At 43.0% G+C, this 72,089-nt stretch overlaps 2 protein-coding genes across 3 annotated transcripts in view; one reads left to right on the plus strand and one right to left on the minus strand.

The window, feature by feature from the left end:
• The window catches only part of TMEM192 (transmembrane protein 192), a 17,496-nt gene extending 8,179 nt beyond the window's left edge, over window positions 1–9,317 (plus strand). For both annotated transcript variants that reach the window (XM_035111651.3, XM_088660181.1), the window contains 3 exons: window positions 1,020–1,154; window positions 6,164–6,266; window positions 7,187–9,317. In XM_035111651.3, coding sequence (XP_034967542.2) covers window positions 1,020–1,154; window positions 6,164–6,266; window positions 7,187–7,298 — 350 coding nt within the window. In that variant the 3' untranslated portion in view covers window positions 7,299–9,317. The remainder of the gene's footprint in view (window positions 1–1,019; window positions 1,155–6,163; window positions 6,267–7,186) is intronic.
• A 3,228-nt stretch (window positions 9,318–12,545) lies between these two features.
• Window positions 12,546–26,539, minus strand: APELA (apelin receptor early endogenous ligand). The gene is made up of 3 exons (XM_035113476.3): window positions 26,138–26,539; window positions 21,307–21,396; window positions 12,546–13,548 (listed from the first exon to the last, which is right to left on the minus strand). The coding sequence occupies exons 1-2, from the start codon at window positions 26,211–26,213 to the stop codon at window positions 21,308–21,310; spliced, it is 165 nt and encodes a 54-aa protein (XP_034969367.1). The 5' UTR covers window positions 26,214–26,539; the 3' UTR covers window positions 12,546–13,548; window position 21,307.
• Window positions 26,540–72,089: the final 45,550 nt, after the last annotated feature.

Consider the following 72,089-nt stretch of genomic DNA (forward strand, 5'->3'; position numbering starts at 1 on the left):
CTTTTGAACATGTCTGTGAAGACTTAAGGGCAAAATGTGAGGTCGAAACAGTAATCCTTAGTGACTTCAGCAGTGTAGCAATGTGGAACCACTGGCCGTAAGGTTTCCCAAGCCCTTGCCATTTGACCTGTGAGGCCACTTCAGCCAAGCCACATGCATGTGCCCCACATCTGATGGGGTAGGTAAAGACACGACTTGCTTGAAAGTGAGTTTTGCAGTCACTATAATCAGAGGCTCTTGCAAGGCCTTTGCCACAGCCATCATGATGGGAGTTTTGCTAGCACAGACCAGCTGATAAACTGTTTCTTTGCCCATGCAATTTGATCCCAAAGGAAACTGGGGCCCCTGATGTGTGTGGGACTTGGCCTGTCAAACATGGTGCACGGGTGGTGAGGAGGGTAAGGATCTCTGATCATAGGTGTGTTAAGAGAAAAGAGGTAGGAAAAAAGGAAGGGAACAGTGCAATACAGATGTCAGCAACTTACTGTCAGTCATACGTTCTCGGCTGCAATTCCCATCGGGCCCAGCCCCGTCTGGAAGGCATCAGGTTGACGAAATCTAGTCCAATGGATAGTGCATTATAAACGTACCTGGTACTTCATATGTGTTCTTAGTAATCCTTAGCCATACGTACTATAAAACCTTTTATATTAACTTCAAACTCTGCATCTTTTTGCTTGCAATTGAATATACATTTGCTAGTGACAACTTGGAAACATCTTCCATGGCATTTAGCTTGAACAGGAAACTTGTGTGAAAGTGCAGCTGAAATAAACACCCAAGGGGTCTGTTCCTCTTTCCTATCCTATAGTAAAGTGACTGGCCATCTAAGTGAGGCTGTGCGTGGTTGAGAATGTCCTCAGTGCCTGTTTTCACTCATGACTGAGAGAGTCAGCTGGGTATGACTATTGGTTCAAAGTTAATGCTGGTTTATGTGTTTGGGGGTTATCTTGAGCCACTTCTGGAAGCTATCTAGACGGCTGGAAGTCTTAACATGTCTCATCTGTGTCTTTTAATAGGTAATATAGCTTTACTGCTGATCTTGTCAGCGCAACATTCCTTTCCTGATCACAATAAAATGTATCTCTGCTTCATCCTGGGAATCTTGAGCGTGGAGCTATTATGTTCGTTGATATGTGTGGTTGTCTACACAGGTAAGAGCAGCAGGATTGCCTTGCATGTATAAGCCACTTAGACTGGCCACTAGGCCATAGAATTACCTCTTTATTTTTCTTCAGATTCATTGCTAAGATTAGCTTGACCCAAGGGGCCTGCTAAGAGTTAATAATCTGATGGCTTGGATGGTTGTATCTTGGCTTAATAAGGCAAGACAAGGGTGGGCCTTGTGCACTCATATGCAGCTGCTTAAATCCTGCCTTTATGTGAGTGAGCAAACAAGCTGGGGAGTCTTAATCTGCCTAGTGTCTCTCTATGCCTGTTTTTGCCCTATTGAGAAATCTGTTTTGGCCAAGACCTGGGGAACAGCTGGATTTTATACTTCCGTGAAAGCAGAATTGGCCATTGTCGGATTCTCCTCCCCAGCAGCCTAAAACCTGCATGGCATACATTTGCATGTTACTGCCTCCCACATTTCATCTTGAAATTCTTGGCAAATGCCGACTCAGTGGCTTCCCTTTCCTCATTTTTTCCTTCCATTTCCTCCTTGCTTTGATTGCCCATCTACACTGATGAGTTCTGGGGAACTGAAACATTGTGCACTGTTTTGTGACATTTTGGTTGGCGTAATAAAAGGGCTGCCCTAAGACTGATTTTGACCACAGTTTACTGGTTTAAACATAACAGGAAACAGTAGTGAACTGAGACTTCCCAGCTCACTTGTGCGAGGGGAGGAGCAAAATGGCTCCATGTGGAGGAATGAAGCTTGTTCATATGTTGCTTTATAAAGTCGTGATAGGATCCTCCCAATATGGCTTAGAATAATAGAATTGCAGAGTTGGAAGGGACCCCCAAGGGTCATCTAATCCAACCCCTTGCACATGTATGAATCTTTTGCCCAATGTGGGGCTCGAACCCACAACCCTGAGATTAAGAGTCTCAGGCTCTACTGACTGACCTATTATCAGATTCAAGTTTGTACAACCTTATTCTGTCGATAAAGTGTGTATTTTTAACAATGTGCATAGCTACTTGACGTTAGATCAATGCAAAGAAGCTGAAACACATTCAAGCGTTTCTAACTTTAAAATAAATAAATAAATAATAATAATAATAATTAATAATTTATTATTTTTACCCCGCCCATCTGGCTGGGTTTCCCCAGCCACTCTGGGCGGCTTCCAACAGAAAAATGAAATAATTGATTAAACATTAAAAGCCTCCCTAAACAGGGCTGCCTTCAGGTGTCTTCTAAAAATCTGGTAGCTGTTTTTCTCTTTGACATCTGATGGGAGGGCGTTCCACAGGGCAGGCGCCACTACCAAGAAGGCCCTCTGCCTGGTTCCCTGCAACTTGGCTTCTCGCAACGAGGGAACCGCCAGAAGGCCCTCGGTACTGGACCTCAGTGTCTGGGCTGAACGATGGGGGTGGAGATGCTCCTTCAAGTATACTGGACTGAGGCCATTTCGGGCTTTAAAGGTCAGCACCAACACTTCGAATTGTGCTCAGAAACATACTGGGAGCCAATGTAGATCTTTCACTATTCTATTGCATTGATGCGAAATGCCCAGATGGAGGGATAGAGTTTTTTTGCCTGATGCTGTCCTATCCCAAGGGTTTTTGGGCAGTTAATAGTGTAGAAGAGAGGACACACAAAATGCAGCTGTTGATCTAGAAATCTCTCGCTTGGCAGTGAGAGCCATCTTTGTGGAGGAGCAGCTGTTTTGAGGGGTTTCTTGCCTGGCACTGATAGGCAGCTGCGTCTCTGCCCGTGTAGTGCAAGGCTCTTCCTTTTTGTACATATGGCAGCCGTGGAAGGAGGCAAGACCCTGCTTCTGAAAAGTGCCAGCACAATTGACAGAACTTGAGAACTGGACTGCAGCCTGATGTCACCTGCAGGGTAATGCAGTTCTTGAGTCCCCTCCTTCCTTTAGGAAGACAGAGGTTAAAGCTGCCGAACTTCACAGCGTTAGCAGTGAGGCAAGAGGAAATCATGATGCATCGTAAAATATTGCAGAGAGGAAACTGTGGCAGTGCTACTGATTTAAGAGGGAGGCCAGGGAGACTGCATTGGCTTTCGACCGTGCCAGCAGAGCAGCTCTTGGGTGTAAATAATTGATCTGTCAGATCCTACATTAAAGGAGCAAGCTCTTCATGTTTTTAAAGAGAGGAGAATTCGTATGATGGTTCTGTGCTGGCTTTGCTGCTTTCGAAGCCCCTCTGAGACTCCACACAGATGCAGGCTCAGTGTGATGTCGCAGTCCAGGCACAAGCACAACGTTAACGTGCTTCCAAGACCACAATTTACGTGTGATGGCCGCAGATAGCGGCCGCATCTGGATGATTAAATCCTGTCTTAATAAGACAGAACATGTCCACACTTTGTGCACGCATCCTCTGCACTTTCTTCTGCACGCACAGGGAAACCCTGGGAATTAGACAGCCCTGGGTCGTTTGACCCTTTCATCAGTTCTCTTTTTTTGCCTCCTATAAAAACTACACAAGACACACTCTTTTAACGTTGAAATAACATATAACTTTTACTTAGTGTACTTGCATTTGCAGATTAAAGTGTACAATGCAGGAGGGTGTTTAAGTTGCAGAGTTGTAGCTTTGGCGGTGGTGGTGGTGGGGCACTGGCTTATGTGTCCAAGCCAGCATGTGTAAGACATGGTTTAAAGTTAGCTTTTGTTTCATTGCTTGTTGTTCCTGGTTCTCATGTGACAAGAAGCGATAGCGAACTGCAGTGGCTTGCCATATTGTCCAGTTTGCACAAAGAGTGGATTAGGGGACTGCATGCAGATGTATGGAGCGTGTACACGTCCTGCTAATTAAACGAGGATTTAATTTGTGTAAACCAGGGGCCATTAGATCAGGCATCCCCAGACTCGGCCCTCCAGATGTTTTGAGACTACAACTCCCATCATCCCTAGCTAACAGAACCAGTGGTCAGGGATGATGGGAGTTGTAGTCCCAAAACATCTGGAGGGGCTGAGTTTGGGGATGCCTGCATTAGATGCACACATAAAAGTAGAGCTAGCTGGGAAAGTGAAGGGTTTTCCCCCTGAAGGCACATAACAATCCTGCTACTTCTTTGCCACGTGTCTTTTGGCTTTGCCCATTGTGAAAGTGGCTCTGGGAACCTCTACTCAAAATTCACCTACAAATGGATGAGATGGGATTTGATGACAGTGAGCTCCCTCGACTCCTTCCCATTGGGCTGTTGGCATGCTCCACTTGCAAAGGAGCAGTCAAGAACTAACTTCAAGCTCCCCGGAATTCCTTTGTAGCCATATCCATGCACTTGCTTCTTGCCTGACATCACATATAAAGTCAGGAATGGGGCAGCTGGGCATGGTTTGGAGAAAATGGCCAAATTGGGACCCATGTTGGACCTAATTAGAGTGGTGGGCCGGAGGTTCCCCACCTCTGTGTTAGAGTTCCCGAGTGGAACCTACAACAAAACGTTGCAGTCTTTTTGCTCAGGGTTTGTGTCGCTTCATTTCCCCTTCCTGTCTTTTTTATTCGCCCACCATCCCACACATTCAGTGAGCATTCTGTGGCCACTGGTTGCTTTTGGTCCTTATTGGACTATTTTGTGGGCCTTGCCCCTATAGGTGTTTTCTAAAGATTTATTTTGCATCTGCAAACCTTGATATCCTCTGAATTACTTGTGTGCAACCTTCCAAAGTGAATTAGTTGTGTACCTGAACCCTTCAGGACACCTGTTGGTTTACAATTGCCTTAAATGTCCTGGGATGTATGTGCTGGGGTAATCTGATCCGGTCATGAATTGCTGAATTCTGATGTTGTTGAGAGCCAAACTCAGCTGATTACTTTACAGCTTGCTGACACATCTGCCTTGGTTATTCCTCTGATCAGTCATGCAACCTGCTTGTACACAACAGGTGGTCTAGTTTAGTAGTTCTATGGGGGGAGGGGGGAAGGGAAGAAGAAAGTTCCTATTCAAAAGGAGATGCTGACTGAGTAGATAAGAATGAAGCATTGTGTTGACAGTGGAACTCTCTCAAAAAGGAACTTCCTCCACCATCTTTTGCCAAAGAGATCACATGAATTTAAGCATTCCGATTAGGGATGGTTGAAGGGGACTCTCCAAACCACATTAACTGGTCTGTAAAATTAAGCCTCCTATTTTTTCATAACTGGCTGAAAGTGGTATAAAACATGCCATTTCACACTGTCACACATTGCAAAAATGACCAGTTTTTCCCTCTTGGGCTTCAGCTCTCAAGCATTGTTTATGGGTTTGCTATGGGTAGTAAATCTGCCTAAGTAACATATTCCGCTGCACGTTCCCTGCTTTCTCCTATTTTCTGCTTCCCTTCCTTTTCCTCTTTCCCCCCTGTGCTCAATTGTCAGCTTCTCTAGGCAGGGGCCTGTTGTACTGAATGTAAAGCAGTGTTTCCCAACCTTTTGCCTCCAGATGTTTTGGGACTACAACTCCCATCCCTAGCTAGCAAGACCAGTGGTCAGGAATGATGGGGATTGTAGTCCGAAAACAGCTGGAGGCACAAGGTTGGGAAACACTGATGTAAGGCACCATGTGTGCTGCATAAATCAAAACAACAATAGCAATGCTCGAAGCATACCTAGGAACACAACACAGGTCACTTAACATGCATTGGCTGTGTGGTCCAAATGTGGAAAAGTAGGATATTGCATGTTTGTAACTCAGGTCAGCTATACCTAACTCATGGAGCGTGTTGTGTTCATGGAATGGAGCCAGGAGGAAAGTCCCATCTTGTAGCAATCTTCTTTTTCTTCTATGGTAGAGCAAATAGTAGAATAGAAAGAGAGAACCTGTGGCTCTCCAGGTGTGGTTGGGACTTCCATCAGCCCCAGCCAGAATGGTCCAGGGGTCAGGACTGATACAAATATAATGCAGCAATAGGTGGAGGGCCACAGGTTCCCTCTCATTGTTCTGGAAATTAAAATGGTTCTGTATTTAAAAGTCTTCAGGAACTGTCAATTTATAGTTCCGGTGTCAGACTGCGCACACTGTAGCTTTCCCCTTTTTTAATTACAGTAAAGGTAAGCAACTTTAACCGGGCAAAACCAAGACCTGATGTAATAGAAGAAGAGCAGATCTATGCTTATCCTAATCACACTACCTCAGAAGTTGGATTCAGGTAACATCTCCTGTTACTCATTTTTCCTACTGTGCACCAGGTAACAAATAGCATTTATTGGAAAGATGAAGTCTGACTTCTTGATACAGTAGATGCCAACATAATGTTCTGCACCATTACTGAGAATGTAACGATAGATCTCACTGGTATTTGTGTAACTTGGTACTGTCCTGGTTAATGACGTGCTGGACTTGATTGATGTACAGTTGACAGCTCTCTATGTGGCTTATCTACATAAACACTTTTGGGCTTAGCTGCATCCTCAGAATTGGGAATTGTGTTTATTCACTACTTTTGTTAGTTCATTTGTTCCTTCCTTGGTGCAGATCTGAAGCACAAAGTGATTTTTTCGTATGCTTGGAAGACACTTGGTGCTAAATAGATACATGACAGTTGGCAGTGGCTGTGGTTATTGAAGGTTCAAGAAATAAATCCACACATATCCTGTTGAACCAGTCAAATCTGTAAGCCACTAAAATAGTGCAACTGCCTTCCTTTATTTAACACAGAAGCTGAAACTATAGGTAACATTGCTGAGATTTCTATAGTCCGCCAAATATAGAACTTTTTAATATATATTTGTCTTCAGGCCAAAGCCATCATAAAGCATAAGGGTTATTTTACTAAGAGTTGGTGTGTTTTACTTCACTTTTTAATAGGTGTTAATGCTGCTCCTTTGTTCTGATAATTTGCGATTGCTGTATTCATTGTGTTAAGGTAACTGTGATCCACCTTGGGTGGTCTGTTCCCCAAAAGGCATCTTATAACTAAACAAATCTGAGATCAGTATGTAAATGCATTTTGGGAACAGGAGGGTGTCCAGTAGGGGGAAGAGTTGCTGTTGCCTTCTTAAGTTTCACATGGTTGAGATGGAAGATGATAATGCTCTGAAAGTAACGTGGTTTGAATTTGTCTTTTAGGGAAGCCTCAAGCTTGGAAGAAGTAGTTGAAAAACAAGGAGATGCGATAGAATACCTTAAACGACACAATTCTCTACTGAGCCAGAAGTTGCTGGCTTTAACATCCCAGTAGGGCAGTGGCTAGCAGTGGCCAGGAAACAGTGGCCAGACAGTGTTAAAAATGGCGGACTAACTTGACTATTGACTCGTCCTCTGACAGCAGCAAACACATCACACAGTGACAGGTTTCCAGTCCTGGTTCTGAGCAGCTGTCGGACCTCATCTGGCTCGGTGCTTAAAGCTGCTTGGTTTTTAAAGGACACTTTTATTTTTGAGATCCCCCACCCAAGAGAGCTGGCATTAACCAGGGGGGAAAAACACCTCAATCAGTTGTCTGTTTGGTTCTTTCAACTCTCTGATTTGAAAGTGATGCAGATTTCCAAAGATTTTAGTTGTCGTTTTGAATGCCATCTTTTTCCAAACCAGTATGAAGCAAACTCCTGAGTATCAAGTATCAAAATGTTAATATACTTTGGTAATTGGTAAGGCAATCAATTAAGGATCGTTAGTTTCTATACTGTGGCTGCAATGGATGACCTCACAGCAGCAAAATCCTGTAGGAAAGGCTGCTGGGTGTCACCACTGACTCCGGGAGACTTTCAGCAATGTAAGTGCACTCATAATGACAAATAGCATCGTAAATTCAGGGACTGATCCAAAGGGGTATGGAGACGACCCTTAGACAAGTGGGAAAGAGAAGTGAAGCTAGTCAGTAGCTGGTCCCAAGGCAATTGTATAGATGACATTTCAAGCATCACTCCAGACAAGGATGGCAAGATCAGGCTGACAGTCTGAGAAGCCAGTTCTTCTGCTTTGTTCACGTGTTGCATTATCACATGTTATAAATGCAAGTATCTTCTTGTCAGCAAATGGTTGCATACTGAAAATATGTTTTTTCACTGCTGCCAGCTTTTTCTTTTTCTTCTTGCAAACGGGTTATCCCTTCTGCTTATGCTTCTCTGCTTGTCTTGTTACCTGGAAATAAGTGAGAATAATTAAGGGGACAGTGCATGGGCATAATGTAAGAACCCGCATGTTAACAAGCTACATGTAAAAGTATTTCAGGGAGAATTGAGTACTTCTGGCCCTCCTGATGTTGTTGGACTGCAGCTCCTTCAGCCCCAGCCATCATGGCCAACAATCTCGAGTGATGGAAGCGTCAGTCCAGCAACATGCAGGGGATCACATATCCCCCTCCCCTGGCCACCAGGGTGTGTCCTGCTTAAAAAACAGTCCTTAAATTCTTCTCATGGAAAACTACTTGCATATCTAATCCTTCATATGTGATATATACACAAACAGGAAAACCCTCAAAAATTTACATCACGGTGATTCCCACATGCTTTATTGCGCTAAAGTTTAGAAACGGATAAAAGTAAACTAACAAAAGCATTTTTCTTACAATGTTGCCATGATTGTTGCTGCAAATATTTCACTTTATAGGATAGTATCCAGTGTCTGCTGTCTTTGAAAATGTCGGCATTTCCTCCCCTGAAGCCAAGTGGCTCACAGAAGTGTTTATAGGTTCAACTCTGCTTTGAATGTCTAATCTCTGTATTTGATTGAACTCTGTAGATGCTAATCGTTGGGACGCATTCCCCCTTTAAGTTCCCCATCCAGCTACAAACAGCTGTCATTTGTCTGCTATGCCACTTTGCTGCCAACAAAGGCTGGGTGGTTGTTTTTTGTGTTTTTTTGTGTATCTTAGTCAATATTTCTGTAGCAAGACAAACACTTAAACAAACAGGAGGATTTTCCAAACATGTGCTGCGGTCTAGTTTAGAGAGAACAAAAGCATACCATTCTGTCACACTTCATGCAAACAGACTGTTAATCCACTGCTCAGTGAGAGATGTATATAGCATTGTTTAAGGGACAGTATAGGAAAACTGCAACTGGCTGCTTCTGACACTTAACATGTTCTTGCCTTGTTAGCTGTGCCTTAAACACAGCTGGGATTTTATTAAGAAGTGGAGGAAGAAATATGTATACTTTTCCTTTTTAAAAAGGACACTCAGGTTTTGATCTGATTTGTATGTGACTCATTCTCTGTTTTGTACTAAATGTGAAATAATAAACGCAACAAACCCTACTCACTTTAGTCTGCTGCTAGCTAAAGGTAAAAATTCTTGTGCTCTTGCATTGGGGTAGAGCACTTGAGACTAGAGGTCTTTGTAAACGCCTGCTGGTGTCTTGATCTTGCTATTGAGTCTGGTAAGTCACAGTTAAGTGCCTAGAACCATTAGAAAGTCACACTAAATTGAAAGCTGGAGTCGGTGTCAGACTATCGAACCTAGGGCACGTGTGCAAAATCCGCATGTCATGTAGACCCCAGTTGTTAAATCACATATTCTGTTGATATCAGCTAGGTATACGTACCCTTTTAGCCTGTTAAATTGCATTGAACCCATTTTCTTAGTAAGGTAAAGGTACCCCTGACCATTAGGTCCAGTCGCGGACAGCTCTGGGGTTGCGGCTCTCATCTCACACTATAGGCCGAGGGAGCCAGCGTTTGTCCACAGACAGCTTCCAGGTCATGTGGCCAGCATGACTAAGCCACTTCTGGTGAACCAGGGCAGTGCATGGAAATGCTGTTTACCTTCCCGCTGGAGCGATACCTATTTATCAACTTGCACTTTGACGTGCTTTCGAACTGCTAGGTAGGCAGGAGCTGGGACCGAAGAACGGGGGCTCACCCCGTTGCGGGGATTCAAACTGCTGACCTTTGGATTGGCAAGCCCTAGGCTCAGTGGTTTAGACCACAGCGCCACCCGCATCCCCCTTTTTTTTACTTAGTAAAAAGGTAAAGGTAGGTGACCCCTGGAATAGTGTTTGCAAAATAGGGAAATTTTTGCATTCCAAAAGTTGGAAACAACATTGAGTTCTACTTGCTTTCATATGTTTACTGCAGTTTTTACAATGTTTTCTCTATAGCAGCTAGACGTATTAATTTAAAGCAAGAATTCTCTCAAGGTGCATTGTGCATAAATTAAATATTGGCAAAAGTGAATATTGACTCACCCCATGGCTGGTGGGGTTAAAGGACAATGCAAAACTGTATTCTTGCATTAAATGACTCAGTGGTACAACTTTGCTTATTGTTGTGCCCCAGAGACGATTTAGTATCATGCAGGAATAAAATTTAGCAATGGGGATAGCTGCCTGCATGGGGAAGGAATCTATGATTTAAAAAATCTATGGTTGGCCTTAGTTTTTTCTAATCTTAAGAGAGAGAAAATGGAAACATCTGAAAGTGTCATGAGAAGTATTTTTTATATATATAAAAAAATAGTTTACCCAACATAATTTGAGTTTTTATCAATGTTTATAACTCCTTTTAAAAAAAAGAACTTTAAGAGCTGAAAGCTTGAGAAACAGTGGGTAAATGTCAAGAAAATACATCATTTCTCCATGGCACCTATTTTCCTTCATACTGTCTCCCCGCTCCTGGTGAATTGTGCCTGTCTTGCTGGATTTTTCCATATAAAAAATCTGTGTCATATTGTTTCAAGGCCTTAAATGGGAGCGCAGTCTGTTCAAGACGTGTCCATGGAGCTAGGGTCAAAACTTTTCCAGTGAAGGGTAATTAAAGGGAAAAGCAATCTGCCTGGGGAAGGCTATCAAATAGCCTAATCCTGAGATAACCCCAGAGACATGAAAGCAGTGTCACTGTGGGAACTGGTTCAGTACCTCAGGTTCATTACAATGTGTATGGAGACGAAACTGCCTATGAATTGATTGCTCTCCCTGTGAGCAAATATTAGACCATGGAAAATACTTGATCAGCATGCAAATGGAAGCAGATACCAGATGACCTCTCATTTGCTTGAGGAAAATGGAGGTCTTCTTTCCCAGGCCTGCCAGCCTCTTGCAACTGGAGCCATATCCTGGTGGGAATAGTCCCTTTGACACCAGCGATTTGAATGCTTGTACATTACTCCCTTTCAAATATTCCAGCATACGCATTTGCAGTCATAGCCAGTGGAGTGGAATGGTTATGAGTGTTGGACTAGGACCTGGGAAACCAGAGTTTTCAAATCCCCACTTGGCCATAAAGCTCACCTAGTGACTTTGGGCCAGTCGCTGCCCCTCAGTCTGGTCTAACCACGCAGGGTTGTTGGGGTTAATTGAGATTGGGAAGAACCACTTACACTACACTGAGGTCCTTGGAGAAAAAGGTGGCATATTAATGCAATAAGTAAATAAATAAAACCTTCATGCAATTGCCATCACGTGCAATCTTCCACAAAAGTTGCTGCTTCTAATGCTGTGCCATTGAGAGCGTACTTATGGTTTGTGTGTGTGGTACGAAAGCTGCACTTCTTAGGAAAGGATAGTGTTGTGTAGAATTATTAAAACAGCAGAGAGTATCATTGGCTGTTCACTCTCTATCTTAGAACATATCTATAGGTGCTACAGAAAGGCATTAGATATACTGTATCAAGAGACCCATTGCATCCGGGTCATCGCTTCTTTGAGCTCCTGCCATCGGGACAGAGATATAGAACAATGAAGGTGAGAATGAGCCTTCAAGAACAGTTTCTTTCCTAAAGCAATCTTGGCCTTTAATGGAAACTCTGGACTCTGAAGTCATCTTATTTATTTGTTATATTGTTCTGTATTGTATCGCGCTTATTAGTATTTTAATTTATGTGGAGTGTCTTATTTGAGTTGATACAGCAACCGAGAAATCTCGTTGTTCCCGCAAGGGGACAATGACAATAAAGATCCTATTCTATTCTGTTCTAGTGCTTGCTGGCATTGCCACCCTCCAAACTTCTCAACGAGAATCCCCATGGGATCAGAGTTGTAATTATGCCAGGAGCCTTCAGACTCTCTAGTGTGAGAAGGTGGGGCCAGCAGGGGATGTGATGGAGAGTATGCAGCCAGCAAGTTTGCAAAAGGAGAATGACTCTCTGACCTTATTTATATATATTTAAAGCCTATGATTGCCTAGTCCATGAAAAGTGAGACTGACGGCACAATCCTATCCTTATCTACCCTGAAGGTCCATTAAGCTAAATGGGACTTAGTCCTCTGTGACGGTGCATGGGATTGCAGGTTAAAAACAAAAGATTTCTTGCACAGGCATTAGCATGGGATCCACTGTGGAGCTTCCTTATTGCATTATATAAACATCTTCACTTTTGGATCAAAGCAAGGCCAGCATTGTCCCGTATTCTGTTCCCATAGGTGCCTGTGGCAAGCCCCCCAGGCAGAATCTCAACAGCTACATCTTATTTAAAGTGAACGAATGCATTGCAAGCTGCAAAATCTGATCAACGTTATGCCTTCTTTCGAAAAAAGAAAGAAAAACTAATAGCATGATTTTAGCTATATTTTATTTAGCTACATCAATTATTAAAGTTTACATTGATCCCTTATGAAATTTACAAATTAGGCAAATATTTCACTTGTCTTTGGATGTGGGCAGTTTCCATGTACAGAATACAAAATTTTTAACAAAATTGTACAAAGATTAATATGAGAATGCTATTTGAAGTACCATTTTACAACATATACAGTTACAAACATGCCTTAAGGAAATAATGAAATCCCAACGTAAGCTGTAAACAGGTTAAAATTAGTACAAATACAACCAGTAATACTTTTAAGGAAGACTAGGTTGATCTGTTTGATAAGACGCCGGTTCTACTAAGCTAGCATCCAGCATAGCTTTGGCATATTTTCCACTGGTGTGAGTGGAAGATTCAGACATGCTTGTAAGACTTTCCAGTTAAGGCTGATCATTATTTAAGGAATTTTCCACTTGAAGTATTCACCTAGTAATGTCAACAGATATACTAGTCTTGAAAGACTGGGAAAGGTGATAGAATAACTGTAGCTTCAAACATCCAATATGCATTTTTATAAATATTCCAACGAATCATAATGTTTATGAAACAACGGCTTCTTTCTTGCATTTTCTTAGCTGGGTGTTAAAAGATATACAGACACGTGAATAAACACTATTAATATACCAATAGTTTGGGTTTCTGTTTTTTCTAATGACACACAACTCTTCTAATATTGTAAAGTTTGCTTTCTGGTTACCGGTGTTGATGTGTAGAAAAGAATGGAGACCATATGGCACTGATGATCCTCCAAAGTCCAGGAATGGATCCCTTAGTTCTTCATTGATTTTATTCCTGCTTAGAAAAACCCCAAACTCCTGTGAAGCTTGTTTCAGCGGGCCTCTGGTAAGATTTTTTAAATGTTTCCAGGTGATGGCTTATGGGACACCTATATAGATTACAACAGTGCCGCTATCAAATTTGGTCATTTGCACATCTCCATTCCTTTCGCCAGGCAGTTGGTGGAAGCTACATTTGGGAGAAGAGTAAACCAGACAAGATTTAAAATAATTGTATTAAGGTGGCCAACATTTTTTAAACCCTCCTAATAGTTTCTACTAGCCTTTATTGGCACATGTTTTTTTAAAAAAATGTGATGCAAGGGTGATCTGGTTGCGACATGACACTCCATTGATCACCAGGTTTGATTCGACTGATCTGGCTAGCTAGGTGTGTGTCCCCTTCTGCTCCCTGTGTCCCCCCCCAAAAAACTGCACACTTGGTGGAATAGGATGACCATCCTAGATACGGTTCTTCGGTCAAGGGTATACGATAGCTACACTCCCTTGCTAGAACCTCCAAACAAGTTAATAGCAAACTCAGGTAGTCAAGGGGTGATGATTACATTGCCAACCAGGGCCACAAAAAAGAGGTAGATATCGGCAGGCTCAGGAAAAATGCATTGTCAAAGTACAATTCTTATTAGAATAATATGGCACTAACGCCCCACCCCACCAAAACCCATCTCAATGAGGATCAGGAATGCTTAGAAGGCATTTGAATGTTCAGAGCAGGGGTTAGCAACCTAAGGCCCATGGGCCAGAAGCTGCCCACGGAGATCGTTTGACCGACCCACGAGCTGTCCCCGAACCGAGCTGCCCGCTCATGCGCTGCACTAAACCGGTGCAGCGCGGGGACTTGCTTCCACAGCGCCAAAAATTGTGTCTGCGCAGGCGCAGATGCCGAAAATCATGCACACAGGTGATCCGGCCCACAGAGGGATCTCCGTGGGACCGATCCGGCCCAGACAAAATAAACCTTGCTGACCCCTGGTTTAGAGTCAGTTGTGAAGAAATTGGCAGGAGATGAAGTAGGGGTTGAATGGAGTTGGGTACTCCTGGTTGGTTGACACCTTGACAACTCCTGTTTGAACCCCACTTGTACACATATAGTTCTCAACTTTTAAAAGAGGTAGGGGGAAGAACAGATTTTTGAGAACAGTTGAACTTTCTGGTGCCAAGATACTCGTGCTCCTTTGACCAGTCATAATAAACTTTACATCTGTTCTGTGATTGTAAAGAGTTATAAGGTATTAACATTAAAATATTATTATCCAAGGAAAGGGCATTTTCTGTTCTTAAGCTGCTCTCTTCCGTTCCGTAAAGCCCTGCATTGTGTAGCATTTGCTGCTTTGAAGAGATCTATGCAACTGCAGAGAATTGTAGCCATTATGAGAGTTGGTTTCAGTGGAAATTTTGAGGTTTAAGTGCAATAGTTGTAGGTTTGCTTGCACAAGTTGATTTGGTTCAGGTAAACAGGATGCATTTGCCCCACCCCCTGATCGGTTTAAAAACCAGTTAAATAGGTACATTATTCAAACAGTGCTTGCTACCCATAGATGCTTAGAGGAGCCTAAAAGTCTGACTGTGCTCACTTGAGACCCTTGGGAGGGTAATACTTGAGCAAACATACAAATTGCTGCATTTCCAAAAGACTTTGCTTGTGAAACAGGTGGAAATTCTTGCCTGTAACTGACGATGTTGTATCCCTAGGAAAAATCACTTTTTAAATATGATCAGCTAAATAGTCCACATCCCATATAGTCCACATTACAAATAAGAGGCCCGGCCCCCACTTTTAAAACCAACCCCAAACAAATAGAAACCTGTTTGAAATTTTCAGTGTGCATGTCCTACACTATTAATAGTTGTGTGGAAGAGAGAATTTCAGAGAATTTCCTGAAATGCCCTATTAAAGGTGCAAAAGGCCTGTCCTCCCATTTCGTCTGGCTACCCCAATAAATCATTTTCTCCCTCTTTGCTCTTTCTCAAGGCAGGTCCAAATGGCAGGCCTATTGCTATGATTCCTCCTTAACATATGTGCGAGTGGATCCCAATCTGCAATCTTAAGGGTTTACGGGAGATAGAAAACATAGGTGAATCTTCTATTTCTGGAAATTTAAGTATGGTAGTTCTTTCCGGTGTCCTTGTACAGTACCATAACACCGCTCTAGATCATAACCATTTTGGGTCCATTATGTGATGAGAGCCTTTGTATAAAAATATGAAAAGGTACAATCTCTATGGAGCCTGGAGTTTTCATGATACTCCTGCCCCCAGAACTGGGGCACACATCCAGCTTTAAAGAGGAGGCCCTTCTATGTGATGGGCTGCCTGGACTAAGTCTAGTTTAAAGGCTAGGACTTCAAGAAGGGAGAGCAGGAGGGGCCTGGAAATGACCCATCAATAGCACCAGAAAACAGAGCAGGTGCATAGGCCACTACAGTACAGTGAACTGCATTGTATTACAATTTAAATTATAGTAATTCTAAATTTGCATGCAAATAAATTAGCATGCACACATTTTATGAAAATCCTGTTGTTTCTTTTGTCCTCGCTTTCACTTCCTTTTGTGACACTTTCTTATTTTGGGGCAATCCTTAAGCAGCCTTCCTACTTCGTAAACTCCTTGCTAGCAGGGATTTGACTTGTGTCTATAACTCTGTGAGGTGCCATGCTTGCTGCTGACACAGTATAAGTATTATTAATAGCATTTCTGTTCTCTGCTAAATTCAACGGAGCTTACTTCCATCCGAGTGCCATGGCACGGCTATGACCTTTTATGCCTCTGTATGTCTGTGGCAATTCATCCTCAATCTCCGAGAGCAGGCCGGGATTTCAAAACACATTATGAATCTGCTGCGCAGTAAAAAGTCTAGCAGGAGCAACATTCTCTTTTTATAATCTTAATCCTGGAATTAAGCCAGTGCAATGACTGAATGCATTTGAGAGCTCTGATCATTTTCCTCCCCATTAACAGTTAAAACATTTGTGCCCGTGATGGATTTCTTAAGATTGGGCTAGGTTTTTTTTTTTTAAAGGAATACTGTATTCAAAATGTCAATAAATCTTACATTGACGCACAACTCTTTTTGCCAAGACTGGCAATTTTCTAAGAACGGACATTTCACTTATTGCCATTCAGTTAGCTGAAAGTATGGCCTCTGAGCCTCATGGGCTGTCATTGGAACTGATACAATGTGTGATGCATACATGTGAACAACCCTTAGCCAGTAGGAAGCATAAATGACAAGGCTTTTCTGGTAGGCCTAGCTGCATTTCATCTGAAGGCGCTACTGCCTGGGAAACAGCAAAGATAAGCTCAACCATGAGTTACTCTTACGGCTGACGTGGAGAACTAGATGACATTGGACTCCAGATCCCATCATCCTGAGGCAGCATGGGCAATGCTTAGGGATGATGGGAGTAGTAGTCCAACAATATCTGGAGCAGGAAGAGCTAACATGGAGCCCTTCAGAGCCTCCTTATCATTGGGCCATTCTGACAATGGGAGTTGGAGTCCCCTGATGGCTAACCCTGATCTGGAGGGTCAACAGTATCCCTGCTCTAGTGGATTAATCCGTGCTTGTTGACCAGTTCAGAACTACAGGCATAGCTTAGACCAGGCATCCCCAAACTGCGGCCCTCCAGATGTTTTGGCCTACAACTCCCATGATCCCTAGCTAACAGGACCAGTGGTCGGGGAAGATGGGTATTGTAGTCCAAAACATCTGGAGGGCCGAAGTTTGGGGATGCCTGGCTTAGACTCAACCAGTGCTTAATTTTGTAAGAATCTTAGCACTTGAAAATGTGTGGATTCCATACAGACAAATGCACAACGAAGCGCATGATCCATATAGTTGTAGGGGATGCGCCATGCAACTTTTGCAGACAGGTCTGAAATCTTGAACTCTGTCCCCACCCCTTCCCTTCCCTGGCACCCCAAAACACACATTTCAGTTGTTCAGAATATCGCTAGACCAGGTCGTGGTTAAAGAGCATCTGTTTCTGCTCTGTTGTTAGGGCAGAGCAGTTTCCCCAAACGGAACTAGCTACAAAATAGCTTTTAGTCTTGCAAACAGATATTCTGTAAGGAGGGATGGGAAATCCACCTAAGTGCATGTTTATCACCCAGACTCCGTACTATTAACTTGCATGCATTATGCTCCAAGGCGCATTAGAGACCTTCTCTGCACACAGTCATGAAACACTGGAAGTAGGGGAAGGAGATGATTGATTCCATACTCGGAAACACTTCTGAAGCTAGTGACTCGAGGAGTCTGCCTCCTCCTAATTCTGATTTCCAAAGTGCTGAGTGAGTGGATGTGGTCGCTTTGGCTTGAGATCCTTAAGCTGATACCACTCCCCTCTCGCTTAATCTGCCACCTGCTGTAATTGACACACAGGTGGACCTTGCCCCCCTTTTATCATTATAAAAAGGCATACTTCTTTTAAAAAAACCACACCCAGTGATGTACCAGTAGCTGGCTGGGATCTTGGAAAACTTAACATGATGGAGACAAAGCTTTTAAATACATTTGGTACTTCTAGCATCACATATAAGCCAAGGTGTTACTTTCAAGGAAGAAACCTTTTATTGTTGTTGACTGAGGCTTCCTGAGACTTGCAAACATCAACTTTTTTTCTGGTGGGTTTCTTGGTCGTATCTCAGTGCAGGCTGTTTGGGGCCGAATGAATTCCCATTGCTTTAGAATCACTTATCAAATTCCTTCACCGGCTTCCTTTGTGACTAAGCCTAAGTGTGTATAACTGAAATAACCCACATTCTTTCCCTGTTTACTCCTGCCTCTCCTCCTCTCACCCTTCCTCTCCTGGCTCTCTGATGGCGAATGGTAGATTCAAGGCAAACAAAAGCTAGTGCTTCTCTGCACACAGTTAAACCTTGGGATTTGCTACCAAGAGATGCAGTGATGGTCGCTAACCTGGATGGCTTTGAAAGGAAGTTAGACAAATTCGTGGAGGATGAGGCTATCAATAGCTACTAGTCGTGGTGGCTATATATTACTTCCAGCATCTGAATACCAGTTGCTGGGGAACATGAGCTAGGACTTGGCTATTGTGCTCATGATCTGCTTCTGAGCTTCCCATCCGCATCGGGTGGGTCACTGTGGGAACAGCACACCAGACATGATAGGCTTTTGGTCCAATTCATCAGGGCTTTTGCATCACAGACATCTTGTTAGCCCTTGAGACAGGGACTTGTACTCTTCTACGCTGTAAAATGGCATGTGCATTCTGTATTTTTATATTCCATCGTTCCCCCCAAAGCAGTCCAGGGCAGCACTGATGGTGCAATATATATATTTTTAAAAAACAGACAAAGAAGAATAGCACCAAAAGTGATTTGGATGGATTTCATTTTCTTCCCAGCTTCTACGCAGGTAGGTTTCACAAAACTTATGGCACTGTCAGAAACGCAGTTCTGACTTCGGCTGAACTGCTTAGCAAAATGTAAAGTGTCCTTGGAGGGCCAGTTGCTGTCCCTTAACGACACTCGCTCCTGATTAGTCTTGCTAGTTCCAAGAAGCTGACATTTTGAGAGAATTGATTTTGGGGCTTATAGCCTGTGTCATTTTTTATTTATTACAGCCAAACTACCTAAGGCTATGCCATTATCCTGATGTATACAACAAGAGGCGCTGCCAGATGCAAAGCTATCATGTGCATGTTTTATTCATCTGCAAATAGTGTGCTTCTCTAAGAGGCAGCTTGGGCATCCTTTTGATCCTTGCTGTGACATATTTACATGTCCTACCTGTGTGCTTCTGGAGCGGCGGAAGCATCTGCATTTATATAGTGCCCTCTAGACCAGAAAGCATTGATCCTTTGCACCTTCTATTCTTTAACCTGCAGAAGCCCCACTTGGGTTCAAAAGTGCTACTTCAGCTTTATACCGCAGAATGCAATCTTAAAATCAAAGAGCTCTCAGGTTCACAATGCAACAGCCTGCTCCCAGCTCTTTTGAATTGGATGGCACATGAGCCCCTGCTACGACAGGCTTGTTAGTCGATGCCCCCTCGTGCTTTGTCTTTTTGCTGTGGTAGAATAACACAGCTGCTCTTTGGGCCCTCACATCAAAGGACCTTTGAGTTCTTCCCTCTTAACAAGATCAGTCTAAGGTGATACCTTTTTAATTAAATAGGGAGCGGTTCCAAATGGTGGACTATACCCAACACTAGTCCTCCTCATCCAATTAATGGACTGAAATTTGCCATCACGCTGGATAAAACCCTTTTTTTAAAAAAAAAACCCCACCCCTTAGCCACTACACATACCTATTTCCCTGGGATAGCTGCACAGGCCTGTGGTTAAATCTCTACCAGTGGTGAAATCCACGTGGAATTGAAAACTGCATGCACACCGTAATTTAAAGCACATTATTCCCCTCCCCAGGAATCCTGGGAACTGCAGTTTTCCCCTCACTGAGCTAAAATTCCCAGCACCCTTAAGAAACCAGCTCCTGAAATTCTTTAGGGGAAGTCATGTGCTTTAAATGTTCAGTGTATACATTCAGAAGTGTGGAACCTTCTGGCCCTGAAGATGTTTCTGGGTTATAATTGCCATCACCCTTGACCATTGGCCATACTGGCTGGGGCTGATAGGAGCTGGTTTTCAACAACAACTAGAGGCCCACAGATCCCCCATGCCTGGTTTATATAGTGTCCATTCAGCAAAGTTGGCTGTTACAGAGCTAAATAGTAATGGCTGCCTTTATTTTTTTGTTTTGTTTTAATATATCCTGTTCCTTTAAGAACAATCTGGCATGAGGAAATCCACCAAGTTAATGTGCTGAGGGTAAATTTCTTAGTGATGTTAATGTTTTATGTAGACTGATTTGAGACTTTTTCAACAATCAAGCAGTATATAAGCTTTACAAAGTCAACGAATAAAATAATTGCTAGGAAAGCATTCCCTGCCACATGGCTGTGTATCATGCTGCTGTGAAAATAATACAGTAGAAGAAAATCTACAAAATTACAAAAATCTAGTGAGAGTCTTCCCACACGAAGATCAGATCCTTGACACAATTTCACACAAATCCTGCCATAGGTTGACCCAAGAGAGGGTGGAAGGAATCTTCTCATAATAACACTGAATACCATCAGACACCTCTGGATGGTATTGGACTAGGTCATACTCAGAATAGCCCCACTGCAATCAATCGGTTTAAGTTAATTATAACTCATTTTAAATCCACTGATTTTAGTGGGTCTACACTATGACCGATGCTACCCTCTGGGTTCCACGTACTCCAGGTAGATCCAATTTTTATAGATTGTGTCCACCTTATTCTTAAGTGAGATAGACGTATTGGATGGTTCTGCCCAAGGAATTCCATCTTTCAGGTTTTATAATAGTGAATTATTATCACTTTCATGTGCAAGATTGGGGGGGGGAGGAGGGGGGACCTCTTGCCTTTGGCTAGTGGAAAACTGCAAAAAAGACAGCAGGGCATCAAATGGGTCCCATTCTCTGTGCAGCTTCAGAGAGTGAAATAATTGACAGAGAGCCCAGTACTACTCACTCATTTGGAACCGTGCCCCGGAGTTCACATAAAACAAGCACTTTTATTGTGCTGTTTCTCTCCCCCCCCCCTTTGAGTTCATTCCCACCCCCACCGCTCCCTCCCTGTTGCTCTATTTTCAGAGCAAATAAAATCACAAAGAACGGAGGCCAAAGGAAATTGTTTGTGGTCTGAGGTTAGCAAAATGCCCCCGAAACCATTTGGAAATGAATGCATAAGTTTGCAAACGGGCATATTTTCTGGGGAACACATTTGGCATTCCCCTACGCTGTCCCCAGAACAATGCTGGAGGGGCAGCCTTCGACAGTCCCATCCTACTGGCGCCTGGTTTTATTACCAAACACTTATGAATGACCCTTTGCCTAAAATTAGCCCAAGCACCATAGGTTTTTTTTTTGATACCTCAGGGGAAGGGCACTCTGGAATGAAGGGGCATGCATCTCCTGTGGGAGCAGTGATGTCTGTGGAGTTTTCGCCTGGAGGCCACATTAGCTGGAAGACAGGAGAGAGAGAGAGAGAGAACATGAAAAGAGCAAGATGTCAAAATGAACGCCAGGTAAACAATAACGGTTGCTGTTCTGAAGCGGCATAAAGCGTGTCTGCTTTCTGCAAGATGCTATTTCCTGCACCCGTGGGATCCCAAAGTATAAAATTTCAATGTAGCAAGTCTGTCTTCTTCCAGAAGCACTCGGCTCCCCATCCCATCCCAACCCAGAATTTGCCCAATTTTTCAGATGTCTCAGACCATTGTAAACTGCAGAACCTTCAGCTGTCTGTGGTTCAGCAAAACCTAAGTACTCTACTCAGAAGTAAGTCACATAGGAGTTCATAGAATCATACAATTGTAAGAGTTGGAAGGGAACCAAGGGTCATTCAGTCCACCCCCTGCAATGCATGAATCTTAACTAAAGCATCACATCTAAACCTATGTGGATTCTGCACATTTCTTCACATATTGAATATTATAAAATCTATACCTGGGCACACAATATGAAATTGTCAGTAGTTCAGCAGGGTCTTATGTTAAATTGCCATCCTAAGCAAAACCTTCTAGGGAGTAATGCCTAATGATCACAGTGGGGCTGGCTTTTGAGTCAGCATGGATTGTCCTGCATGTTCCCTGGAAATTAATGGAATTTTAAGAAGTGTTTATTCTTGGCTGAGTCATGTTCTTTGATTTTAATGCATGGAACAAAAGTGTTGTGTGCAAGAACTCTTAATATCCACTCATGGTTTAATTGTTTTTTCTTTAAATTTTGTAAGCCACCTGGAGAGCCTTTTTATATGGAGAGTGGGGATTTATTAAATAGAATAAAATAAATAATGTCGGATAAATATCTTTTTCCTAACAAGGAACTAAACACTTTTGCACCCAGAACAAAACAGGGGCTAATAGTAGTTACGTAGTTCTCTGAAAAAGGCATGCCACTTTCATTGGCGCTGTAAATATTTTTTTATTTCATAAAATTTACAAATGGATTGCTTGTAAAAAAGAAACCCTCAAAGCAGTTTACAAAATAGACCATGTTTAGGGTCCCTCCAGACATCCCATTTATTGCACATTCATGACCATTTGTTCTCACAATGCTTCTGAGGCATTTATATGTGACTAGTGTATTTCAGCCCGTTCAATAACGGGCGCTAGAACATCCTGGGGTTTGGAGAAGCGCTTGCGCAGCGCTTCTCCGAACCCTGGGACCTGTCCTTGCTGTCGGCGGCAGGGGGACAGGAACGGAGGAGGAGAAAGCGCTGCTTTCTCCTTCTCCGTTCCTCTCCCGCAGCCGCCGACAGGAAGCAGACATCCCAGGGTTCGGAGAAGCGCTTGCGCAGCGCTTCTCCGAACCCTGGGACCCGTCCTTGCTGTCGGCGGCAGGGGGACAGGAACGGAGGAGGAGAAAGCGCTGCTTTCTCCTTCTCCGTTCCTCTCCCGCAGCCGCCGACAGGAAGCAGACATCCCAGGGTTCGGAGAAGCGCTTGCGCAGCGCTTCTCCGAACCCTGGGACCTGTCCTTGCTGTCGGCGGCAGGGGGACAGGAACGGAGGAGGAGAAAGCGCTGCTTTCTCCTTCTCCGTTCCTCTCCCGCAGCCGCCGACAGGAAGCAGACATCCCAGGGTTCGGAGAAGCGCTTGCGCAGCGCTTCTCCGAACCCTGGGACCCGTCCTTGCTGTCGGCGGCAGGGGGACAGGAACGGAGGAGGAGAAAGCGGCGCTTTCTCCTCCTTCCTTCCTCTCCCCCAGCCGCCGACAGGAAGGACGCGCGCACTCTCCCCCCCCCGCCTCCTCCAACCGCCGCTCCCCACGGCCAGGGAGGGTTGTGAGGAGGCCTTCGCCGGCCTCCACCCCGGCGGGAGCGGCGGTTGGAGGAGGCAGAGTGGGGGGAGAGTGCGCGCGCGCGCAGTCTCTGCTGTCCAATCCCTGTATCCCTGGGGCACATGCGCAGTGACCCAGGGACACACGGGACATCTGGACGCAGGGACAACATGGACATTATTATATAGGATTCCTCCTTCATTTCTAATCAGCACATGTCTCGTAACTTCCTACTGAACTCCCACAACTTGTTATAGCATCCTGGTTTATTTTTATCCCACTTTTGTTGACAGCAGTAATGTGGTAGCACCGTTGGAAGCATTGCAGAACAAACTAAAGCAGAATAAACCCACCACTAATTATTGAGAATGTGTTGCAGAAAATGACTGCAATAAAACACCAGTGGTGGGAGAGATATTCAGAGTAGCACCATCCTAATCAGCCAAAGAGCTGATGTAGTATTGTGGTTATATCCTGAGCTGTGACCTTAGACGTACATTAATCGTGACACAAAAAGTTAAGTCATTGGCCATCAGAGAGGAAAGGCAAGAAGAGGTGGTGGCTGAATCAACGCTCTCTCCCTGTGGCTGTAATAGTGGCCTACCTTACAGAGTTGGCATGCAAAGCAGGTTTGAACACTTAGGGGCAAAGTGCTGTATAAGTACTAAACAACACAGCCTTTCAGTGCTGGAAGGGTGGGGGGGATAAAGTTCGCAGACCAGTGTAGTGGCTAAAAAGCCTAGTTTTGGATGTGGAAAATGCTCATAGCTCAGTTCTGATGCTCAGTGGGTGGCCTCAGCAAGGCACTATCTTCCAAAAGAGTTGGGAAGCTAAAATGTTCTTCTGTGTTCCTTAAAGCCAAAATAACAAATGCAATACTGTAATAGTCTTCTCAAAGTCTCTGGAATGCTAAGGTGGATAGACCAGTGGTTCCCAACAGGTGGTCCGGGGACCCCCAGGGGTCCGCGAGCTATGCCAGAGGGGTCCGCAAGATGCTATTAGAATAAAAAAATATATTAAATATATTTCGTATGATAACAGATTTTTTGTTTTGGCCGCTTCCTGCATAAGCAGAGTCTAGCGCAAAACTAGAATTAGATAGAGGCAGTAGTTCTGCTGTATGCCGTTAGGTGGCGCTTTACAAACACTACTGTTTTGCAAAGAGGCAGCGCACACATTCTACTAACGCTCACCTCCCCAAGATGCTTTGCGCGCGTCGGCTTCATTTGTGCGCTACTGCGCAGGTACCCTGTCTTCTCCATTCCCCTCCCTCCTCCCTGGCGCGCGCTGCCTCTTTGCAAAACAGCAGTGTTTGTAAACAAAGCGTTGTTTTTCGTGGAAGCTACAGTTCGCGTAGTTAAAAATGGACCGTTGGTTAAAAAGTGGTTCGTTAAAACGACAAAGGCCTACAGATGAAGAGGAAGAACTGTAAAAAACGTATAAATATAAAATATAAAAAGACTCTTAATTTGGCTCTCACTTTTTAATTTTAGGATTAGGAATTAATGGGGGTCCTTGTCACAATAGCGGCTCGATGAGGGGTCCTCGAGAAAATTTTGTTGGGAACCCCTGGGATAGACAATTGCTCTGACTGTGAGCACATCTTCCTTATTCTAACTGTAGGCCTCCACCCGTTTATGCAAACCCAGGTATATGCAAAAATGATCTGGGAAAGCATACTACCGGTAAGTACTGTAGATCCCTTTCTGCCTGCTGCTCAGTTAAGAGAACTGCTCTGCAGGATGGAAAACTCAGGTGTCTTCAGGGCAACTCACTCCCTTAGGGAATATTTTCTGAATTCACCATAGATGAAGCTTGCCTCTTCATCTGTGCACCGAAAGGTGGATCACAACTCTGGCTACTTGTTGTATTCCCTCAGTTCCATCCTTGTTTCATTTTGGCTTTCTCCACCAGAGAGGACTGGGAATGTACATTCCCGCCAGCTAGTACTCAAGCAATGCTCTTTTTGCCTAAGGCTGCCAGTCTACTCCAAGCTAATTGCTCCAGAGAGTTGTATCAGCCAAGCAAAGGAGACTACCGCAGAGTAAGTGGTCTGGGAGCTGTCAGCTCCACTCAGAAAAGTGAATCTGCCCTCTGAAAAGTGGGGAGTGGCAGGGAAGGCAATTATGCAAATATCTTACTCTTCTGGAGAATCAGTATATGAGATGATGTGATTTCACCCATCTCTCTGGCAATGCTCTGTTAAAAATTGTTGAAAGCTGCAGGAATCTGGGAGGGTGTCAAATGAGGCAGGAGGTTAAAAAGAAGAAGCAAAGTCTGACCCCTTGCCTGATAAAGGTTGTCAAATAAGTAATAAATCATCACAGGAATCAATAAAGCAGCAGTCCGGGCAGTTACTAGCCAGATATTATAGGGAATGGAAAACAAGTGAAATAATTGCACACACATAGGAGAGGAGTCACGAATATTTGCACAGGAACACAAGCTGCATAACACAAGCTGTAGTTTACTCATAGGGTTACAGCACATAGAGATGAATTAACCCATCTACATTTACAGTTTGCACTTCTTTCACGACTTTATTGTGGTAAAATCTCCCTACCAGGCTAGTTAAATGTAGCATTTAAATGTAACATCTTGCACAAGCCCTGAAGGAGCTGATGTGATCATGAATTCTTTATTTGCCATCTTCTCAGTGCGCAGGAAAAGAAATGGCTTTGCACTGAAATCTCAAAAGTGGCATGTCGTAGGCGCAGCATCTCTTAAGGAAGCCATTCTCTCTCTTTTAAAGAGAGTTACGGCTGCAGAAATAATACTATGGGAGGCGAATAAAAAAAAAGGAAAAGAAAGCCTGGCTTCAAACGTAGCTGCCCCAGAAATCCCCATACACACGCTGGAGATCAGAGATGTACAAAAAGACAGCTGAGACGGGGAAACGGAGTCAGATCACAGGGTTTCCTTACCTGGCCTCTGTCCGTCGATCAGGAGCACCCCAGCCAGGAGCAAAAGCCAGGTCAAAAGGAGCTGCTGGAATCTCATTTTTGCAGACCGGATCCGATATTTGTAACACTTGCAGCCAATTTGCAGACCCCCTCCCGGAAATGTGTCTGCAGTATCTCTGTGGCTCTGCTCACATTCTAATGGCAAGCTTTCGAAATGAGCTCCCAGCTGCCTTTTCCAGCAAGGTTAATGATCATACACACAAGGCAAGGTTACTGGTTCTGCACTGTGGTCAGTGCCTCCCTCTGTTTCCCTTTTCTTTTTGTCACTCCCACTTCTTTTCCATAAGCAAACAACAGGAAGAAAAGCCCCTGTAAACTGCAGCTTCTGTAAACGTCCGTGAAAGAAGCAGCCCCGCGAACAATGGTCCAACAACTTCCCTTTCGATTCATTCCAGGCAAGGCTAAATATGCAAAGCGAGCTCTAGCCTTCCTCCTCCCATTTGCAACTGTTTATGCTTTGCTGCGTTTGCCCATGTTGGTCCCACATGCGAAAAGCCAGGGAAGGGACAGGAAGTCTTTCCTTTTGTCCACCTCTGAAAAGGCATCCTGAGTCAAGAGGACCAAAAAGCGCTGTGGGCCCCTCTGGTGGAGGCCACCCCCCCCCCCGCAATCTTTATCCCTTATCAACTAGCTGCAAAGTAGCATCTATTCAAAGTGAAAATGTAAGCTGTTAAATATAATGTGCCTCTTCTGTAGCGGCAAGTATTTTTCTTTCATTCAGCAACTGGGATTTCTGGGGTTGCCTACATGGTCCTTTAAGACTGTTTAAATGGGTACTGACTGCAGGACTGTCTGAAAAGGTAAAGGTAAAGGGACCTCTAACCATTAGGTCCAGTCGCGGACGACTCTGGAGTTGTGGTGCTCATCTCGCTTTACTGGCCAAAGGAGCCGGCATACAGCTTCCGGGTCATGTGGCCAGCCTGACTAAGCCGCTTCTGGCGAACCAGAGCAGCACATGGAAACGCTGTTTACCTTCCTGTCGGAGGGGCACCTATTTATCTACTTGCACTTTGACGTGCTTTAGAACTGCTAGGTTGGCAGGAGCTGGGACCGTCACCGAGCAACGGGAGCTCACCCCGTCACGGGGATTCAAACCGCTGACCTTCTGATTGGCAAGCCCTAGGCTCTGTGGTTTAGACCACAGCGCCATCCGCGTCCCTTGTCTGAAAAGTACTTCCCACTAAAAGCAAGCAGATGCTCCTATCCCCACTCCTTACCAAGTCATAGTTTACATTTCGGCACAGATCCAAGACTGAGTACCATCACCAAAATGTGCCACCTGCCTCATCATGCCACTGCTTTTAATGCTTGCAATGTAGGTGTCTGTTTTTAATGTATGGAGTGCTTTAACTCTCTGACTTCTTTGCAAGGCACTTCGAGGATAAAGTCACTTGGCTCCATAGCCAGCTCAGTCCCACATTTGTGGCAGTCCCCAGGGAGGTGTCCAACACAACATCTTCTGTGATGTTATGGGATCAGTTTCAATCGCTGCCTCTTGATGATGTTGTGCTTGCAACGCTGTACTCAACCATGTTTTCCCTCAAGCCCATCTTGGCTTATTAAAGCTAAGGAGGGCATCAGTAGGTGGGACCAGGGTTGGGAGCAGGCTTATAGTCCATGTCCACCAGTAGAGACTCAAATGACCTCAGGGGATACAATGGCCTTTTACCAGCTTCAGTAGGTTAAGACACCTACAGCTATTTTTGGACCAGGATAGCCTGACAACTGTCATATGCATGGGTAACCTTCATACTGGATAACTATAACATGTTCTATGTGGGCTGCTGCCCCTAATGTTAGCCTGGAAGCTGCAGCTAGTGCAAAATGCTCCTGTTCAGCTACTCACTGGGGCTGACCATCACCATCATGTCAGGCTGCTGTTGGGAGAATTGCACTGGCTAAATTCAAGGTGCTGGTACTTGTGTAACCTATGTAGTTTGGAACCAGGCTACCTTAAAAAAACGTTGTGATTTTTTACTGTGATAGCACTGGGGCAGCATTGTAGAACAACTAACAAAGCAGAATAAATTCATCACTGTCATTGTATCAAGATTTGTAGATTATACCCGCAATTTAAAAACAACAACAGTGGGGAGTCCCTAGATGAGAAATTATGTGCTTGAGATCTACGGCAATATTGAGCCAATGGTCTCAGGATCTCTTTGCAGTCGCTATAAAACTGGCTGACTGTTGCTAGAAATTTGCAAACCAGAAACACAAGGAGAGCCAAGTGGAGAAACTTTGGCTGATGGCCAGATTAAATTTCAGGTTTCTCTTTGAAAGGTGTGTTGCAATCTATTTAGAACTGTTTTGCTGAAGCAGCCAGTCTTTCAGCATAACCTAATATAACCTGCAGATGTTCCCTTTTAGAGGTGCTGTGCCTCTAACAGCTTTATAGCAGCCAGATAGTAAAATAAAATAACATAACTGGAGTCTTGCCAACCTGGGACAAGGTGCACTTGTTGAGTTTGCTTCATGTCACATTATTGGCCATCAGAGAGGAAAGTCAAGAAGAGGCGGGGGCTGCATTTTAGAGTGAGAGCATTCTCATGCACAGGTGCATCACATCATTAGTTGTGGAAACTGGCTTCCATCTCAGTCATGCAATTACCCTTGTCTGACTTCCCTCTTAGAAAAAGGACCATTATAGCTTTGCGATTTCACCTGCATACCTTAGGGTTGATCAGGGGAGGGTGGGATATGGACTGCTTGCATTCCTTAGCCATTTTTCTGATGACTCCACAGCCACTGCATGAATTTAGCTGAGAGGCAGCTGACCATGATAGGAAGAACAGCCTGCTTTGCATGTAACGCTAAATAAAATTTTTATGTGGGGCTCATGTGCTCGCCCCTGCCTTCTCTCCTTCTGGTAAAAAAGGTAAAGGTAAAGGAACCCTGGACAACTAAGTCCAGTCAAAGGAGACTATGAGGTTGTGGCGCTCATCTCACTTTCAGGCCATGTGAGCTGACAGTTTTCCTGGTCATGTAGCCAGCATGACTAAAACCACTTCTGGCGCAACGGAACACAGTGACAGAAACCAGAGCGCACAGAAATGCCATTTACCTTCCCACCGCAGCAGTACCTATTTATCTACTTGCACTGGTGTGCTTTTGAACTGCTAGGTTGGCAGGAGCTGGGACAGAGCAACGGGAGCTCACCCCGTTGCGTGGATTCAAACCGCTGACCTTCTGATCAGCAAGCACAAGAAGCTCAGTGGTTTAGACCACAGTGCCACCTGCATGCCTTCTTCTTCTTCTGGTACAGCTGTCATATCAGAATCTTTCACTTCTGTAAATTTTAACTAACTGTGGTTACTTGCTATCTATGTTTGAACCAGGAACTGTGTTTAACCTTAATTGCTGTTTAGTTTAGAAGTAGAGGATCTGAAACATAGAAGTGTAGACTTGGAAGGGACTGTGGGGGGTCATCTAGAGCACCCCCTGCAATGCAGGAAACTTCTGCCCAACACAGGACTTGAACCCACAACCCTGAGATTAAGAGTATCGGGCTCTACCAACAGAGCTATCGCAGGACTGTGGACATCCAGATGCTGTTGGATTCTCCTCACGCTTGGTCAATTTGGCCCGTGCTCAAGGATGATGGGAATTGTAATCTAGAAACATCTGCAGGGCCTGATCCCTGGTTTAGTCAGTGAAACAAAGCAAAGACCATCCATCATAGTTTGAAGGGTTGGGATTTTTATTATTATTGTTATTTTAAAAAACCAGTTATATAAACTTTTAAAATCACAAACTAAAGAACCAACAACTACAAGCATATGCAAAAGGGGAGGGAAATACAATGGAGAAAAGAAATGTCTTGTCAAATAGCATCCTTGCACTTGCTTCTTCTAGAGCATTGCAAAGTCGCTATTTCAATAAATTTATTCATTGGCTCTCCATTATCAAATTGATTTTCTGCTATAGGTCAGTTTTGATAAAACAACAGTATTCCATATTCTAACTATACAATTTGGAAATCTATGGATCAGCTATGTTCTTCCAGCTAGCTGCTATGCACATTTTGATGCTACCGTAGCAATTTCAACGCCACTGCCATTAACCAATATAATAATTATACTATTTTCAATATAATAATTATACTATTTTAGGATTTTGTGGTATTAGCCAGTCATCTCATGAATCACATTAAAAACATTAGTCCAAATAGACTGCATTACCCCAAATATGCAGGAAATCTGCATGTGGACACCCTCACCTCGCCAACAAGAGTTGTCCACCAAGTTATAAATCTGACTTCACTTGCAAAGGAGTTGGATACCACTGAGACTATTTTAAAAAGCTTTTTTAAAAAGATCAATGGACACCCATTTAGTCCACATTTACCTCCATACACAGTCCCATTGCTTTAGTTGGACCTCTTGCCTAAAATCTATGCCCCTTTTTTCATAAAACTACATGATCTCTCTCTCTCTCTCTCTCTCTCTCTCTCTCTCTCTCTCTGCTGTTCTATAATAAAGCATGAAACTGGCTTATAAGGGCTTTGCTTTTTATTGGGGTTTGTGTTCTATCTAGTCTCCCATTCTGTTACATTTCTAAATGACCTGTAGGTTGGTAGTCATCACTGCCTCTTGTGGGGGTGAGTTCCAAAGTTTAACTATGCATTGCATGAAGAACTACTTTCTTTTATCCATCATGAATCTTCCAACACTCAGCTTTATTGGACGTCCACGAGTTCTAGTGTTATTACAAAGGGAGAATAGCTTTTCTCTCTTCACTTTCACCATGCCATGCATTATTTTATAAACTTCTATCATGCCACCTCTTACTTGCCTTTTCTCTAAACTAAAAAGTCCCATACATAGTAATCTTTCTTCATAGATGAGTCATTTAATCCCCTTGGTAATTTTGGTGGCCCTTTTCTGAACCGTGTCCAACTCCTTTTTGAAGTGAGGCAACCAAAACTGTATTCCAAACTTTACAAAGTGGTAAATATTGTGTTCCCCCTAGCCCCTGCCCACATTAGTTCAAAATGCCTTCACACACTTTCTTACCTGGCTTTATAACTTCCAGTTCTAGCAACTGATCAAGAAGATAAAACTCTTGGCAAACTTGTTTTTTTAATTTAATTTATTTAATCGATTTTTCAATACAAACATCAACCACAAAAGACACATACAACAAAAATCATAATAACAGTAATAACACAATTTGACAATTCAGATTTGAACACCTTTTTTTAAACATTGTTTTCCCACCTCTCTCCTCCCTCTACTTCCCACCACTATCTGCCTTACGGTAAATATTTGTTCCAGATTTCTTCATATTTATCCATTCTTATTTTGCGTCGACATGCAATTCGTTCATATGTAGCTAATTTGTCCATCTATATTATCAATCCATGTGCTCAATGGAATCTCTTTGTGGCTCTTCCAATTCATCAAAACAAGTTTTTTTGCTTCTAATATAGCACAGTACATCCATTTTTTGGACCCCTTGAAATCTCCCAAGTTTCTGGAATATAATTAGAATTAAATTCAGTTCCCCTAAATAACCATTTAACCATTTCTTTTTTATTACTCTTGCTATAAATAGCCTCACCTTGCACCAAAATGATCTTATCATCGGGCAGTTAATCAACAGATGTATTAAGTTCTCATTTTTACCTCCACATCTCCAGCAATTGTCTGCACTTGTTATTTTCTTCTGGTATAGTTTTGCTGGAGTCCAGTGGACTCTGAATATTGGCAAACATGTAAAATCTGGGCCATTGATTTTAGTAGAACAAGGACCTGACCCGTTTAACTACAAATGTGATTCATAAGGAACAGGAGCACATTGCCCTGCTCTCTCCTTCACTCCTGAAACACAAAACCCTCTCTATGTTGTAGGATGTGCCTGTGCAATGCATGGCAGTATTCTTCATGACTCCAGGTCTTTGTTTTCTGTCTAAAGAGGAAGACAAGTGGGGTTTGCAAATGCAACTGAAATGGTTGTGTATTGCTCCAAATGATTATAAAGCAACACTATTATCTAGAAATCAAGTTTGCATATTGAGCCAAATATGAGGGGTGTCTATTAGGGTCAGGGCTGGTCAAAATACTGTATCTACATTTGTAAAAGTCAGTCTTAAGCATCCACTTTTTTCTGAATTTTAGAAACAATTGCAACTCTTGGCTTAAGGTGTCAAATACATTTTGCATATGAATCTTCCCTCCAGGTTTTATCCGATGTACCTGATAGCTTGCTCAATTGAGCTCCTCAATTGAGTCTCTAGCTCCTGCTTCCTTAGACCTACTGCTGAGTTTCTTTGCTAGACTTTCCTTCCTCTTTCTCAGAAGGACCTCCTAATATTCCCATCACAGGTTAAAAAAGTAAAACAGCAGTGAGTTATTACTTTTTCAATTGCTTCTAAACCTTTGTGGAAAACTTTGAGGTGGATTATTCACTAGATGTGTCCGTGAAGATCTGAGTTACTCCTTTCCCAATCTTTGGAAATCCCTGCCTATTGAAACTAGGCAGTCAGCCTTGTTAAACTGTTTTGGAAGCCTGCTGGAAACTTTTTTTAAAAAAGCATTTTTACTGATTTTATCTGTGTTGTAAAGATAATTATGTTAAGTATATATGTCCTTTTTTAATGTTTTTGTAGATTTTAGCTATGTTTTATCTACACTTCTCTTATGGACACCACTTAGAGGCCTCTTTGATTAAGTGATTAATAAATCTTCTTAAATAAATCAATAAATACATATGCGGGGAAATACCATTTAATATTGCTAGATAGTATTCATACAGTATAGCACTGTGTACAGAGCATTTCACATGAATTCTTTCCTTTTGATCCTGAAGACAACCCCAGGCAGGTTTGCCATTATTGGTTTCAACAGAGACAGGGGCTTCTCTGTCTCCATCCAGCACTCTGACTACTCTCCCTCACTGGCTCATGGCAGATTTGTTTCCTGAACACGTGTTCTCAGATTAAAACCCATTGCTCCATATTGAACGGGTTCACGGCATTGCAAACAAGGAAATAAACAAAATGCTACAAAGCTGAGTTAAACCCAAGGCCAACAACTTTGCACTCCAGTCAGCAATGGGGTTTGCAATATGGTTTCACACTCTTCTTGGAATTGACTACTAGAACTATGTACTGATTCCAATACTCACTTTGTTTGTAAAAAGGGGGGGGGATCCAGCCTTAATAAAAAGCATATTGCAGAAGTAGCTAAATAGTTGTGAAAAGAGGTGATAAACAAATGACAAAGTAAGAAAAAAGGAGAGGAGGAAAATCAGTGTATAAGACTTTGTGATTTTGCTCCATTATTTCTATTTTTTTTAATTTATTTTTACAATTCACACCAAACGGATTTCTAAGATGGGCTGGTCTGCCAGAGTGGGTGCAATTGACTTTTTAAACCATACTGTGCTGGGGGGTGAGTCAAGAGTGAAGTGGAACCAACAGGGGATTTCAGGAATTAAAAACCAATTGCAAAAAAGTCCTTTGTGTGATTGCCTATTATAGAAATATGTATTTTGTCAGGTTTTTTAATTAAAAAAAAGCTGAAGTAGCTCCTATGCCCTTGAGCCTTTCCAGCTGGCACCGTAGTACAACCTAAGACAACTACCTTGGTGAAATATGAGCTGAGAAAATAGTATAAAGGCTCCTGTCCTGCTTCAAAACCTTGCCAGATCTGATTAGGTTCCCCCCCCCCCACCACAACATGACCAAAGGAATTTGTGGTTTTCAAGTGGGATATTGGCAGATCCTCGCTTGGAGAGGCACAACTGCCTTCGCCCTTACTCTGTTCTCATTGTCCAGCTTCTACATGCAAACAGCCACTTGGAAACCAACCACACGGAGCGGAGAGGTTGTTTCCCATGGCAAGACCTTTGTGGGAATATAAACCCAAACAATCCCATGAGGGAAACTGGTTTTTTTTTACCATACATAGGCAAACTTGGGGGAGGGTAAGAGTAGACTTCCAGTGGTATGGATCAGTTAATGCCCAACACTGCAAGGTGTAAAGCAGGTGAGCTTGGCTTGAGGACCAAATTAGGATTCCTAACTAGCTTCATAGAAATTGCAGAATGCACAAAAAGTATACATTGTCTACAAAAGAGACATACGACCTTTTATTCCTTTTGGCTTCTTTTCCACGAGGAACAGTTTCTGTGGGGTTGTCATGAACTGGCAGGGCAATGGGATGGAGGAAGAGGATCCTGGCGAGGGGTCTAGCTGGGACTGGGACACACTGGGGCAAGCAGGGAAGGAATGGTTGGTGTAGGAAGTACTCGCAGGATGATGAGGGGGTGGGGGTAAGTGCATAAGAGCCAGAGCCGGAGGACTCATGACCAGATCCAGAGTGGGTCCTGTCCTCATGAACACAGCAGGCTCTGAGGTGTAGGGAGCAGCGGGAGTTGCACTCTAGGAGGCTGGAGACAGACAAGGGCCTACAGCCCAGCTCCCTAGTTGGCCAGGTGTGGCTCGCTAGCTCTGGGAGGAGATGTATGATTCCTCCAGTTGGAGTAGGCTTGGAACAGGTGAGGGTCACCTGCCTCATCAAGCCCAGATGCTGCAATCAGCAGGCAAGGCAGAAAAGGGCAGCAGAGCTGAGCTGCCGTATCTGCTCATTGGTCCATGTTGATGGTCTTGGGACTGTGCTTTGGGTTTGACTCTGGACTATATCCCGACTTCTTACTTGGATTGGCCCTGGACTGTGTTTCCTGGACTTTGCTTGTGTAGCTTGACCCTCAAACATTGAACGTTGGGCTTGGCATACTGGGTTGCTGCCAGGTAGGCCAAGTGTTCTGCTTCAAGCAGCCTCTCTCACCACCGAGTCTATGGATGCATATTTTAAATGGGTCACAAGACAGAGTGTTAACATGCCCCTTCCTACACAACCAGTTACTCAGGTAGGTGTTGTCTTCATTTTCTGTCCACCCAGTGCTGTGATTGATAATGGTAGAAACTACTTTGGGCCCCCTCACACCTCTATCTAAATTCTCTAGTAGCACGGCCTCCCCCACCCTGGTCCCTCCAGATGTTTTGTAGCACAAACCCTGCCACCCCTATCCATTGGCCATGCTGGCCAGATGTAGTTCAAAACATCTAGAGGGCACCAGGCTGGGGAAGGCTGTAGAAGTTGAACTGGAGCCACCAGAAGTGCCTCTAATATTTACATTGATATTGGCAGGTTTGTTATGATAAAGTTGGGGGACACCTTTTGTCTGCCTGGGTAACAGTGCAGTTGGCTTTTTGTTTGCAGTTGGTTCTAGCATGCTGCATATTTGTATATTCAATGCTATCTTTTTGGATGTTTTTAATGTTGGCTGTAAGCTGCTTTGGGCACAGCTTGTTTGTGGGAAGTGGCATATAAGTAAAATTTCTCTTATTTATTATTTGTGGGAGTTAGAGCCATTAGAAAAGTGGATGGGGTCCAATGGCATGATTCAGCCCGGACACTGAGATCCAGCACCGAGGGCCTTCTGGCGGTTCCCTCATTGCGAGAAGTGAGGTTACAGGGAACCAGACAGAGGACCTTCTCGGTAGTGGCACCCACCCTGTGGAACGCCCTCCCAGCAGATGTCAAGGCAATAAGCAACTATTTTACTTTTAGAAGACAACTGAAGGTGGCCCTGTTTAGGGTAGTTTTTAATGTTTGATGCTGTACTGTTTTTAATATTTGTTTGGAAGCCGCCCAGAGTGGCTGGGGAAACCCAGCCATCTGGGCGGGGTATAAATAATAAATTATTATTATTATTATGTGTGCAATTGCTCCTCTCCTGCTCATAAGAGCCAACTCCTAGGGGTTGTGGTCCCTTCTGCTTCCCCCAATAAAACTGTGATGGAGTGCCCCCCCCCAGTTGATGGGTAGTGCCATTCAAATGGCGTGCGTACACCATATCATGCGATTGATTATACAGGGCAGAGCTTACCTGCCCCCCCAATATTTTATTCAGGTTGGTACCCCTGCTCCTGCTCTACGTCTCAGTCGATGCTGTGTTGATCATGGAGCCAGCCAGCCAAGGTAGGTGCCTTTTTGTTCCAATTCAAAAATGGTTGTCCTTGGAGTGCCGGCATGACCTCCACTGACTCAAATGGTCCTTGGCTTTATTACTAAATAACAGCATGTGTTAATGCATGCAAATATATGCAGTTAATGTTCCTTCTCCAGAATGTTTAAAGGCCCATTGCGATAAAACGTCTGCTTGCATTATGAATTAAACTGCAGCTCTAATATTTTATTAAGTACTTTGCTTTTAAAATCGATAAAGATTAGGAAAATCTTACTTTGTAAAAATTCCAAGCACTGTGAATTTTGCTGATTTTTTGTGTGTTGCTAAAGTTGTCCAGGCTGTTGACAGCTGACTACAAGAATCTGGCCACACGTTAATCAATAGTGTGATAACGGCTATGTAAGCATTCAGCAACCAATCCAAATTGTGCTGACATCATAACTAGCAGTCAGCACATAGAGTTGTGCAAAATTCCCTATTCAGCATTAGAGGTGGTTAAACCCTCTTTGAGGACACTGTGCTGGCTTACTAGAAGCAAACGATAACTGTGCTTCACTTTAAGTCTCTACTCACGTACAGCCATTAACTACTCGAAGTGCAGCTTCTGATGTGACACATTGGCCTGGTTTGCACAACACAGTAGGTCAAATTATGATTTACTGGGATCCTATGAACATCCTGGCTTTTCCCAGGTCCTCCTTGCTCCTGCACTGCGATAGCAATAGTTTGATCTAGAATGTCGGACAAACTGGGACTCGTGGTCAAGGCCCTTCTTCAATAGTGATGGGCACAGGGCTGGACTTTCCATGAAGTAGAGTGATGCTTCACCCTGCATGTCCCTGGCAGAGATCGCCAGCCCACCATCCGGGAAAGAGTAATCCTCCTGGAGGGGAGAGTACTCTTGTGTTTAGATCCTGCTTGAGAATTTCCCACCCACAGTGGGTGGCCACTATGAGAACAGGATGTTGGACCAGATTGGCCATTGGCTTGATCCAGGAGCTGCTCTTACAACCTTATGCATGTTTGCCCAGAATTCATCCCATTGTGTTCCATGCGGCTTACTCCTAGATAAGTGTGTACAGAATTGCAGTCTGAATGTCATCTGTGGACCTCATAAGATGCATATTGATAATGGAACTGGGATTATAGCACGCATACAGTCGTTTTTGTTACACCATTTGCTTAGTGAAAGTCCTTGGAGCTTTCAGTAATTATAAATGTGTGGTTGTTTTTAACATTCTCATCACAGTTTCTCTGGTTGTTTTCACATAATTTAGATTGGCAGATGCGACCGCATTGCAGTAGCTCGTAAATTTGTGTGTTGAATTGTAGTCTGTACAAAGGAGCAAAGGAATAACAATGTGGTATTAGAACTTCTGACTCAAATGGTCTCATTGGATTGTCTAATTTTGTGGGCTGGGAAGCAGGAAAGCTGTCTTCAGCCGAACCCGCAGGAATGTTTTCAGAGGGCAGTGGGGTTATTGAAAGCGGGGGATATCAAACCTTGACACTCACTTCTCGGAATATGGCCACCCAGGCACTATGCAAGTGAAAAAAAAGAAAGAATATGGCTGGATGGTGATGGGACATTCTGAGATAGTGTACAGACCTCATTGCTGACTGCTGTTGGCGGCTAGAGAGTTGAATCAATTACATTGGGAATAAACATATTTCTCCAAGACCCAAGAGCTGGTGTGGTGAGGTGGTTAGAGTGAGGGAGACCCGGGTTCGAATCTCTATTCAGCCATGAAGCTCACTGAGTAACCCTAGAACAGTCACTGGTTTACAATCTACTTGCCTCACAGGGTTATTATGAGGATAAAATGGGGAGGGAGAACCATGTCAACCCCCTGAGCTCCTTGGAGGAAAGGTAAAATATAAATGTAAGAATAATAATACTTGTGTGTCTGATAAACTACAAACAAGTCTGGGAATACTGGCTCCCCAATTTGAGTGTTTTTTACTTTCATGGCATTGCTTTCTATTAGGGTTTGCTAAATCTCCAAAATAAAAAAATATGAAGTTTTGGAGGGATTTGAACGGCAGCCCAACTCTATACTTGTTTGAGTTCTATGTTCAGAAGTACAGTGTTGTTAGAAAGAAGTGGAGGTGCTGAAATTTCACAGGTGTATGCGTCTATAGGGAGGGATCCCTCTTTGAAACATTTAAAATTACAGTGGTGCCTCGCTTAACGAACGCCCTGTAAGATGAAATTTTCGCTTAAAGAAATGATTTTTCTAGCGGAGGTTGCCTCGCTAGACGAATTCGTTTTACAAAAAATTCGTCTTCGAATCGCGGTTTCCCATAGGAATGCATTGAAATTCAATTAATGCGTTCCTATGGGCAAAAAAAATATATCAAAAAAATTCAATGCATTCCTATGGGATTCACTAGACGAATTTTTCATTATAAGAATAGACCCGTGGAACGAATTAAATTCGTCTAGCGAGGCACCACTGTACTGATTAGTAGTTGACCAAGGGAAGTCACTCACCTTTTCTGGCACTTTCTCCTAGTCTTTTACGGTAAAACCCACTTTTCATGGGATGAATCCAAAAGTCCCTTTCCTCCAATGGAAGGATTTTTGGAAGACACTTTCCATTGGAGGAAATTCCTTCCACTGGTGGCAGGTAAACTTTAGATCCAGGCTGATGTGAAGGCTGCCAAGGCAGTGGACAATAGCTGGCTGAGTGCTGCTGTTTTTGATTGATTTTACTATGTAGTAGTAGGACATTCCCATGCACGCTCTCATAGGTTTTTATGTTAGTTTCAGAATGACCTTGCTCCTCTGCATGCTTTAAAGTCAATGCAGCAAAAATATAAGACCTCCATACGGCCTGTTGAGCATAAAAATAAAACACAGTATTCTGCAATTTGTTATATCTCACTAAACAGGTGAGGTTTGTTCATGGCATCTAATACAATTTAGCATCTGAATGAAATAGATAATCCCTTTGCTGGGGGAAAATATGTTTCTTTTCTTTCTGTTACTTCACACGCAGTGGAATTGCATTATTTACCTTTCATTGCTTCATTAACTTTTCAGTTTGTAGTCAAGATAGCTTTCCTTCATACCCAAATCAAATTCTGAATCCTCTATGAATTATGCAAGTTAAGTAAATTTGTATATATTCTGTATTTTGCTAGGTTGTTCACTGAAGCCCCTCGCAACCACTGGAACATCCTCCTGAGCCACTCTATGGTTTTTACATTGTGAAATGTTATAGTCATAGTAATAAGGACTAGAAACTTGGATCAACAGCAAAGCCATACATTGTCAAGTATCCCATACCATATTCAGTGGAGTTCACCCCCCCCCCCTGCACCGTGTCTTGAATACACACATTCCCTCTGTTTTGGGGGGTGGGGTGTTACTGGGTTGTTGCTTTTATTTTGATTATATATATTGTGGTTTTATATTGTGGTTTTGTTCTGTGAACCATCCTGAGACCTCTGGGTATTAATAATAATAATAACTGTCAGTAGCTGAAAAGGACTTGGCAAACAAACGGGCAGGTTCTTCCTGCTTTCCCTTATGGAACCCTGCATGAGCAAGGGAGTGTGTGAAATGGTATTTCACTAATCTCTCTCTCCAGCACTTTAACTCTTGTCTGGTGCTTTCAGATGTAAACTGAAGTCTGTGTGGTTGATGTGGATGAATGTCACAAATGATTGGCTCACAAATTATACTGTCCTCATGCATAGGTGATTCCTGCAGGAATCAATAAGGGAGTCGAGTAGTCTCTGTTTCTGCTGCAACCAAAGGTGGTGTAAATGTCCTGAAAGATCAATTCCCAATTCATTTATTTCTCTCACTCGTATATAATGAATATGGAAATATCGCTGTATGTATTGTATGATTAAAAACAAATATATGTGGTCCCACTGTTTCTACTTAATTATTCAAGCTTGCACAGAATCGTGAAAGATGATCCAAACCCTGCAATTTTCACTGACAGAACTCAAGGTGGCTTACAGATAAAAATAAGAATCACTAAAAACATAGAAAATCAATCATTTAATTTTTTTCCACAAACAATTAAAGACACATGCCTTAAGAGCTTTTTTTAAAACCTGCATCTTTCTTCATAGTGGGAGACTTAAGAACAATTCTGTTGTCATAGTAGAGACTTTTAGAGATTGATGTGGGTGGATATGCCATGTGTCTTAAAGATGTGAAAATTTGCCTGAGTGATAGATGTTGATGTTGTGAACTCTGAATTTGCTGCCAAAGATTGTACTTTGGAAAAGATACTCAACATACAACTCATTTAAATATTTATCTGGCATGTTTTGCTGAATATTCTAACAGGGAAAGTCAGTCCTTCAGCTAAAGAGATGACAAATGTGATTTTAATCTCGGTGTATTATTGAGGCTTTCCACTTCCCTAGATGTACTTTTTGGCTCATTACTCTTGGTGAGGGCACTTCCTGTGGACAATGGCCTGTGAAGAATCTGCTTTGTGAAAGGAGAGGGGCCTCTTCTTCTTCTTCTTCTTCTTCTTCTTCTTCTTCTTCTTCTTCTTCTTCTTCTTCTTCTTCTTCTTCTTCTTCTTCTTCTTCGTGTAGAAAATGGCTGGATGACAGCTGGAAGGCCTAAGGCCCATATGCATGGGACCACAACTAGGTAGCCATAAACTATTCCTTAAGGAGGAGGAGGTACTTTGATCTTGAAACAGCTTCAATTTCATCTTTGGGGCTGCCTCTCCTCTACCAGGTAGAGTCTGATCTTGACCCTCTATCTTGAGAAGCAGAGCATTTATCACTTGTCCTTCTGTTCTTGAATGTTTTATTTCAGGCCAAGGGGGTGAATGAAAAGGCCAGCCTTCCTTCTGAGTTCATGCTACAAACACTCACTCCTCCTCCTCTTCTCCACCTCCAAATCTTTTGATATGCAGAGACTTTCACAAAGAGGAATCCAACAGTTATGTGAAAAGTATGACTTATTAGACTGTAGACCACACACCCCACCCCCAGATTCACTAGGGAATCCAAGACTGTGTTGTTGTTTCTAACACATGTTCCCATCCAAAAACAGAGAGCTGCGAGCCTCACCAGTCAGCCGGGTGTAGGAGGAGTGGAAACATGAGCGATCTTGTGTGTGCATTCTAGCATTCAAAAAAGGAACTTGTTTGGAGGGGTGATGCATAAGCTATTGCCACATCTGAAGCTTACTTTCTCTCCATGTTTTGCATTTGTCACGTAAAAATGCATTCCAGCTCATTCCACCCTACTTTTAGAATTCAGTACCGTGTGAAACCACTCAGTTGATATATGGCTGTGCTTGTGCTGTAGATGTGCAGCAATGTTTTCCAGTTTATTGTGAGAAGCTCAAGGTCAAGTCCTCCAGCCCTAATATTTGTGGATGGCCAACTGGCTCATCTAGAGATTGGAATATTCAAATAACTGTGAATGTTTATTGTAAGCTGTTTCAAGCCATGCAGCGAGACAGGGTGTACATTTGTTAAATAAGAAAGGTGTTGGAAGGATCGTTTTGGATCCTGCAGTCCTGATAATTGCACACAGGGCTGGCAGGGAACAATATCAGCGGCAGGCTTTTGTAGAAGCAGGTGATTTCTCAGGAACCCTGATAGTGCTATTCTTCCTTCCCTGTGTGTGATTCAGCCTAGTTCAAATGTTACATTCTGTGTCTGTTCCTGTTCCTGCAGAATGTCTGGGAAAGCTGCTATCATGCTGCGCAAGTCAAAAGAAATGAAGAACCTTATGTCGAGAATTGCAATTATGTCTCCTGGCTTGAAAAGCCAGGGAGAAACTTTGCCTCTGGTTTTTAGGCAGATACAACTTAGCAATCAAGGCAACTGATTTCTAGCATGACAAAGTTCAGATTTGTTAGACATATGTTAGAACTGTTCCTGGAGTGAACGGTGAATACAAATGCAGTTAATATTTCCAGTTCCAAATCTGCAGCAGAATGGCTCTTGGCTCGAGTCCTAACTTACATGGCTTTGTTGGGGGGGGGGTGAACTAGTTGGTTCAAAATTGCCTATGGATCTGTTGAGGATTCCTGTCTGTTTTCTGGTGCTTTTTCTCTGTTGCATATGCACATCTCTCCCCCCCCCCCCCGTCTCCCTCGGCCGCTTTGCTCTCTTTAGTCTCTATACCATCCGCCTACTGTATTACAAAATGATTTACAGAGTTAATAAATAATAGAGGGTAAACTTTCTCTCCCGAGCTGCCTGTCATCTGGAACATGCTTGCCCATATTCCCCTCCCCAAGTGTGTTCCATCTGGGAGATGCTTCCTTCCTTCCCTCTCTGCCGTTATATTTCTATTTCGTTTTATTTATAGCAGTGTATTCTTTTAGCTGAATTTTATATAATCATCTGGATTTTTTTTTACAAAAGCTTTATTTTATGGTTAGTTTTGTTATAACATGTAAAGGAAAACCATTCAGAATTGCCTTGGTTTTCCAGAGAGCTGGAAAGGTACCGGTAGCTGTTCCGAGTGGAAATGAAATACCCTTACTACTTAATCCCTCACACTCAAAACTCTTTCAAGTTCCCATATAGTTTTTGCTCAGGCTGCCTGCAAACACAGCCACTTATGTCTTGGGGAAACAGAAAATTGCCTCCATTTCCTGTAGTTTCATTCCGCCTATTTGATAATGGGTAGACTTGCTATAAATATGCCCCCTATTTGCAAGTTCACCCATGATAATGCCTATGAGAGGAAGAGTGGGATGTGCCCTCTGGCCTCACCCCTCTTGTCACATCCCCATAGACCCTGCCCCTGCTGTCCACCCATAATGGTGATGATGGGGAAGAACTCGACTGGGAACTTCTCTTTTCATAGGATCCCTGTGAGATTCAGAACCTTGCATAACAGACAGCAGGAGTGAGGCTGCAGAACCATAATGGAGAGAGTGGCCCCCCACTCTCACGTGACTGCAATGTGAATGCCATAGATGTCCAGATAGTTGCATAATGGGCTGAGCGGCTGATACTTACTCAGGAGTAAATCCTATTGTGTTCAGTGGGCCTTACACCCATGCAAAAGTGTGCAGCCTCCTAAGTGCTGTTGCCCAGAGATTACTTAGCAAGCCACAAAGTCTGGTTATGATGAGAACTGCCTGGGTTCAAGGTTCCCAGTGCTATAGCTGCCATTATTCCTTGCTCACCTGAGTGAGGATGCCGCTTTAGGCTGGATGGTGTGGATGATGGAGGGGGGAGTTTGGGGAACTGCAGGGAGGAGTGAGTGAGCTGTCAGTGCTCTCCTAAACTAGCCTGCTGCTTCAGGAGCAATGGAGGAACCTGTCACATTGTCAAAGAATGATTAAGCTGCCAGCCCAGTCTGCTGCTGAATGTGAAATGGGAGGTGCTCAGCATCTTGTGCTTTGCTTCAGGCAGCAAAATACCACGGGCTGGCCCTGCTTGCAATGATGCTGGTCTAGTTCCCAGAAATCTTACATGCACACACATGCATGGCTTTCCAAAGTTCTTCATAGGAAACAGAAGTTTCCTGTGAGCGCATGAGACTTTTGCCATTCCTTAGCCAACAATGGAAACCCCAAACTTGTGAGGTCTCCTGAGCCACAGCCAAAGTATTCACACTGTGCCATAAAGCATAAATCATTAAAAAAACAAACAAACTTTGGAGTATTCTTTGGTGTACTTAATTGACTTTTCTTCCATGGCACCACATTTTATTAATAGGGGCAGGATATTGCTATCGTGTTAGGCTGCTGCAGAAAGAATTGAACTGACTGCCAGTTGGCTACTGGGCTAGGTTCAAGTTGCTGGTATTGGGGTACCAATCCCTATACTGCTTCTGAAAAAGACACATCAAGAATGACCACACCCCTTATATAGTCAAATAACCACTGCTTCCTTTGGCAAATATTGTCTCATCAGGAAATCCATTCCATATGATGTACGAATCAAACCTTTAGTGTCATGTCACCTTCAGAACTCCTACCAGTTACATCATTGGTGCTTGTTGATGACTTTCCTTTCCTAACAAGCTTTTAAGTGGAGATTTATTTACTTTTTAAAATCCCAGTCCGTATTGGAATTGAATTTGTTTTTAAATAGGCTTTCATGTTTGATGTTTTTTATTATTGGTTATGTTTTATGGGAATTGTAATAAAAAAAAAGGAAGAATGCACAATGATCTGGAAGATGTACATAGCAATTCTTGGTTTGATACAGGAAGCTGCCTTTTTACAAGGATGGGCTGTCAGTCCATCTAAACCAGTACTGCCCACTCTGGCTGGCAGCAGCTCCCCAAGGTTTTGCACTGCTCTTTCTAACAATACACTACCTGATCATTTTAGCTGATGGTGGTCCGGATTGAACTCTCAAACTTCTGCATTCAGAGTATATGTTCTGCCCTCTGAGCTACAGTCTTTAAGTCATCTGACAGGTCTACAAGCTTGAAGTTACCAGTGGGCCAGTTTCAGCTGTGTAACACACATTCATATTGTACATCTAAAGCACATTCGACGCACATAGCTTCCCCCCAAAAATCTTGGGAGCTGTAGTTTAAGGGTTCCGGGAATTATAGCTCTGTGAGGGGGTACACTCAGGATTCTTTGATGATATCATGTACTTTAAATGTGACCATCCTCTGTATTCTGAGAGCAACGCTTTCAAGCATCAGTATTCTTATATCTGAAGCAGCTTTGAACTGTATGGTTGTTGTGAGGTATGTTTACTGACTAAAAATTCCAGGCCAAGGCCAGGCCAAGCCAAGCCAGAATTCAGTTCAAGGTAATGTTGTTCCAGATCTCTGTGAATGTGCCAAGTGAGTGTGTTGGGAGGCCTTACCCAAGGATGCAGCAAACATGAGTTATTTTCAGGTCAAATTGAGAGATAAAGCACAAGTTAGAGATGTCAAGCTCACGTTCTGTAGAAAGAGGCAAAGTTACTCACCCTCTCGGCTTGACATAAGGGCTTGGAAACGATAAAGAGTTGAAATAATAATAAAAAAGTTCTGCCACCCTTTCTTAATACTGGGTTTGTTTTTAAAAAATATAAGGGCTTTCCTGTTGGTCTGTTTATATCTTTTATTATGAAAATTTAATTATGCACTTCATGCCGAAGGCTCCCAAAGCGGCTCATGCGATTAACCTCCCCCTGCAAACAAGTCAATTAAAAATAGATTAAATGCAACAGAACAGGTGAGGTCAATGCAAAAAAAAAAAAAGAGTACCAATGAAACCCTGGACAAATGAAAAGGTGGTCACCTGCTAGTGCAATTCCTGTCTGCTGACCCCACATAGTCTATCAGCATAGTCATGGACAGGGATGGCTATAACACCCTACTGAAGTGGAAGTCAGTAACAACTGCCATTTGACATGCGCGTGAAACTTCAGGGTTCAGAATTCACCCAGGTATTCTTATGAAGACATGGGCTGCTGCTGTGTGTACAGGACTGGTGTAATGTAGTGGTTCAAGATTAGGATCTGGGGGACCAGGGTTAAAATCTCCACTCGGCCGTGACATTCCCTGGGTGACTTTGGGATAGTCACTCATTCTCAGCATAACATAAAGGGGCTGATGGATAGCTCAGTCCATAGAGCATGAGATACTTAGTCTCAGGGTTGTGGGTTTGATCCCCACATTGGGAAAAGAGTCCTGTGTTGCAGGGGGTTGGACTAGATGACCCTCATGCAGGCCAGATTTAGGTTTGATGAGGTCCTGAGCTACTGAAGGTAATGGGGCCCTTTATATGTCTAGCTGTCCTTTGTCAACAGCACGTTGTCACTGTTTTTTGTGTTGAATATATGTTATCCAGTAATTTATGGACCTAATAGGTATCGAAAGCCATTTGCACATAACAAAATGTGTATTTTGTAAAAGTAATTGTTGAACTGAAATACAATTAAGTATATTAATAGTGAAATACATTTAAGAAGTATATTATAGTGAAATAATTATTAAGCTCTAACTGTATGTAGGTTTTATTTTATTAGTTTTTTATCTTATTTTGGAAATGTACAACCAGGTTTTTTTTCTTTTAGTTTTTTTTGCCCCCCCTCCCCAAGAGAGTGGGGTTCCAAGCTATAGCTTGTTTAGCTTATGCATAAATCCGGCACTGCCCTAATGGTCCATTCTAATTCTACAATTACATGATTCTACTTCACAGGGTTGTTGTGGGGTTAAATGAGGAGGGGATGAACCATGTATGCTACATTGAGTTCCATGGAGAAAGAGGTCGTCATCTATTATATGCACAATAGATGATGACAACTTATGGATATAAAATAATAATAATAATAATAAATATATAAATAAAAACCAGCCTCGTTTCTACACAAAGGCACATCTCTCAATATCAGGCAAGCAGGAGACATCACCAGAATTCAAGAACACATTTCAGCCAGGCAAAACACTTGAAGCTTGATGCAGGACCAATGAGGGATGTGGCTTGGGAAAAGTTCTGAGGATCAGCAGAGTAAGTTGGTGGGGGCACATTTGGCCCCTGGGCATGAGCCCCCCCAACCCCTGTTTGAAAGCAAAAGAGCAAATGTCTGAAAAAATGGAACTTGTGGAAATAAATGCACCAATTGCATACACAGGGGGAAAAACTGGATCTGTAATATAAATAGGATCTTTGTGATATAAAGCAGCTGTCTGGGAGCATCCCAAGTTTCTGCAACAAGTTTCTGCGCAACATCCGAAGCCACTCTAAAAATAGAACTTGAATTTTCTCTTTTTGTAACTTGAGCCCGCATTGGTTAACGTTTATGTTTGGTGCAAATAAGCCTGTTCTGTCACCTATTTTGCGTAATCGGCATCCAAAAATGAAAACCAGGAGTTCCAAATATGTCCTGCGAAAGGTCTAGCAGGCTTCCAAATAGCTGCGGCATTAAGAGATTTTGAATCCTTCCATTGGTAAAAGATACGGGAGGAATGGAAGCCTGCAAAGCACAATGTATGTGGCACCCTCAGGTTAAGAGATAAAGGAGCTTCAGATGGCAATAGTTAAAATGGAATTGGAAATTTTTATTACCCTTTATGACATGCTTAAGCATGCAAGGAAAACCTGTAAGGGTGATCTAATTACTCTTCGGATTAAAAGTATAGGTCAATTCCTTTCAGGGTCAGGAGCAAATTTACTTGCCTGTATAATTGATACAGGGTATTCTGAGATTAACTGGTCTTCTCTGAAGCATGCAGCGCTTATACATTGAGAACATGTGGGGGTTGACTTGAAATATTCATAGTTTTACTAGTCTAAGATGAAGAGGGGGACTTGGAGCCAATGACCGTTTAACTATCTAAATTTTCTGTGTGGCAGTGCCATGAAGACTTGCTAATTTGTAGTACAAAAGTTTCCTCTCTGAAAGAAATTGGAAGTGTACTTTAGACAGATGACATGGGTAGGATGCTGCAGTCAAAGGAGAAATGTGAGGGGTTTCAGAACAACATAGGGAAGCCCTGTCACCCAGTTGCAAACAAAATGTTTTAAGTGTGTTGTAAAGTGCAATATACAAATGTGACACTATATGGCGACAATGAGCTATGCCAAATTCAATGTGTTTTTCAAAACGTTTTTTGAAAAAGCATTTCCACAGCGTTTTTAATGTGTGTAGATTCCATCCACATATCAACTGTCTTTGTTCCTTTCTTGCTTACTGCTCAGCTGAGACATAGTTACAGGTTATGGGGCTGTCCTGCTGTTGTGTGGGAACACTTTAGCCCAAACAGTACTGTGGCTGTACTCGGGGAAGGGCTGTAGCTCAGCGGCAGAGCATTCGTTTTGCATTCAAAAGTCCCAGGTTCAATCCATGGCATCTCTAGGTAGAGCTGGGAATGTCCTGAATCTGAAACGCTGAAAAACCTACTGTTAGTCAGTGGAGACAATACTAAGCTGCCTGGACCCAATGGTCCAATTTAGTCAGATTTCAGTGGGTCAGAGTGGTTCCAGTAGTGGGAGCCCAGGGCATGGGGTCCTGCTAGTGCAACAGGGATGTCCCTTTCTCCTCTCCCCACACACCCCAAAATCAGTTCTAGAGGGTTGGGAAAAACCCTAGAACAGAATGTGGGGCAGGAGAGAGGAGGTGGGTTCTTAGTTCCCTCGGGCAAGCAGAAATGCTTGCACTGACAGAATGTTTGTTATAATAATAATTATAATAATTTTTTTATTTATACCCTGCCCATCTGGCTAGGGTTCCCCAGCCAATCTGTTTTACCACAATGCTGAATTCCCTCCTTTGTACTGTTCTTTGAAGAAACCCCATATTGTAAAATTATGTAAGGGAGCAGGAGACAATACAGTATGAGTCTCCATCTCTTGAAAGTGTTCAATAACAAGTGTGGGATGACCCCACCCCCTCAAATAAATGATAAATTGAATGCTCAATAAATAGTCAATGTTGTTTCACCTCCTGCAAATAACTTAAGGGGAACTGGCCACCGGAAAATTATCGTGGAAGGAGCTATGCCATTGTTATAATCACAATAGCCTGTATGAGAGAGACTTGCCCAAGTTTACTCAATCAGCAGGAGAGTCTGATGCTGCAACTGGGTTGGAAACACTGGCAGAGGAAGAAAGAGGAGTGCGGGGGAGTGCACCGCCCCCGGCAGCGCGATCCTGGTGGGGTGCCATTGCGGCTGCCCCCCGCCTGCGCTGGGCGCCATGCCCCCAGGACTCATGCCACACCCCTGCGGGCAGTGCGCCACGCCCCCAGGATGCATGCCAGCCCCGCCCCTGCCTGGTCTCCGCCCCCTGGTGCCAGAGCATGAAGCTCTGCCACTGGTTGGAAACCTGGTCCCTGGAATCCATTAGCCTACCCTCTGTGCTAAACTAGCCTATAAATCTTCATCACCCTGTGAAGATTTGGGGACTAACTAGATGTGATGCCAGCAGATCCACATGCTTGGAGCTGGATCTAACACAGTTGTGGAGAAGATGAGGGCTCCAACCTAAGGAACAAATGTGTCATTTGGGTGAGGGCTGCAGAACTTTCCCCTCACATACACCTTACCTGCCTGTCCTTTCATCTCAACCAGGGCTCCACTATAGGAAGTGAGCCCAACTGAGATAGTAAGGCACTTTTGGGAGAGGGCTGCAAATATAGATAAGCTGCACTGGTAGGAAGGATTCCATCAGAGCTGTCTTTCCCATTGGTGTTAGTGGTTCATGGCGCAAGGGCACCAGCTTCTCAGGGTCACCCCAGTGAGTGGGGGAGCTGTGTGGCTTTGCCGACGGCCTCCCCCTTCCCTCCTCAGGGCCGGCCCTACGGCAAGGCTGCGTGGCACAGGGCGCCGGGCTGCCAGGGGGATGTCGCGCTGCTGAGCCTGCGGCAGCCGCGCTACGCACAGTGCCCGCCAGACAGCTGCATATAAGATATGCTTAAGACGGCCCTGTCCCTCCTGCATGCCCACCAGCAGCACCCCATCAACCATATGGCTGGCGGGCGTGCAGCTTGCCTCCCAAGCCTTTGCGGGAGGAGAGCGATCCCCACAGAGGCTTAGGATGGAAGCTGGGCCCCACCAACTATATGACTGACAGGCATGCAGCACCTTCCCAAGCCCCCACATGAGGAGAGTGATCCCCGCAGAGGCTTGGGAAAAGTTTGACAACTCTGGGAAACGGGGGGTGGGGCGCCGGAGGGATCCTTGCACCACAGTATATGCTTAAGACGGCACTGGCCTTATCCTCACCCTTTGTGCTCCAGAACCTAGACCCCATTTCCTACTTCCTAGGTGATTTTATTGTTCAGTTTTGCTGCGCTTTCTCTGGCCCTAAGTAAACCTGAATATCAGGAATGGGTTTTTCTTGCATTGTAGCTTCTTAGTCCTTGTTTCTGAGTTAGCTGCCTGGTACTTACATTAAATGCATTCCTATACTGTGAGGACAGAATATTTCCTCCCCCGCATAAGTTTATAAGAGAAAATGGTCAAAAAGAGGCCATTCATACAATAATGCCTTTTTATTTTGCTTTATGTAAGATTCAAATAACAAAATGGTTGTAAACAGGGGCAGCAACAAATGACAATGGAATCCCCAGTGGATGCAATTCAAAGGCTGTTGTATCTGGTGAGTCAAATCATTTGCATTGGCTTGAGACTCAGAACTCTTCTTTGTGATTGTCAATACATATCAGATTGAAAAAAACAATTATAGGATTCTTAGGACTGTGAAGATGTATAAGGAGGCCATTCCTTCATAAACATGACCAAGAAACACCAGAGTAACTCAAGTGTGCAGCATGTGTAAGGGACATGGCCCAGGAAGCAGAGGAATGACTGGGACCAGACCAGTGTGTGGGATAAAATTGGGAAACAATGCTACTTATTATAGCAAATAAGTGGTATGACATAGGGGACAGGGACACCCTTGGGAGTTCAGACAAAAAAAATCTTCTGCAACAAGTATTACACCGAGAGTAGGAGGGATCCTGTGAAGAAGGCCAAGCTTCACATCTGAGCCACCTCTTTCTAAGTGGCTTGGTCTGGTCTTGCAAGACTGAGAGAACTCCCATAGGGTCTCATAGGATGGCTGGAGCCAATGAATTTCTTCTCCAAAAAGGATGGCCTCTGTACACTTGTATGCATTGAAATATTTCTGTGTCTAGAGTCCTGAAAAGGCTTTTGTGTGGATAGTGTCATTATATAGACTAGTTCCTAGGTGGCAGTGGACTTAGCTGTATCTGAGGGGAGTCGGGTGTCTCCTGTTGCTGTTTTCTCTGTCCAACATGAGCACAACAAAGTTAGCACGTAGCTTCCTGACTGGTGTGTCCTTCCGTGGCAGGTTTCAAGGATGCCACTCTCATTAAGTTGGACATTACCAACTTAATAATGTCCTTCTCTGGCCAACCTGATTTCTCATAAAGGTTTAAAAGTACTCCAGGGTACTGCAGAAAGTGGAGGTACCTTAGCCCGGCAGCTTAAAAGCACTTATCTCAATGACCACACCTACACTCCTTGAATTCCTATCGCTCTAGTGTAATGCCTTTGGAATACTGAACTTTCATCTCTCTGAGCCAGCTCCCCTTGCCCACTTTGGCACTTAGGCTCCTCTTTTTATAATTGGAGATTTTTTAAAAAGGAGAATAGCTAAGGCTTCAGCATAACTTCTTACAGCACAGGAAACTCCTCCATTTCAGCCCAGGCTGGAGAAGCCAAATGTTAACATCAAACATTTGGAGAATTCTTCTTGTCTGCTTCTCTTAAACCAGCCAGTTGATCAAGGGCTTAATCATGTCAAAAGTTTTCTGACCAATTTCATAAGCGTTTAAAGTCTGTTCTAAATCACTGCACAACGTTGTTACTGTTTTGTCTGTGGCTACATTCTGTAATCTTGGGCAAGGAAGAACAACTATCAGAGTGTTCCCAGGGTCAGTCCTTATCTATAATAAACGTCCAAGTTTATAGTACCCTTGCAAGAAATGATCCTGCTCTCCCTTCTTACGGGTCTTTAACCTGGAGTTGGAATGAAGGGCCCTTCAGATGAAAGTCCTCCACAAAGTAGGATAATGGGCAACCCTATTTCTTCTGCTAAAATGAATGCAAAAACACATTAATGTTAAACTACTGGATTCTCCCCCCCCCCCAAAAAAATTGCTTCTGATTGCATCAAATTCCGAAGGCTAGCACAATTTCCACTTTGACTTGTGCCACAGGCAGTGAAATATGCATTTCACTTTTCTAGTTGATAAATGTGACATAAAAAATGTCTATCATGGCACATTTTGCTGTGAAACGCCTGCAATGCAACAAGTTCCTTGTAGAAGACTGGGCAATACCTGGTCCTCAGTCTGCAGAAGTGGTCTGATGGTACGATAAGCTGAACTTTGGGTGTTTTAGCACAACCAATTCCACATTAATTCTGAACTCCACAGCATGGGCATAGCCAGGATTTTTGTTAGGGGGCAGGACTTTGGGGGGGGGCAGAACCAACGTGATTGGTCAGTTACTTAAGTATTTTTATTGTTTTACTTGATTTGGGGGAGCAGCTGCCCCCGGCTGCCCCCATGTTGCACAGCTGTGTCTTGCATATCCCAATATTTTGTAACTGTCAAAAAAAAAATAAGGAAGAATTCTGAAGTAGAAAATGGAGCATGGGAAGGCGTAATGCATATTGAAACTGTGCTAAATGGGAGCATCTTACAGTGCAGATGCAAACCTATTGACCTCTATATGAAAGTTAAAAACAAAACAAAACAAAAGACTTCTGAAAATACTGCTCAGTAATTTTACATTTTCACTATTTGTGGATATATTCTGTTTTAATGTGTGTCTTAGAGTAGGGATCCCCAACATTTTTGGCCCTGCAGGTATGTTTTAAAAATCAAAGAAACTATTGTGGGCACCACAAAACACCCATTTTACAGAAGAAAAACTGAGGACGCTCAGAACCTGTTCAAACAACAAGCAAAACACCTTTATGCCCCAAACAGAATGCAGACAAAAAAGAGCTGGAAACCCCCCCCCACTGCCCCAAAGCTACACAACATTAAAAGCTATTCCCTTATTTTTTATTTTTAAATAGGAGGGGCAGAGACCCCGGGTGGTCACAGACACCACACTGGGAACCCTAGTTTTAGACTTCTGGTGTGTGTGTGTGTGTGTTTGTTTGAACTACTTCAGTATATTTTTTAATAGTATCCAGTCTATAAATTTGATGATAATGCCTAAATACAAATGGAATACAAGGAAGCAGAATCCTATATATTTCAAAATGGAACAAGCAATAAATATATATACTGTATATACATAAATATCAAGCTTGGAACAAAAAATAAAAAATAAAAGCCATGTTGGTCTGACGTAGTCGAAAATAAAAATAAAAAAAATCCTTCCAGTAGCACCTTAGAGACTAACTAAGTTTGTCATAGGTATGAGCTTTCGTGTGCATGCACACTTCTTCAGATACTTCGTGTGCATGCACACGAAAGCTCATACCTATGACAAACTTAGTTGGTCTCTAAGGTGCTACTAGAAGGATTTTTTTTATTTTTTGTTTCGACTGCGTCAGACCAACACGGCTACCTACCTGTATCAAGCTTGGAGTCTTACATAGAACAGTCCTCAGAGTTCATGAAATCACAACATTCTGGCAAAAAAATGAGAATTCTTAGAAAACTCACAAGCTAACCCCATAACTGACAGAAAAAAAGAAACAATCTAACCAACATAACTGGGTGCTTTTTTCCTGCCATTATGCCAGCTTTGTTACTCCCCCCCCCATTAAAATGAATCCAGAAGGCTGAAGAGAAATTTTGTGTTGCTGAGCAGATAAAATTTCCAGAGCACTTGACACGCAGACTGTCTTTTGGGAAAAACTAGAAATTGCTTGCTGAAAGATGTCTAAATCTATCAAGATATAAACTGGGAAAGTTCCAGTGCTTTGTGTTTTCTGGAAAACAAATCTATTAAAGACCAGTGATCAAGAACCTGGAATAACAATTGAAATAAGACATATAATTGCTAGTCATGAATATAATTCGGCTCATATATCCCAATATTCTGTAATTAATTAAGCCTCCCAAACCACTGGTGTATGTAAGCATTCATAGACTTGAAGGCCAGACAGGATAATTACAATAATTTACTTTGACTCTTGAATAACACAGGCCACTGGCTTCGTCTGTTAATTACTGTATTGGGGAGATAAAATGTATGCTTGACTCACAGCTAATATATAATGTACCTGGTGTGGTTCACCAAATCTTACTCCCATCAAGGTCTTACTTTCCATTGTCAGTGTGACTTTGTCTGGGATCAGGTGTGCTCCTCCAGCACGGATTCAGTGTTCAGCTCAGCTTCTCTCAGCATCTTAACTCTAAACGCTCACAAGTACTGGGTGGTTTCTATGGATCCTGTGGACCAGACTCAGTGGCCGTGTATTGGCTTCATGGTTATGGAAAGCCCTTCTGCTTGCAAAAGGCAAGGTGTCCAATTTTCACTGATTCTGCCCATTTTATTTCTCAAATTTGTATTCCACGTTCCTCCTCCAAATAGTGCTTAAGCCAACAATAAATGCAAATATAAGAAAATACAACCAAGCAGCAATTAAAAAAAGATAAGTTAAAATCATATAAACAAGCCAAGGCAATCATCAATAAATGTGAGTTAAAATGTATTTACAGGCCTGACTTTATGCCCTGTCTAAATAGGAATGTCTCCTATACATCAGCCAGCCCCCCCAAAGTAGGGACCTTGTGAACTGTATGGGTTCTGTCCATAGCTGCCAAGTCTCCCGTTTTTCCCAGGAAATCCCCATTTTTCCAGCTGTTCCTAGCTGAAAAAACGGATTTTTTTGTTCCCCCCCGTTTATTCTGGCGCAGCAGCCATTTTGGAACTGGGTGGAGCATGCTCAGAAGCGACTTTTGATGCTGCTCTGCCCAGTTCCAAAATGGCTGCAGTGCGACTTCTGGCACGGTGGCCATTTTGGAACTGGGCAAAGCAGCATCAAAAGTCACTTCTGAGCATGCTCCGCCCAGTTCCAAAATGGCGGCAGCGCTACTTCCGGTCTGCTATTTCTGGCCCTGTCCCTTATTTCTCTGACAGCAACTTGGCAGGTATGGTTCTGTCACAGAGGATTACAAAGGACTGGCAAAATTTTGGTACCCCACCTTGCCTTGCACAAACAGAAGCACCTTCTGCTCTTGCAAAATCAGCATCCAATATAACACCTCATTGTGCTTAGGATTAGGTTGACAGAGTCATGGTTTGAAACACCACAAATGAAGGCGTAACATCGATGCGTAGACTTCTGGGGAGCAGCACTGAGAATTGCTGCTCTTAAGCTGCCTTTCATTCCACTGAAGCAAAGGGAAGGTTAGCATCAGGGTTGGATAGACTTGCAGGAAGGCACTTCATTTGTTCCAGCACTCTGAAATGTTTCATTACCATAAACTGTTTTGGGCAAGGTGACGTATACTTTTTTAAAAAATGCATACATAAAGGAAAAAATTGTGGAAATTAAGAAGCAAGTATCAGAATTGGGACATGTGTTCTTTTATGACTGAAGCCCTAATAAATCATTGCACTCAGATATTTTGGAATTAAACCCAGACACTCCCCACCCCATTCCAGGAAAAGCCAGTTTAGCAGGAGAAGAGGCTGAACTGAAATACAGAGGAGGCAAAGAAAGAGGGTGCTTATTCCTTCTCTGTTTCAAATCACTCTGAGCCACTTCCCCCCTGCAAGACTCTAAATGTGTGTTTGCACTTCAGGGTGGTGGGAGCAGTTGGCTGTAGGTTTAGAATGCAGAAATAGGTTGCAGTGCAACGGGTTAAGTAATCTCTGTCACTGTTCCACACCTGTACGTTCACTGTAAGTTATACCCAACACGTATTGTGTTGTTCGTTCCTGAAATCTTACTTTTCTTTGTTTCTTTGAGTTGGCTAAAAAAAATAAGCAATATAAAATAATAATATAGGAACACTTTTCTAATATGAACTTCTATAAGAATGTTGGGAAAGAGTTATGTACTGTATTTGCAAAGTTCTCTATTACTCTTGCATGCTGTCATGCATTGAGATGCCACTTCAAAAATAAATAATTGTAAATGCTTTAAGGAAATGTGACAAATATAATTAGAAGCAGACTCTATAAACATATCATAGCAAACAATCTGAACGAATGTGCTTTAATTTCAATTTCTCTTTGGTATTCATTCATAAACAGAAGCCTAATTTTCTGAAGGGTCAGGCCATTTCTCCCTCATCTTTCAACTGAACATAGTCCACTTTGCTATTATGGCAATTCTTCATTTTATTTTGTGGACAGTTCGCTGACTGGTATATATGATCTCTCCATTTGACTTGCCACCAGAATTTTGGCTAAAACAGTCAACAGCTTCCAAAGCAGTCATTCCAGTACAATGTTCAGTTTGCACTGCCTTGTTCCACTAGCGAAGCAGGTTGAACAGCCCTGTAAATACCTTAAGCACTTAAAACAAGTCTGTTTATGGTATATAAAAAATATAGTATTTAATTTTTTTTAAGAAGCATTAGCTCAACGTGTGGGTGGGTGTTTGTGGAAAATCAGCAATATGTTAAAAACATCTCCAACATCTGTTTGCTCCATTCATATAGATCGCACTAAACTGAACAGTGATCAGGTATCACAAAAAAAAGCCTGTTTTAGCTTTGTGCTGAATAATCACTTCTACTGATTTCAGGAAAAAATAAAGCAACCATAAAATCACCGCATCTTCATTTAGGTATACGATTTTGAATATTCTTAGTATGAGCTCGGTGCTATTTTGTAGAATTGCTACTGTATGCAAACCTTGTGGGGTGAACCAATTATCTGTCATGTACAAGGGAAACTCGGAAAATTAGAATATTGTCAAAAAGTGCATTTATTTCAGTAATGCAACTTACTATTTTTTATTTTTATTTTTACAAATGCTTTCTTTTGGAAATTCCACAGTAATAAAACAAATAGTTTCAATAATACAAAAATAAAAATAAACATCGCTATTACATTTCATTAATTACATTCCATTTATAATTGATCTGCCTAACAACAAATAATTACAATTGCAACAAATAAAGGCTTGACATATCTCATATATTGGTTTCACCTTTTAAGTTGCGTTACTGAAATAAATGCACTTTTCGACGATATTCAAATTTTCCGAGTATCACCTGTACACCAGTGCTTATCTTCTCCTGAGGTTTGTGACATCAAAAGACTTCATCCAAGAGGACAAATAATTAAATGACTTGCAACATATGTTTAGTACATTTTGATCAAAGCAACAGTGGCACTATCAGTTTGCCAAGTGGTGAAATGGTCTATTACCTGAGACAGGTGCAGTGTAGTAACTGTTGTCACCTAATCAAAGTAAAAGCTATTCTTCCTACTCAAGTTGTTATTGGTCGGAAGCTATATAAATTTACAGCTATTTGAGGGCAGGCTGTGCCTCCCTCCCCTGTTCTGGCACCTGGATCTCACCCCCCTGATCAGATAAGCTTCTGTAGGAGCACAAGAGCCCATAAGGTCAGGTCATTCAAGCGTCAAAAGGACCCTTGCTGCTTGATTTCCAAGAGTAATGTTGGGACTTTTTAAAAAAAGAACATGAAGTCAGCAGAAGCCACCAAACCCACCAATTCCACATTTAATAAGATAGGATTGGAAATACCGAGAACTGTGAAATAACCAATTGCTTTATTGCATGTATTATGCTTTTATTTAACAGCTGTACAATAATTTTCCATTATTGTGTAGGATACAATGCTTCAAACAAGAAATTGTTTAATGAAATACTCCTGCAGGTGAACCTGCGCAGCCCCATCCCCATGCCCCCTGCATTGCCTCTTCCCGTCCTGGTAAGCAGCCGTGATGCTATTGCTGTAGCTCTGGGTCCCTGGGCAAGCCAAGTTCCTCTTCACCACCTCCTCCTGCCAATTTTCTGTTTTTATTTTCAACCAAGACTCAACCTCATGTGGTTCCTGGGTGCCACTCAGTATGCTCATTCCTCATTGGGCTGGAGGTGCGGAATGTTTTGTACTTCTACATGCCTCAGGGTTCACCTGAGCATGCTGTCTAACCTGTGGTCCAGAGCTGGATAATGCCAGCCTGCACTGACGGCAAATGGCTTACCAGGGTTTCAAGCAACGTTCTCTCCCATCCCTACCTGGAGGTGCCAGGGACTGAATCTGGGACCTTCTGTAGCTACAGCAGATGCTCTACTGCCGAGCTATGGTTCCTTCCCCTAAGCAGGGGTGCTCAAACTTTTTTCAAAGAGGGCCAGTGAACATGCGTGAGGGCTGACCACAGTTGCCGATCTTTTTTTAGGATTGATGTTTACCCCATAGTTGTTGAGCTTTTTAAAGGACTTCCCCCCAGGACATATACTGCCACGGGGGCTGGATTAAATCAATTGACTGGCAGGCCGGATTAGGCCCCCCAAACGGACTTTGGACATGCCTGCCCTAAAGGTACCACCCAACTTCATTATTAGAAGGAATTATTACTTTAATCCTGAAGGCGGCAGCAGCAGCAGCAACAAAATGATCTGAATAAATTTCTTTGCACGCTGGCATGCCAGGCAAACAGCTTATAGACAGTGCTTTTTGTCAGTTCCTGGGCAACTGAAGATCGCTAGGAGGGATGATTTCAGAAAAAATACATGGCTAGTTCTCTGTGCAAATCCTAGAGCACATGTGGCATTTTGATGGGGATAGTGACATCCAGCGCCACCCGTGGCTGCAACATCTGGGAGCTCTTCACTACTGTAATGTAGCCATTACAGAGTGAGCATCTTCAGCCCTTCTCCATGTCTCTAGTGCGTTTCCCACAGGCCTCTGGTTGTCCACTGGATGCTAGAATACATGGGGTATTGGCCTGATCCAGCAGGCTTTTCTTATGTTCTTATGCTGGTAGAAGAAAGAACTCAAGAGGTAGAGATGGGGTAATGGCAGCATAAATAAAACAGGTAAAGAGCAAAATAAAGCTGCTCTACTTAATATATTTGGTCCTTTTAACAACTGGAGCAGATGCAGGTATTAACAAGCCAGAATAGTTTGTTGTTAATATTAAAGTAGTAATAGAACAATTAATTTTAACATGGTACCAGCTTTTCTTATGTTAAGCAGTTAACAGACCTTGCAATGAGATCTATCCTCTATCAACAGGCAAAGGGAAGATAGTTGCATTTATTTGGATAAGATTTTTATCTCCTGTCTTCGCTTTCGAGAGGAATTTAGTTCCAGTTTAATAATCTTATTGGTATCATAGTGTTGGAGAGAAAAACCACACAATAGGCAGATGATCTTCCAAAGGGGTGGGGTGGGGGCGGAATGGTTACTGGATCAGTCAACTCTTTCCGGGGATCCCCATAAAAGTTACCAGTTAAAAAATAATAGAGGAGATGTTATAAAAAAGGGTCTAAAACGCTTCGCATAACACAGTCCATTAAGCTGTGGCATCATGTGTCTTGTTTCCTTTTGATCACTGAAGAGCTTATTCCTTTCTCATGCATGTCCTTTGTCTTGCACTGTCTCCAAGGAACCAGCTCCTTTGTGGGTCCCCCTAGGAGAGGGATTCTCAACAACTAGGCCAAGGGGTTCCTCATATGTTAAACTGTTTCAACAACACTGGAATCTGTAGAAACCTTTGTCTTGGTCTTGTTGGACTTTCTCTTCTTTCTCCTCTCTTCCTGTGGATAGGACTTGTCTGGGGGGGAAAGGCAAATATTTATATACAAGATGAAGCAGTGGGCCAGACCTTCTTTCTGAGTATGCTTATATATATTTTTATGTTGTGACTCTATGTAAGCAAAAACCATTCTACATTGAGCACTCTTGTTTCCTTTTTTTTTTGCATGAGAAGCAAGTGAATTAAGAAAGAGGGGGGAAAGAAAAGAAATATGAAGAGGGGAGAAGAACATCTTAAATGTTCTTAAATACCATGCATAAATTCAAAGGAAACATATTGTCATTTAAACTTTCCAGAAATGTAAAAATAAGGTCCTTTCCAGTAGGATGTTTACTGCCTATAAGTCCTAGAAGATACCAGGGCCTTCTCAAGTTTTGTGTGTGTGTGTGTGAGAGAGAGAGAGAGAGCGCAAAAAATGGCTTTTCATTTACAAGCTTTAATATTTGTAGACAACTAGAGAGCCCATGAGACGTGCGTGGTGCTGTGGTCTAAACCACTGAGCCTATGGCTTGCAGATCGGAAGGTCGACGGTTCGAATCCCTGCGATGGGGTGAGCTTCCGTTGCTTGGTTGCAGCTCCTGCCAACTTAGCAGTTTGCAAGCACATCAAAGTGCAAGTAGATAAATAGGTACCACTCCAGCGGGAAGGTAAACAGTGTTTCCACGAGCTGCTCTGGTTTCGCCAGAAGCGGCTTAGTCATGCTGGCTACATGACCCACATGAAAAACTGTCTGCGGACAAACGTCTTCTCCCTCGGCCAGTAAAGCGAGATGAGCGCCGCAACCCCAGAATTGTTCGTGACTGGACTTAACTGTCAGGGGTCCTTTACCTTTACCTTTACCTTTACCTTAGGGAGCCCATGACCAACATCCCCTTGTAGTAATTTGGTGCCCTATACAAAAACTGCCTCCTTAGTTTTGAGTGGCTCCATTCCACTGATAAGCACTCAACCACCCAAGTTCATTATTAGAGGGAGTTGCAGACCCACAAATATATTGTTGCATGGATCAGAGCCAATGTGATTAATTCAATGTAGTGTTTAATTTCCTGTTTTGCATTGCAAGTCTAACAATGCCTAAGCAGAAGTAGTTCCTATTGAATTTCATGGGGTTTACTACCAGGTAAGTGGGGATGGGATTGCGGTCTTAGTTTAGCACTGAAATCATTTTGCCCAAGTGCTAATTTGGTGTTCTATACAGAAATGAGTTAAACATGTCTTTGCTGATGTTTCTGTTGCCAGCAAAGTAGTAGTAAAAAGTAACAACATCAACAACATGGGCATTGGGTGACCCGGTTACCATATTTAATAACCTGAAATAATTCCCCTTCATGAATCAAAGCCAGAGCTTCTTTTTGACTTTTACTGTGGAACTGCCATAAAAGTGCTTATTCTCCCCCAATGTTGCAGACATGTTCTGATATGAATGCAGTGTTGGGTTGTCATTGAAAGAGCAACTCTGACATATAATGTCTTACTGCTTGTGTTGCAAAAATCTGCTATGCATTCAATTGGATTCATATTTTCATGCTTAATATACGATGGAGCATATTTCCTGTTGATAAACACATCCTCCTCCCTAACTTCAAAAGAAAAGAAAGACTTTAAAAAATGCTGTGCTGCTAAAACATTAATCAGATTAGCACGATGGGTGGTTAGAAGATGGAATGAAGTGCTGAAGTCAGCTACAGAAATGTGGAGCGTAAATCAAATCAAGGAGAAGCTGGACACATTTATGGGATGAAGATAGAAAAATATAGGTTTAATGGCATTTGTTGAGTTTATAAGGACAAGCCTTGATGTGCCATATGGTTGCCTTCGCCAGCTCTTATGTAGTGTTGCCTCAAAACCTTTTCATAAATTCCCATATGTGTGATTAAATTATCCCACAATAAAAACCAGAAAATTAAGAACAGATCGTCGGCATATCAGTCAACAGGTCTGCCCCCAAAGCAACCATGTAAAATCTCAGAAATTCTCCCAGGAGGACACAATGTATATTCTATTAAGGTGCCAGTTAATAGCTAAGCTTAAATTTAAAATATGACTAAATTATACATGACACGTATGATCTAAGACTTGCTGATACAGCAGAGGAATGCTTATTAAAGCTCCAGAAAACACAAGGTCACCCAGACGTTTCGAAGACCAGTTAGTGGATATGTCTTTGCAAAACACTGGGAGCTGCTTTATATCAGCAGACTGTCTGTTCATGTAGATCAGGGGTCCCCAAACTAAGGCCTGGGGGCTGGATGCGGCCCAATCACCTTCTCAATCTGGCTCACAGATGGTCCAGGAATCAGCATGTTTTTACATGAGTAGAATGTGTCCTTTTCTTAAAAATGCATCTCTGGGTTATTTGTGGGGCCTGCCTGGTGTTTTTACATGAGTAGAATGTGTCCTTTTATTTAAAATGCATCTCTGGGTTATTTGCAGGGCATAGGAATTTATTCATTCCCCACCCCCCAAATATAGTCCGGCCCTACACAAGGTTTGAAGGACAGTGGGCTGGCCCCCTGCTGAAAAAGTTTGCTGATCCCTGATGTAGCTCGGTGGCTACTTTGATTGGGGGGCCAGCTCCTCGGGGTCTCAGGCAAAGGCCTCTCCATTCAATGGCTACCTGGTCCTTTTAAACGGGAGATGGTGAGGATGGAAGCCAGGGTCTTCTGCATTAGAAACTTGTGCTCTGCCACTGAGCTATGGCCCAATCCTGTGCCCCACCACATGGGATCAGTGGAACATAGGATCTACTGCCAAGGAGCACGTCATGCTTCCTCATTGTTGGAGCACAGACTTCCACTTTGTTTCCCAGTGTGTAACTGCTGTTGCTGCTCTAGCACTCCAGAGGAGCCTCAACAATGACTGGAGTCCAGACCCTCTGCTGTCCCCAAAGTGGCTCACCAGTAAAGCATATTGCTATCCAGAGGGCCATCAACTTTCATCTTGGATATTCCACTTAGATGTACATTGTTCGGAGGCCTGATGAATTATAACTATACATCTCGGATTATGTAGGACCATCCTTTCATCCAGGTTGCCATAGGTTTATATGGTCATGCCTGAAGAAATGTCCTTCCTGGGGACATACCTACAGAATTCCTGTCTAAGGGTACTCTTCACATCAAGAGGATTGAAGGGCAATCAATGGCAACCATAGTTTGGCACATTATTGATGCTAAACACTTTAGTACTTGACTGGCATGAGTGGCAGACATAGGCAAGACATTAATGTTAGGTTTGAACTGTGTATAATTGGGTATCAGATTTGTTACAACATTGGGCATTCCCACCCTCCGTATATTTCCCAAGAGAATAATATATTGTGTTAAACAAGTATAACTATGTTGTTGTCCCTTATCCAGACTGTCAGTATTTTGTGGGAAGAATTCATATACTGGAAGCTTGGTTTTGCACATTTAAAGTGGATTGCAGTGCTCTGCCACTCTAAAAAGCAATTAAACAGACTTTTTGCCAGAGTTCCCCGTCTGAGGGACTGACCATTAAACCACTCCGGGAACTGTAGCTCTGGGAGATGAATACGGGTCCTAACAACTCTCATCACCCTTAACAAACTACAACTCCCAGAATTCTTTGAGTGGAGAGCTTTAAATGTATGATATGAATGTTGCCTGCATCTCAAAACTTTTGAGGCTCATTCGGCCTCATTTCTTTAAGGTTTGTGCTTCAAAAGTGTCTGGTGAGCTGTGCTCTTGGCGTATCATCTAGTACAGTGGTTCCAAATTGGTGGTCCATGGACCTCAGGGGGTCTGCATAACCCACCCAGGGGGTCCATGGCACCATTCACAAAAAAAAAACTGCCACAGAGATGGCAATATTTTCAAAAGTAGTGGGTCCATGTTTTGGCTTTTGAAAAACAGGTTGCCCACAGTACTTGGCAAATTGGGAACCACTAAGGATTCTAGCACATCCACTAAAGACCCAATATAATAAATGAAAGTCGTGCAGGGAACAGAACAGAATGCATTGCACCCTGGGTGCTAAAGCAGCAGTTGGCATTAGGAAGTCTACGTTAGGTATCTTAGAAGCAGCGATTCATTTTAAAAGGCCCAGGCATTGTTAACAACAGTATCAGCCAACATTTATTTGTAATATTGTGCAGTATCTATCACAGGGTGTTTTAGCTTCCTAGGAGGTAAAACTGGAATTATAACCCTAATAAAACTGGATGCACAGGCAGTGTGGTAACTTCAGAATTGTGTTGCGGTTGCTTTTTAGACTTGTATAGCACACTATATTATTCATGTAGATTTTGAAGTTAGCCCTCCTGGGGGAAAAGCATAGATCCGCAACATTTGCATAAAACTAGGTCACTCAAATGGTTCCTACAAAGGCACTGAAAGAATATTCAGGAAGGCTAAGCATCTAGTTCTCCAGGGTCTTTCACTGCAGGTATTCCTGTGTTGTACAAAGTATACTGTACTTTGATTTTTCTGTAGTTAAAAAAAAGAAGGCAATCCCACTTTAACCTCAAATATATTGAAATATTTTACAGGTTCAAGATTCTTAGCTATTGCTTTCACTACATTAGTAGTTTAATTGCTGTAAAGGTAAAGGTAAAGGGACCCCTGACCATTAGGTCCAGTCGTGACCGACTCTGGGGTTGTGGCACTCATCTCGCTTTATTGGCCGAGGGAGCCAGCATACAGCTTTCGGGTTATGTAGCCAGCATGACAAAGCCGCTTCTGGTGACCCAGAGCAGCACACGGAAACGCCGTTTACCTTCCCGCTGTAGCGGTACCTATTTATCTACTTGCACTTTGACGTGCTTTCAAACTGCTAGGTTGGCAGGAGATGGGACTGAACAACGGGAGCTCACCCCGTCATGGGCATTTGAATCGCCAACCTTCTGATTGGCAAGGCCTAGGCTCTGTGGTTTAACCCACAGCGCCACCCATGTCCCTTGATTGCTGTAGCTGGCTATTTTATAACAATGCCAATGTATGCTAGAGATGGTGCCAAAGTTCACCATTCTCAGGCTCTGGTTATGAACTCTGGTGGTTGCTTCAAATAAGAGGTGAGAATTAGAAACCCTAAATTCTCCTCTGATTTGGATTTTAAGCAGATTTCAATTTCTTCCTCTCGCCCATCTTCTTCCCTTACTGCTGCTCCTGCTCTTCATTATGGGAAGGGAAGCTCAGAGATTTTGAGGCTTAGAGCAGGGTTAGTGAGGGACACCCCCCCCCATCATGGCAGGGCAATGAAAAGGGGCTAGTTCTACTCAAAATAGCTCAGAATAAAACAGATTATTTCCTGCTTTATGTGTGAAATAAGTCATCTTGTTTGAACCTAATTTGAGGAGAATGGAATGGAGGTGAGAATGATACACAGATCATTCACATGTATATATGCAACACAAAATGTACAAAATACTTGTTGTTGTTCACACACTTTTATCCTATCTTTCTCTTGAAATAATTGGATAGATTCCTGCCTTACCCAGCTTTATTTTGTATTAATTGATGTATTACTTATGCAGCTCTCCCTTCCACGCACTGTACTCAAGGAGGCCAACAGCAGCTATCTAAATTTCTGCAGCAGGGGTGGTCATGATGCGCAGACAGGGAGGCAAAGGAAGAGTTAAGGAATGTGGGAGGCAAGAACAACATGGGATGCATGTGAACAAATGCAGTTACAGCATGTACTTATAGTGCAATCCTAGCCAAGGCTACTCAGGTGTAAGTCCTACTGAATTCAGTGGAACTGATTCTCAGCTAGGTGGAGTTCAGATTGCAGCCTTGGGACGTTGTTTTGCTTGGGCATGAAGCTGCAATCCTGTATTCAGTTAGGTGGGAGTAAGCGCCATAGGACTTCCTTCTGAGCAGACACCCATAGGATCTCACTGTAAAAGGATTAGAATATGCCTTAACTTTTTTCTTTTCTCCATAGCCCTTCCATACCATACAAAGTTTGTTTTTCTGTTTTTGATTGTGATAGGGAAATTTAGATTCTCCTGCAATTGCCATGTCATTTTAATGTCATGTTGAGCTCAAGCATTTATCTATCTTGCATTTCCCCCCATCAAGCAGCAGCAATCTTCATGCTCTCTCAATTGCTCCATGGGATTGGGGTTTTGCATTCCTTCCATAAATATAATTGATGTTGTCTAAGGGTTAAAACCTTTCATCTTGTTTATATGGAGAGCATTTTCTTAGAATAAAGATAAATGGGATTAGGCTCTTGTTTTGAGCCCATACTAGGTCTCCAGTCGATGACCTCTAACTGCAGAGTTCTGACATTGCTTTTACAGCTCTTTGGGCACTTCTCTGTGATAGCCTCCAGATGCTGAATTTTTAAAAAAGAAATGTGATCGGTGCACATTGGGCACTAACATGCATGTTTCCCCATTTTTGCTGTTCTGCAAATCCTCTTGGTACAAATTTCCTAGGGCAAAATTAGGAGGGGTGTGTGTATTTTTTTTTCTTTGAAGGTGAATCTGTATACAGTGGTACCTCTGGTTACAAACGCTTCAGGTTACAGACTCTGCTAACCCAGAAATAGTACCTTGGGTTAAGAACTTTGCTTCAGCATGAGAACAGAAATCAGGTGGTGGTGGCGTGGTGGCAGCGGGAGGCCCCATTAGCTAAAGTAGTACCTCAGAACAGTTTATTAACCTCAGGTTAAGAACCGACCTCCGGAACGAATTAAGTTCTTAACCAGAGGTACCACTGTAGTGTTTTAAAGGGGATCAGATGTTTTAAAGGGGCTCTCTATAGATAAGAGAGGTCAAGCATAGTAGTTCATATTGAAGCATCTGTGATTACTGTGCACTCTTCCATTATCAAATCCAAAATTCAAATATATTAATATCCACTCCTCCTGGCAAAGGTCATCTTCAAAATTAAAACTTATGCTTTTAAAATGTCCTAGCCCACTGACAAAGGACCTGGCTGTGTACACACCATCCCATCAAAACACATTTGAAGCACGTTCTTTCCCTCAAAGAATTTTGTGCATTTTAGTTTGCTAAGTATTGCTGAGAATTCTAACTTTGTGACGGGTAAACTACAGTGCCCAGAATTCTTTGAGGGAAAGAAAGCAGTTTGAATGTGCTATAAATGAATAGTGTGTACACAGCTCCTGTAAATTTTGCTGCCTAAATGAAGGACAAGAGGGTGCCCCTTCAGCTAGTGTTCTGCTGAAACTGGTCTTCCAGTTTCTTTTCCTGAAAAAGAGGCTGACATTTTCCTGCCTCATTCACAGGGCAATTGAGAATTGCTTTAGAATTTTGGTCAGTGCAGGTCTTGAACTTAGGTTATCATTGCAAGGTGACCAAGAAGATACTGAATCAAAGGGTTGCCTCCAATGCTACCTTGAGCAGAGCTCTACTGTGGACAACAGGTCTTCCCCTTCCCCTTCCCCCCCCACACCTCCAAATATTTTGTTTTGAGGGGAGGGGGCTGCAGGAGAGGAGAGGAAACTTTGGAAGCTTTGTGCTAATAGAACAATGGAGACTTCCCAAAGTGATCTGAATGCCATTCAGAAATGCTAGTAGCATGCCTTAACCTTATTTCCAGGAAAACCTTATTTTAAACAGAGGGCAGTTTTGTTCAACAAATACCTATTTATTTATTTTTTGGCATTCTCAGTATTCCAGTTTGCCTTCATCACTTAGATTGGTGTTGAGGCTTTGCTAAAAATGCTTCAAGAAACATTACGCTTCATCAGTGCACTATATTTATAAGACCATTGCCATTTATAGCTTAGTTCTGCAACGTGCAAAATTTTCTGAAGGATGTGACTGAAAGGCTCAGGGATCTGAAAGCTGTTATGTCTTAATTCCTACCACTGAGTGTAGAATGTCTATTCTTAATTATGACTCCCAAAGGGTATACAAGTAGAACAAGGTAAATAAAAGTGAAGGGCTACACATACGGTAGTCCTCTGCTTGCGGGGAGGCTACTGGCAGTGGGTGGGTGGGGTGACAGCAAACGTCTGTGCATGCACAGAACAGCACATATGGGAGATGGTGGGGAGGATGTCTGAATCATGCCTGAAATGTGTGCATTCTGCACACGCATGCACACACATTCTGTTGCCGATATATGCTCTCATTCTATAAATATACTGTCAATAATGCATGAAATAGTGCATTAAAACAGTCTAATTTAGGGCAAATATTTCTGTCTTTGCATCACTTGTCATGGGTGGCATTCTGTATTGACCAGAGTTATACTTAACATAGTCCATTTCTTTTTTTAAAGGAAAACATAAGCCTGTCCCACAAAAGGGCACAACCTTTTTGAACTATCTGAGTTTTCCTTGCTTTAAGCCAAGCACCCCCAAATTGCGGCCCTCCAGATGTTTTGGCCTACAACTCCCATGATCCCTAGCTAACAGGACCAGTGGCCGGGGAAGATGGGAATTGCGGTCCAAAACATCTGGAGGGCCGCAGTTTGGGGGTGCCTGCTTTAAGCCGTGGGTGGAGAACCTCTGCCCCATAAGCTTAATGAGCTCTGCAGGGCTTCCCCATTTGACCTGTGAGACCATTTCAATCAAGCCATCTCCATCTGTCCTACAACTGGTATCATAGCTTTCAGATGGTGGGGCATGTTAAGGACCTGAGTCAGCCAAAAGGGCTTCACAGACACCACCAATCAGCAGATGTGCTAACACAGTTTAGAGGTTTGACCTGGCCCTGCCACATGGCGACAGCTTGGACTGGCTGCTTCCTTCATCCACATCTGCTCCCTGCAAGGCACCAGCAACTACTCCTCTTCAAACCACCTGAATAGCAAGCCAAGGTTATAGAGTTCTTCCACATATGACACCAGAAGCGCTTTGTGCTTCCTCCTCCTCTGAATCTGATGCATATCGTCGCTATATTGAGAGCTGTGAGCCAAGTCAGAAGCTATGTAAAGTTCACAACTGTAAAAGCAACTGACCAATACTGCTGAAAATAAGTTGCTTGGGGAATCCTAGATCACAACTGTAATCTGCACCTCCCGACACTGTAAAATCGGGAAATTACAAAGGCTGAGACACCATGGTGACTAGAGAGCTCCATCCAGTGGGAAAATTGTGGACTGTATGTGAAGCAGTGTGCTCCGCTGTCCCCCCCCCCCCCCGACGAACAGAATATACAGTTGTACTTTACTAGTATATCTTATTTGCTTACATGCCTTTGACACCGTCATTTCTCAATTCACAACAGAATTTTTTAGTGGGTGAAGTCCACTTCCCTTGTAACATTCATGAATATGCATAAACTTTCATCTCAATAGAGTAATAAATAATGAGCAACAGCTTCAGAACAATGGTTCTTTCCCCAGCCAACAGGCATAGTAATACAGGAGAGGAGTGTTCATGTTCAGCCCTCTGTTAACATAGCCCTCGAGAAGGACCTCTGAGAATCTGGTGGTTCGACCCCCTCCACACCACTGCTAATATAAGCTAAAACAAAAAAGATGCCACAGCTCGATATATTTTTCTTGACATGCCTCTGACAACTTCATTTTTCACTTCAGAACAGGATTCTTATTGGGTAGAGTGTACTTCCTTTGTAACATTCATGAATATTTATTGCAGGAATTTATAGCGAAAACAAATGCCTGACACACCCATAGATACCAAGATTTACTCTGCTTTCTCTGTTTTAACCTAAGAAATGAGTGGCATAAATGCCACTAAAGACCTGCAGCACATTTAAAAGGTTGTCTTAGAGAAAGACAACTATTTCTCCCCGGGCAAGGGTCCAAATTTTCTTGTGCCAGATTTAGGCTGAAAATCAAAGGGAAACACACTTTGCAGCTTTACAACTGGTTACGCAATGAAAGAAGTTGTCTAGAACAGTCAGTGTTGACATCTTTCTCTGGAGGTCTGTGAAACCAGACTGGGTGGGCATCGTTTTCTTGAAGAAATCCTTCCAGCATGCCCAAGGAGCCAATTTTATACATATTTACTCAGCAGTAAGTCCCATTAAATGGGATAAGACTTCTGTCAGTAAACCTGAATAGGATCAGGCAGCTAAAGTGTATCATTTCGTAGCCTGTACATGGAACTACATTAAAACCCATTGTGAGGCAATGTGAAAGATAATAATGTACACTCTTTGGATGAGTGTTTTGCACACGACTCTTTGAACGAACCAAGATTTCATAGCAACCACATATTTGCTTAGGAACAACCCCCCTATAAATTCCAATGGCCCTCTTTGTGTCTCCCCATTTTTCACCACATCTGAATCTATAAAAATGATGCAAATTGAAATACAAGCACTTTCTCAATTGTATCCTATTTGCATTATGATTAATATACATACGTACTTGTATAACTGGAAGGAAAACATCCTATAAAGAGAAGGACTCTTTGTTATGCAGCCTCCTGTCGAGATTGACCACCCTGCTATACCACCAAATGCAATGACAACAATTCCTTATTAACAGGCCATTGCTGCTAAGCAACAAGCTTGGAGAAGGGGAAGGGGGGATGCTATTTTTATATAGCAGAAAAATAACTCCTTTGTGGTTGATTCAATGCCCATTTATGCAGAAGTAATCCTAGCAAAGCCAGTTGAAGCACCCCAGTTGACATAGGGTGTAATCCAGAGTAAATTAAGCACACCTAAAGAGATTTAAATCAATATAAAACAAATGCCTTAAGCAGTGTGTGTGTGTGTGTGTGTCCCCGTGTCCCCGTGTCCCCGTGTCCCAAACAGTGGTCCACGAATTTTGTTCAGGTGGTCCATTGTGGATTTCTGGTTGGAGATGGGAGAACACATCCATCACATTAAATCATTACTCATACTGTGCTAGATACTATATATTACACTCTGAATTTTATGGACTTTAGATTGTAATGCAAGAAAATATAAAATATAAGAAATGAAAGAACTAAAAATACAATTTAAAATCGTACAGCATTTCGCACAGTGTTTTATAATTGTTACAATACGCAGGAAAATCAATAAGTGCTCCCCCAAGACCCTTGACAATCTTCTAATGGTCCATGGGGAAGATAAGTTTGGGTATCACTGCCTTAAGTTAACAGGAATCAAATGCTTAACTATGTTCTTAAGTCCCATTTGTGTCCGGAAGGATACACTTTATCTGGATTGTGCCTGGCAGTCTGTTATCAGTTCAACTCAGGGGTCAGCAAACTTTTTCAGCAGGGGGCCGGTCCACTGTCCCTCAGACCTTGTGTGGGGCCAGACTATATTTTTTGGGGGGGGGGGGAATGAACGAATTTCTATGCCCCACAAATAACCCAGAGATGCATTTTAAATAAAAGGACACATTCTACTCATGTAAAAACACGCTGATTCCCGGACCGCCTGCGAACCGGATTTAGAAGGCGATTGGGCTGGATCCGGTCCTCAGGCCTTAGTTTGCCTACTATGGTTTAACTAAACCACTTCAAACCCACTGCCTTTAATATTGTCTGGTGATAAATGGAAAGATTTCCAGATCTATCAGGAAGAGAGAACTACCTGCTTGCAATGCAGAATCATCTCTGCTCTTTTCCCCCAAAGGCTTCTGACACAAGTTACAGGACAAGCCAGCTACAGCCAACGACTTGTATCATGAAAACGAACTATGATTCGGTCACACCCAGTACAGGCCCACGTTGCAGATTCCAGAGTTCAGGGCAAAAGCGAACGTAATTCTCCCCTTGACTAAGATGCTGATAAATGTGCCCTAGCATAGCAGCAATAAAAGTGTATGTAATGTTCTCATATAACATTATGGGAGTTCCCATAAAACATACAATCTGGTTTCCTCAAGAAGCTGAAGCTCAAGTAGTGGTGGGAAAACTGCATAGCATGTACACAGCCATGGGCATAGTCAGCATTAATCTTGTTTGGGGGGCAAGCTTTATGTTGGGGGGGGCAGAACCGAGTTAACTGACCAACTGTGTCAGAGATAAATATTTTTATTTATTTACTTGATGGGGGGGTAGTGACCTCATTTAAGGGGTGGTACATCAATGGGTCATGGGACGCGGGTGGCGCTGTGGGTTAAACCACAGAGCCTAGGGCTTGCCAATCAGAAGGTCGGTGGTTGGAATCCCTGTGACGGGGTGAGCTCCTGTTGCTCAGTCCCAGCTCCTGCCAACCTAGCAGTCCGAAAGCACGTCAAAGTGCAAGTAGATAAATAGGTTCTGCTCTGGTGGGAAGGTAAACATCGTTTCCGTGTGCTGCTCTGGTTCACCAGAAGCGGCTTTGTGATGCTGGCCACATGACCTGGAAACTGTACGCCACCCTCGGACAATAACGCGAGATGAGCGCCGTAACCCCAGAGTCGGTCACAACTGGACCTAATGGTCAGGGGTCCCTTTACCCTTACTTTTACAGCAAACTACTAATGTAGTGAAAACAATAGCTAAGAATAGCTAAGAATAGGTTCTGCTCTGGTGGGAAGGTAAACGGTGTTTCCGTGTGCTGCTCTGGTTCGCCGGAAGTGGCTTAGTCATGCTGGCCACATGACCTGGAAGCTGTACGCCGGCTCCCTCGGCTAATAATGCAAGATGAGTGCTGCAACCCCAGAGTCAGTCATGACTGGACCTAATGGTCAGGGGTCCCTTTACCTTTACCTTTACAAGCGTTCTTCTTTCCATGTAAGTAAATATATGAGGGATGACTGTGGGAACGAGTTCCGTCCCCGTTGCCATTACCTTCCTTGAGTTGGAGGTGAACTGAAGCAGGGAACCTCCTGCATTCATTATTATTTCAGCTATTTATTTACTGCTTCATCACCAAAATTTCTCAGCAGTGTACAATAAAATTACCATAAAAACCCATGGTGGATAAAATCAATTAAAATTATTAATAAAAACGAAACACTTAAAATGCCTGCTGAAATGGGAAGACATTTGATAAGCACCTGAAATTCAA

The sequence above is a fragment of the Zootoca vivipara genome, chromosome Z1 (genome assembly GCF_965207765.1).
Source record: "Zootoca vivipara chromosome Z1, rZooViv2.hap1.1, whole genome shotgun sequence".
Taxonomy (NCBI): Eukaryota; Metazoa; Chordata; class Lepidosauria; order Squamata; family Lacertidae; genus Zootoca; species Zootoca vivipara.

Coding starts and splice junctions, on each gene's coding strand:
- APELA (XM_035113476.3), bottom strand. CDS start 26,213: ATGAGATTCCAGCAGCTCCTTTTGACCTGGCTTTTGCTCCTGGCTGGG. Junction 21,397..26,137: donor GATCGACGGACAGAGGCCAG/GTAAGGAAACCC, acceptor CCTGTCTTCCAG/CTAATGTGGCCTCCAGGCGA.